The 72,089-nt window shown below is 46.3% G+C and overlaps 1 protein-coding gene across 1 annotated transcript; it reads left to right on the forward strand.

The window, feature by feature from the left end:
- Positions 1-16,488: 16,488 nt before the first annotated feature.
- Positions 16,489-56,517, forward strand: LOC125942621 (uncharacterized). The gene is made up of 4 exons (XM_049660829.1): positions 16,489-16,582; positions 30,042-30,258; positions 52,508-52,702; positions 56,261-56,517. Exons 2-4 carry the CDS (start codon positions 30,126-30,128, stop codon positions 56,362-56,364), a joined length of 432 nt encoding a protein of 143 aa, XP_049516786.1. The 5' UTR covers positions 16,489-16,582; positions 30,042-30,125; the 3' UTR covers positions 56,365-56,517.
- Positions 56,518-72,089: the final 15,572 nt, after the last annotated feature.

Raw genomic sequence — 72,089 nt, forward strand, 5'->3', positions numbered from 1 at the left:
TAAGTAGACACCAATGAGTGTGAATGCTACGTGTTTCTACGTAGGCAGACATACTGATTGTCATCATGTGGCTGTACTGCATGGTGGGCACACGTAAAATCCGTGCGAATGTAAAAGACAACTTTGCTGCGATCCTCGCACGTCGACGACATAAATAGTTCGTACCCTGACAGTTTTATGGGAATAAGTACGTTGGGTTCACAAATAACGATTATTGGAATCTGATTTGTGAAAATATATTGACGGAAGGATGAGAAGCGAGACCTCAATCCTCTGGCGTTCTACTGTAAAATCGAAGCTTGTCTGACCTCAGTGCGAATATTGGACGAGGCATGGTGTCTACTCAAGGCTTGCAAGTACTGGATTTCGAGCATCCAGTACCTGTAGTGCACTTGGAGCTGGCGGGGTTTTTAGCTTGCCGAGGAGCACGCGAATGGCGTTCATCATTGATCGAAGCATTGCGATCACTTGTTTGTCCTATTCAGGCAGTTCATCGACGGGAGGTTCATAATTCACGGTTGCCGATGTGCACTGTGAATTTGCAGGTGGCTGTGGCGTTGAAAACCTAGGCCAAGCTGCATCAGCCGCAGTCTCCCTTTTTTCAGCATTCTGGTTCCTATCAGCAATGATCAGTCTGGGCGGCAAGAGAGGTGTAGCAGGAGGGTATGCGACGGACGCGGTAGAGGCGCTGACTTTTTTTAACGAAGGTCGGCGACGATATCGCCTCTTTCTGATGGTTTTGGCAGTCTCTCGGTGAGACGAATGGTCTCTCGCCATTTGTTTTAGTACAGCCAGCTCCTTTTTAATGCTTGGGCAATCCTTTGACGGAGCTTCATGGGACCCATGACAATTGGAGCATTGAAGAACAGTGGCCCTGAAATCATCCGCGGAGTGCGTTTCAGCGCAGCCAGAACACACTGCTGTATTGTCGCATACGCTTCTCACGTGGCCCAGCTTCATGAATTTGAGGCATTGCAGTGGCTTCAGTACGAAAGGTCGCACAGGATGGCGAAAGTGGCCCACCTTACATATGAAGGTAGAGAGCCTCCCTTGAACACTATCTTCAAACACCGTGTGTTTCCCAGGCGGGTAACGTTCGCGATGACATCAGCTTCACTGGCTGGCTTTGACGAGTACTTCCAAGTAAGAGCTGGGAACCGCGGCATCTACAGCGTGAATGACACCGGTGACGATTTCAGAGCCTAGCGATAGGTGGGAACGGACCTTCATTTCATCCAGGTCGGTGACGTTGCGCAGGGTATTCAGTGCGGCCGCATGTGTAACATCGATCGCCAGGATGTTCTTACGTGCGTTTACTCTGATATCGCTCATTTCATTCGGCATCTGTCCCTTCAGTAGCACCGAAGCGGTTCGCCTGTTGGGGCGTCTCATGTTCCCGTTGGGCACAGCAGGAACGAAGAGGATGGTGTTGGTCACAGGCCTCCGTTGTGGTGTTTCATTCAATATGCTCGAGCACGAATAGGTCCTGGTGTTGCGTCTCTTCGCCTTACGGCTCACAGCAAGCTTGAAGTCGTCGTCGGAAGGTTCCTCGCTGCTCAGTGAGTAGATACGGGTGTCCTCCCTGTCAGAGTCGCTGTGAGGGGCAGTCTGCTTTCTTGACGTGGCCACCGCTGACGTCGCCGAATCTGGCAGACGTCCGAGCTGGTCCACGTCCATCGCCGATGGACAGAGAAGCGACTTCTCCGAGTCGCCTTGACAGAACGTTGTTTGAGTATCTCTTGCCTTTTTTGTGGAGCTGGTCAAAATGAAGCAAATTCATGGGCATGTTGTGGCGTCTTCTTTATGCAGCAGTGCTTTGTGAACTGACGAAGGGGATGATTATGTTTGTACTTAAGCCAAGAAGGTTCAAAACATCATACTGCACAAAGTACTGTAGTCTTTAGTGGCACGAGCATCGAGTGACACCCTTGTTTCTTGCTTAGCACTTCCGGTTCACCTCCTGAGACGACCGGGGACAAAATTCAAAATAAACCAGAAAGAATTGAAAAACAATAGTACAGTACAAAATTAATGTGTTTCATTATAGATATGATATCAGAGCATAAGTTTAGTTAGAAGTAGAGTTACTGAAGTGCTTTGAATAATTAGAATTAATTAGAAATCACTGATTAACGCACACCAAAGCACAGAATCGTAGACTTTAGAGACCCGCCACGTGAGCATGACTTTGGCGAAATTCCTGGAAACTCGGAAGTAGAAAGCGAAATTAATTACGTCACTAATCACATAACACACAAGAAGGTGGCATTATATTTAAGCGGCTAAGTAATGAAAAATAGTTGCCTGGCATACACAGAACATCTGCCTAGCAGAGCGCATATGACGTCTCTCCCTCCTCTCTCGCTTCTCCTCTCCCGGTGCGCACCTACTCGCCCGCCCGCTCGCTCGCTCACAGTAGCTGCGCATGCGCTCGTTACATGCTCTGACGTCGGAACCGGAGAGGGCGCATACGGTTCGCTTCGTGCGCCGCTCGCAAGGGGGCTACGTCCTGGCAGGTGGCACACGCTGCGCTTCCTCCTTGCCCATCTCGCTCCCCGCCCGCATATCGTGCCAGGCGAACGACGTTCGTTCGCTTACTCCTCTGAATTTGGTTCGTGCGTTGCCTTCGCCATGGAGGTGGTCGACGAGGAAGCCGCCGGGCCAAGCACAGCCTACCCACAAGAAGAATACCTAGAGACGATGGTTCTATGTGTGTCTGTGTTCTTTCAAACATACACACGCAAAGTTAGCCTAAAGAACACCAACGCCGAGGTGCGAGTGCCACTGAGAGACACCTAAGTAAAAGGTGAGGGTCACCTACTGTTTTTCTCTTCAAGACAGCACATCAGCTCTACTGCCTAGTGCCTAAGTATGCCAACTGTCGCTGTAAATTTCTGCTTCATGGTTTCAATTCGAAGTTGTATTGAACGTATTGGTTTAGTGAGCAATATATAGGTACTTAGCCATAACGACGGCCAGCCCGTTGGTGCCGTTGTGAGCGGGGTGTATTTCGAGTGAAGGCTCCTGCAAGCCATGAAACATGCCATCACCTTTGCTGACTGGGCTCTGGATCTTAAGGAAAAGCGTTAGGTCGGGAACTCCTATGGTTTCATGAGACAACCGCTGGACAGATTTGAATAAATCATTTTTTATTCGATTTCGATTGGTTTTGTTGCATTTAGAAGAAAACGTCTAGTAACTGTAGGGAGATGATGTTGAGCTTATATTCCGCCAAAGTTTTCAGAATTTTTTTTAATTTGCAAAATTTCAAAAAACTCAAGTATTAACTTTACAACTATGTAACTCCGCGATGAAAACGATCTTATAATTCTGTAAACTCCACTTAATACTAGATATAAGCGTACAAAAGTGAGTTATTATATATCGCTCTAAAATAATTGATTATTTGTGAGTAGGACTTTTGTAAAGCTCTCTTAAACACTTTACCAGTCCCACGTAAGCTGTACATTCATATAAAAATTGTTGGTTTGAAATGATCCGCCACACACAATTTACAAAACTGTGATGTAAATTCACGGATTCGTAAACTTCGCGCTTATATTTTATTTTTTTCACCCTACCATTGTTTGGCAATTCTTGTGAAAGATCGGAGGTCCAAATCGAAATTCTTCTTACGGGATTTCCCATAGTTTAAATTTCTGTCTCACATGCTACATATTTTATTCAAATCTGTGCTGTGGTTGTCTCATGAAAGCATTTCTGCGTTTTACGTGTATTTTAATAGATAAATCAAAGTTGGCCTCGAGCTAAAGCTTCCTCTTAACCACAAAACGTTTATTTAAGGCATTTAATTGCTGTCCAAGTATTCGTAAACAATATACTGTACTGTGCGTTACTGCAAAGACGGCCAAAAATTTTAAAGAAGACTTGTAGCATATAGCACAATTCTTGTCCTGGAGCTAGATTTCACAAAACGCCATTACAATTACATTACATTTTGATTGTATGAGCAATCAAAATGTGTAAGTGACTGCATGCTAAAATTTACTAAATATGTGTAATGAAGAAGAGTGACCTGTGCCTCAGCAGCATCGCCACCGGCATGAGCTCGTGGTTGCTGTCCTTGGCCGAACGCTTGTGACTGCTACGTACCCGTTCGCCTGCATCCGTTGCTATTAAACCTCTTAGCAAGTGGTGGAGGTGCTGGGTTTCGACCACCCTGGAACTGCGGAGTCGCACTCTACCCCCCATCATGCCCGAAGACGCAAGCGGCACTCCTCCAACCCCTCCACCGGCGCCGCCCACCCTGGTTTGTGCCGGCGCCTTGCATCTGCGAGATCCCCCTTTCTTCTCCGGCACAGATGAAAAAGACGTTGAAGATTGGATCTCCTCATACGAGCGAGTGAGTGCCAATAACCATTGGGACGATGCTACCAAGTTGAGAACCGTAGCATTCTATCTCTCGGACGTTGCGAAACTATGGTTTCTCAACCATGAAGGCGACCTCACTACGTGGTTGGTCTTCAAGACCATGTTTACCCAAGTTTTCGGTCGGCCAGCAGTACGAAAGCTCCGTGCAGAACACCGTTTGCGCACACGATCCCAAGAGAGCGGGGAGAATTTCACGAGCTACATTGAGGACATTCTTGACCTTTGCAAACGGGTGAACGCGTCGATGTCGGCGGAGGGAGAAGATCAAACATATAATGAAGGGTATTGAGGACGACGCATTCCAAATGTATTATCGAAGAGTCCTCGCACTGTCGTTGAAGTGATCGAATTGTGTCAGAGTTACGACGAGTTGCGCAGGCAACGGCTTCACACCAGACGTCCCCCTGCGCCCGCCGACTCTGTGTCCAGCCTTGGTGTCAGCGACGACCATGCTGCCCTGTTTCTGAAGATTCAGGAATTCGTTCGCGCAGAGGTTGCTCGCCAGCTATCTTTGATGTCTTGCGTCCCGGAACCACCACCCGCTTTGGCACCTACGATCCGCGACTTCATCCAGGAGCAAGTTTCGCAAGCCATTCCTCCAGCACGTGATCCGACGCCAGTCAATGCACCTCTCACGTACGCAGAAGCAGTTGCCCGACCTCGCCCACAAACGCTCTCGCCGCCCGCTATGCATCGACCACCGACCTTTTCGCCGCATCCTATGCCTTTACCCGATCTACAGCATTTTCCGCCTTCTCAGCCACGAGTCGGAGCTTACCCCCAACAATGGCGCACCTTCGATGACCGTCCAATATGTTTTGCTTGTGGTGGTGCTGGTCATGTTGCGCGCCATTGCCGTCGTCGCATGCTTCCTTTCCGAACATCTGGCGAGCGCCACCGTTCCCCGCTCAATTTTCATCGTCGCCTTCCAGCCTTCCTACCTCTTCATTTTGTCCTGATCGCTCACCCGCGCCTACCCGCCGCTCACCATCTCCACGTCGTCGCTCGCTTTCTCCGACGCGTCGCCGTGCCGGACCCACCGAGCAGGAAAACTGAAGGCCGCAGTTCCCGAGGCACGAACTGCGTCTACGTCGAAAATGCTCAAGTCCTCGTCCCTCTCCAGCCAACGTAATTGAAGTGTATGTCGAAGGAGTCGCCGTCCTGGCACTTGTCGATACAGGAGCCGCAGTATCTGTAATTTCCGCCAAACTCTGTCGCATACTAAAAAAAAGTTCTCACGCCTTTATCCGACCTCTCCCTTCGAACCGCAACCGCTGAAAACATTACGCCTCTCGCTGCATGTACTGCTCGAGTCTTCATTCAAGGAGTTTCTGTATACCGTCGAATTCGTCGTCCTGCCCTCGTGTTCCCATGACATTATATTAGGCTGGGACTTCCTTGCAAAATAATAACGCCCTTATTGACTGTTGCCACGCCGAACTTGCACTTTCTGCGCTTCACGATTTTTGAGACAATCGACGACCACCCTTCTAGTGATAAACTTTTTGTGTCCGAAGACAATGCCGTTCCTCCGTGCTCTTCCTGCTTGTCCCTGTGTCGTGCGCCGCTATTTCTGAGGGCACTGTTTCTCTTTACGCCCTCTAAAGTGTTCCTTCGCCGCAAATGCTCTCCGCTGCCCTTTGCTCTCCTTACTCTTCGCAGTGGCGCCACGAAGATGCTCGTCGACAATCCCACGGCGTGCCCTTTACCTTTATTTCATGGCGAATGCCTAGGCCTTGTTCAGCCGGTCGACACCTTTTGCATCTTTGACGCTCCTGCGGCTTCTACTCCTACAGACCTTAGCGCACTTTCTTGTGACCCTGCGGTTGATCAGTCCCTGCGCGACGCTTTCAACCGCTCCATCGACGATGCAACGTCATCTTCACAAAGAAGCCAGCTGCTCGCTCTGCTTCAGAAGTTCCGCGCCTCTTTTGACAGCCCTGCTTCCGGTTTGGGTCGCACATCAACCGTTTTTCACCAGATAGATACCGGCAGTCATGCACCTCTACGGCAACGCCCTTATCGGGTATCCGCCTCGGAGCGCCGTGTAATTGATGACCAGGTTGATGACATGCTCAAGCGCGGGGTTGTACAGCCTTCGAACAGTCCCTGGGCGTCACCGGTCGTTCTTGTTAAGAAAAAGGATGGCTCTATTCGGTTCTGCGTCGACTACCGACGCCTGAACAAGATAACGCGCAAGGACGTTTACCCGTTACCGCGCATCGACGACGCCCTCGACTGTTTGCAGGGAGCGGAGTTCTTTTCTTCGCTGGATTTACGTTCCGGATACTGGCAAGTCCCTATGGCACCATCTGATCAGCCATCCACTCCAGCAGGGAACCGCTGGATTATTGTTGCCATGGATCACTTGACCCGTTATGCTGAAACCGCCGCTCTGCCGACTGCCACCGCCCGCGACGTTGCATCGTTTCTGTTACACCATTTCGTTCTGCGCCACTGTGCCCCTCGCGAACTTCTGAGCGATAGAGGCCGAGCCTTTCTTGCCGATGCTTTGAAGGCACTACTCGACGAATGCCGAATCATTCACCGCACAAGTACAGCGTACCATCCGCAAACTAACGGCATGACAGAACGCTTCAACCGTACTCTTGGTGATATGCTATCAATGTACGTCGCCTCTGATCATTCAAATTGGGACCAAGTTCTCCCTTTCGTCACGTATGCGTACAATACTGCGGCCCAAGCAACTACTGGATTTTCCCCGTACTTTCTCCTATATGGCCGAGAACCATCTAATACGTTCGATACAATTCTTTCATATAAACCTGATGCGTCCGAAAGTACTCCGCTGTCTGAAGCTGCTCGACATGCTGAGGAATGCCGCCAGCTTGCCCGCTCTTTTTCCACCGAGGACCAGTGGCAGCAGCAATCCCGTCAACCAGCCGACCGTTCTGCACCTACATTTTCCCCTGGCTCTCTGGTCTGGCTTCGGGTACCCGCTACCACACCCGGCCACTCTGCAAAACTTGTCGCGAAATACCTCGGACCCTACCGCGTTCTGGAGCAAACGTCATCCGTCAATTACCTCGTGGAGCCCCTCAAGCCACCGACAGACCTGCGCAATCGCGGCCGCGAACTTGTCCACGTCTGTCGCATTAAGCCGTTACTACGACCCACCTAGTAGTGTCTTCGCCTTAAGCCGCCAGGATGGCGCCTTTTTCGGCGGAGGGCGATTGTAATGAAGAAGAGTGACCTGTGCCTCAGCAGCATCGCCACCGGCATGAGCTCGTGGTTGCTGTCCTTGGCCGAACGCTTGTGACTGCTACGTACCCGTTCGCCTGCATCCGTTGCTATTAAACCTCTTAGCATATGTCTTAACCCATTATCTTACGGCACATACTGCAATATACAAATTGTAGCCGGGGAGTTTGCAAGGCACATGCACTTTGAAGGAATTCTGGGGATGCAGCTAGTTTCGAGATAATAATTGCCGAACTTTGCGAGTAAATACATTGGTAGTTCAGTTACTTTTTCACTTGAGCTCATAAAATGGCGTTTAGTTAAAAACGTAAGTGGAACGACAGTGCATTTTCAGCACAAGCTTTAAGGCGAAAATCTCGAAAATGTTCTTATCCACAGAATTATTTCCAAATGGATATGCCTTGCAGAATCACCGGCTGCAATATCTCCATTGCAATATGTGCCGTAAGGTAGTTAGTAAAAAAGACCTAATTAATTTCAGTAAGTACTGAATAACGTATTTAGGTTTTCTCTTGCAAATAAGTCAACCTAGTCGAGTATCCAGCTTAAGGACTTAAATATACAGGGTGCGGAAGCACCCTGTATATGACATGCCGTCGTAGTAAGAGCCCTGAACAACGTTTTTCGGACCGGCTGTTGTGGAGAATGGAGACGGCAGTAGCTAGTTAATTCATGCAAAATGTGCACACTAAGTATTCATTTTGCGCATTGCACTAGAACAACTGTCCAGACGAATACAAGTTTTATGGGAGCTTCGCAAGCAATACCTGTTTTATATGCGTAATTTGCAGATGTTCACCGCGAAATAGCAAGGTTGCAGTTTCTGTATAAAATGCAGTGTCCGTCGTAACTAAGTTACAAAGGGAGTGTTCACGTTATGTGCAAAATATTGTATAAATTTTATCGCAGAACTTGTGGAAATCTTTATCGCTAAATTATTCAAACACACAGGAGACCATTTCATTACAAGAGCGGCAGACCATTTCAACTTTACATAGCTTCCAATATCTAAGTCTGCAATATTCACGAGCCCCGCAGTTTCAAACAAAATTTAAACTCTACTCCAGGCGTAAATACGCACAAGCAACCGAAACATCCTTCAGAAAGCATGGCTGCCAACCAAGCCGGAGCACACGACGTCCTTGCCTTGACGACACTCGGCTGAGGACTCTACTCGAACTCCTCGCCGCTAATGGTTGCCCGTTCGTTACTCATAGTTGCATCAGCATGATGTGCCTGACCTCTTGGTTCGTGCCTTCATGATTGGCAACTTCCTCTGTTTGTTTGGCAGTTGTGTATCCCCCCCGGCGTGATTGTTTACCCCCATATCGCGTGTATGGATCTGTGGTCTGTGATGTGTGGGTGCTCGATAGTTGCCAGAGTGTGTTTTTGCAAAGAATGGGAGGTCGCCTTTGGACATCTTAGCCTGGGTGATTATGACTCATATCCCGCGCAAAGGTTCGGATACAAGGAGCCCAAGAATTTGCGCTGTATGGTGTGATTCTGCTCTTTCTGGGAGATTTTCATTAGCTAGTCATCGTAGAGCTACTCATGCATGGCAATTTGGGTGGACTTGTACGTACCCGCATAGCCTGACTTCGCCGAGAGCTTACCGGTGTTGTCCCGATTGAGAGAGGAGACAGGTACCGCTGCAGCGCAGCTGTTACTAGGGTTGGTAATGATCTTCAAGGCCACCCCCCCTCCCCGGTGTATTGTGCCACGAACCTTGAATCAGCAGTACATAAGTTGGACTCCTTTATTAGGAGAGTTCGCATTCCTGTTTATATTATTGGTAAGTATATACACTGCATGAAATAACCAGATACCTGCGACTGACAAATTTTCAGAAATAAATGATGTCCGCCGCTCGTTCTTATTCTGGAATTACTCTTATCTTGCAATGTACAGGGTCATCCACTCTTAGGGTGAACACGGCTCAGCGTGGCCGCGCTCTGCGGAGTGCCAGTCCGTCCGGCGCGCATCGAAGTGAAGGGGAGGTGCTTCGCGTCGTCGGCTACAGCTCTTGCTTTGGTGTGAAGTAAACTTCACTAAACGCAGGCGACCGAGGCGGAGGCGTCGAGGGAAAAGCGCATCTCACTAACTGAAGCATTCTCCGGCTGCTTTTGCCTAAAGCTTGTCAACAGCCTGCTTAGTCAATATGCATTAACAGAAACAAGCTTATAAACGACTTAGCATTTTTTTGTAAGTGATGAAGGTAAAAGAACCAAGTCATTCTTTGCGCACTCTTCAACAGGGTGGGGGCCATTTTGTTTTACTGCCACAGCTGTTGGTGCCAGTGCATCGGGACAAACTCATCAGGAGCGCTTTTCATGTGTCTTTCGCTTTACGAACCACCCCATAATCTTTCAGTTTATGAGCGACCAGCCACTAAGTTGAGCAGTCGTTGGCAGTAGCGTATCAGCATCGTACGCTGGTAAGAGAGGTTAGCATGACCCAAGCAAAAAAAAAAAGAGCTCGGCGGTAGATCGGGCGAACGCCCATGGTCAGTTGAAATGTAAACGGCCCGATCTGGGTCGGGCCGGGCTTGGCTTTTGTAAATGACCAGCCTGTTTGCCGACCACCGGGCCGGCGGTTCCCCACGACGGCAATAGCTTGGCTTATCCGCGGCCAGCATTTTACAGCCGTAAGCTGTTATGAGCTCATTCCAATAGCCATTTCGGGTCGCGATGATGCCGCCGCCCGTAGATGCTATCGCATGCGAAAAAAAAGTACCCGCCCTCCGCCGGGATCGAACCCACGCCCGCTGCGTGGGAGGCGGATACTCTACCACTGAGCCACGCAAGCTTCCTTTTTTCCTTTAACTGAGATACGGAAGCACCTGCTATCCGAGAGCGGGAAACGCGTTTATAAACGCGCCCTATGCAGACGCGCAGGCGCAGACAACAAAATGCGATTCAAACGCGGAACGCAAACAACGCGGTCCGAAGCCTCCGCCGGTATGGTGGCTTCATCTAGTTAAGGCGCCGGCAAACGCAACCTTTCAGACACTGTAAATTTTGCTGCAGCCTTAACTAGATGGCGCTAACATACCGACGGACGCTCGGGATGTGACAGCGAATGTGACAGCCGTAGTTGCATTGTCGGCTGCTTGGCTGGGCCGAACGGCACTAGCCATCGGCGATGGAACGCGTCGGCTTGCACGCGCGACGGCGTCCCAAGCGCGTTGCTGACGCATTCACTCAAATTACTAGCTAGTACTGTCGAAACGCTCGTCTAGCTTACGCTGTGACTGTGCTGCGTGGGCCGCGCAGGCCTGCCATATTTTTTTTTCTTTGGCGGTATTCATATTTAGGTTTTATCCACTCAGCTTGCCCCCCCCCTCTCCCCTAAAAAAAAGGTAAATCAATTCATCATACTCGCCAAGTTTGCCCGGTGCCCACCTCTATGGCGTAACGCAGATGCCATGAGTCGCTTCGTGACGTATACCCCACAAAATTATTAAATCAGAATCAGAAACAGTCTTTATTTTCCTGAAGGAAAAAAAGACACCAGACAAAAACCTGTTCATTGAGCAGCTTGTCTCGGGCCCTACAGACAGCGGCAACAGCGGAAAAACAGCAGTGTATGTCGTACACCCGTACGAGAAAAAGCAATAGGAGAAAAAGCAACAGTAGAAAAAAATGAAAAAAAGAAAGAGAAGAAAGAAACGGTTTGCACTAAACTGCGAAGAACAAAAAAGTTTACACAAATATTTCCACACTATGTAAAAAAAAATTACATACATACACCAATACAAAACTATATTGTACACTGACATGTTTATTCACACGTACGCGTGCAAAACACCCGTAGTAGTAGCGCGCATAGACAATGCCTGCAAAATCATTCCAAACTAATCCACACAAAACAACGAACAACGCCGAATGTAAACTACATGATATAAATCTGCTACCAATTAAGCAATTCCGCTTAGAAACTGTTCCGTTAAAGCACGTTTATTTACTCGGGGCCATCAATTAAGGTTGTATTAGCGTTCAGGGTGTAAGGTGTTACATACTTCAACATTGTTGACCGTAATTCGTTGGAGTTTTGGGAAGACACCACTTTTCTAATTGTCGAGGTTGGCTGGCGGTACGCGTTCTTTCAGTGCTGATATTGTGATAAGGAAGTTAGTACGAAGCATGGCTTTAGAGGTGAAAAAGAAACAATAATGTGTGGTAGCAATGGTGGGGGGAGAATATACATATGACCTTTTCCGAGGAAGAGGGTGAAATGAACTGGAAGCGAATAACGACCTAATTACTTGGCAAGACGTAATGTAAGCTACAAACACACACGTCGACTATAAATTTTTAACTCCAAAAAAAAGAGAAAGAAAAACGTCCGCACCACTTAATTACTTTACATCAGCTTATCAATGTTATCAAAGGATTCATCGATTATTCTTCTAAATGAGAATGCGACTTCCTGCGTCAGATACGCGACAATGAACCGGGACTGCTTCCGCAAGTTTACATAAAATTTGACAAGAAAATTTTGTTGTATATTTTATTGCATGTAGCAAATGAATGTGGGGCGTAAAATTACTGCCAAATCAGTTGCTATACCGAATAGAGCAGTTTCGTGCATCACGTAAAGCGATCCACGCACACCTGCGAGCGACATTTCACGGCAATAAGACAGCCGCGGAGCAGCGGATGTCACTCCTTAGTTACTGTCGAAGTACTCATCTTGCCCTCTTGAATGTAGAATCGATGACAAACATGATAAAATATACATTCTTGATTGAACAATCGTTCTCTAACTTCCTGTGAAATTTATGGCCGGTGTTGGTCATTTTCTTAAGTCAATTAACCAATTTGTTTATAGCATCAAGAGAAGCGCGAAACGGCGCGCTAGGCTCATTACGTCGTGAGCCCGATGTGAAAAGCACTCCTGATGTATTTGTCCGGATGCAGTGCACCAACAGCTGTGGCAATAAAATAAAATGGCCCCACCCTGTTAAGGAGCGCGCAAAAAATAACTTTGTTTCTTCTACCCTCATCACTTACAAAAAAAATTATAGGTCGTTTATGTGCTGAGAAGCTTGTTTCTGTTTATGCATATTGACTAAGCAGGCTGTCGACAAGCTGAAGCAAAAGCAGCCGGAAAATGCTTCAGTTAGTGAAACGCGCTTTTCCTCGACGCCGCCGCCTCGGGTGCTCGGTCGCCTGCGTTTATTGGAGTGTATTTCACAGCAAAGCAAGAGCGGCGCGCTCCCGCGCTCTAGCATAAAGCCCTATATAGTCTTCAAAACTCCGCCCAGGCGGCGCTGCGGAAAAACCCACCACCAGCGCCCCCATCGCAGCCTTGGCGCAAACTGAGTAGTGCAAAGAGATGGCGATAGTTGTCCGCAAGCGAAGCTGCATAGGCCACAATGGAGGCACGGTTTCCTAAAGATCAAAGACCTGGAAAGCTTCTCCGCCCATCCACACTTCGGATAGGGAGGAAGCTCAGCGAGCGAAGTACGTGTACAATGTAAAAGAAGTTTCAGGTTTATTTTGGCGCGCTGCAACTCGCAAGTACACCAAGCATCGTACGACATCGAGTTCGAGGCAAGCACTCCGACGTCCGTTTCTCTAGCGCCTAAATGTGTTAAATTTGGGTACGTACATAATGTGAAAGCGATGAAGTACAGATATGATTAATTCAATTAGCTATGTAGCTTACGGTCAGTGGTACATAGCTCGCTTTGTAAGGGGCGAATGGCCCTGGCGACCTTCGCCTTTTCAATTGCGTTCTCGCTTCCTGTGCGCTCGAGCATGTTATCGCGCATCTTCGAATGTTCTCTTCACAGTTGTCTTCCGTTTGTATTTGCTGCAAACGTGCGTGCCCGCTTTCGCGGGGTACAACCTAAGGCAAAACAAACCTAAAGGTGGTCGCGAACAATATTTTGGGATTTATTCGTTTGAACGCGTGTTAGCATTGCTAGTTAAAACCGGAACGTTGAGCCTTCAACGACGTGCGCGATGCTGCGTCCATTATGATGTTTATCGTGCGCGTCTTAGTCTGCCGCTAGCTGCTCACTCCATGCTACAAGGCGCGCGCCACGGTCAGAGACTGCTGAGTTCGGGTAAGTGGGAACGTGACTTTAGCTCGAGACAGCTATCACGTTCATGGCAATTTACAACGCAACAGTAGCGTCAATTGCTGCGCTTTTCGTAGCACGCGGAGCTGTCGCGGTTGCCGACGTGCTTGCCATTGTTCTGACGAGTGAGCCAACAAGCACTTCATGGCTTTATGGCAGTTTGGAGACGCGTCTGGACTAGCAGAGAAATTCATAGCTCTCTTTCTGGGTGTTAATGCGCAAAACATTCGCAATATGAACCAAAATTAAGTTAAATTATTGTTTCGCACTCGCTAGCTGCTTAGGCAACTTAGCAAGGGAGTCGGACTTGGCACTACTCAATTATTACTCTTCACACGGCATAAGGCGCTATGCTTCTTGCAAAACTCTGTCGAGTCTGACGTCTATACTGTAGCAGACGACGCGAAGCACCTCCCCTAGGCTCCAGTGGGCCTCCGCCGCTTCGCTTCGATGCGCGGCCGCGCCGGACTGGCGCTCGCAGAGCGCGGCCACACTCAACCGTGTTCACCCTAAAGGCCCAACCACAAGGAACGGATTGTGACGGATATTGGGGGTCGGCGCCAGCCGGCGGCACGCGACAGCAACGCTCAACGAGGTTATTCACGGCTCTCAACCACAAGCGACTGTCGACTTCGATGTATTTCAAGCGTGGCGCAATGTGGCCAGATCCGTGGGACCGAGTTAGCCGGCAGTTTTGGAAAATGTTGCGCTAATAGAACAACTGTTTTACTTCAAAAGGCCTTCTTCAAGTTTTAAAAGTTATCCGTAGCTCTAGTGCAAACAGATACAGTGTTTGCTGGTTGTCTGTGCTTTTGAAAAACGCAGAACCAGTGACAGAGCATGGATAGCATCACAGCAGCAGCTCAGAGATGGTCATAGCTCTAGAGGACACAGACAGAACGAGAGAGAACAGGCGTCTTGTCCGTGTACTCAAGCGCTATGACCACTCTGATGCATCTAACACTAGCCCAAAACATACTTGTAAACCAGCAGCTGCCGTGCTCGCTAAAAGGCACGTGCACGCTAGCGGCAACATGCATATCGGCGAACCGGCCTCCAGTGCCGTAGAAACTTGCCACGAGAGAGGTGTCCGGAAGTAGACGACAGCTCGGCGGCGCACTGCCCGCTGCAGGACCGCCAGGCCACATCGACGACCGCGAATCTGCGCGCTCCGCTCCCGACGATGTAAACATCGTCTGCATCTGTCCTAGCAAAATACTTACGCACGTTATAAACATGAGCGTAAATTGTACATTGTATGAAAGACGATACCACTGTCGAATGTTAAACACAATCCGAGAGGAGCTGCAGTGCACGGCTACCGACGGCATACAACCGGATCGGCTGTGCCCGCATCGCAGCCGACGGCGCGAATGTCGGCATTTTTGTCTTCGTGTAAATTATTGTGAAAAGTGACAACGGTGAGAAAATATTGCGGCTTGTGAGCGTCGTGAATTCATTCCGAAGCACCGTCAGTTTAAGCTTTCGAGTGGCCGGAGTAGGCCTAGCGACGATATCGGCACCGCCGAACGATCAGCTGCGGTGAGGCTGCCGTCGCTGCCAGAGAGACCACTCCTCGGTCACTGATTGTCCACATCGCTGTACGGCTGCCGCACAAATGGGACCTGGTCCCATCCTGTCTACGGCAAGGAAATCTCGCCGCTCGCGAGCGAAACCGCCGTAATACGGAGGCCCACGAATGGCAAACGGCGTGCGGTGAGGTGGCGTGCCGGTAACGTGGACGGGCCTTAAGTGTGCACTTCGGCGTTCCTTAGATGTGCCTGTCTGGAAAGAGTACATCATTATCTATGATACCATACAAAGCTGCACCCTTTTCAATGGCCGGAGCACGCGCGAGCTATCGGCTGCTTGGGACGCGCACGAGGCACTCGCGCACGCGGAAGTTCGCTTTGTAAATGGCCTCCGAGCTCGCTCACATTGCGCGCCGTGCCGTCTCGGAGACCATAGTTTGTTTGCCTCTTGCGTGTACCGCCACTTCCGCCATCGGCGCTGCAGTCTGGCATGCTCGGTCTTGCGGCACCGAGCGAGCGTGAACCGGCGGCGCATTGTTCTTCATGCCGCCGGCGGCCCGCCGTGTGCCGCCGGTTGGCGCCGACGCCGCAAATCCGTCGAAGATTTCTCCCTTGTGGTTGCCCCTTAAGAGTGGACGACCTGTACAACTTACGAACTTCGGTGTGTAGGTCCGATTATCTTAACGCGAAACAGTTCGAAATTAGCCATGTACGTCGCACGTTTGGTACATTGTACCTAGCTTTCTAGAAGTATGTCGGATACTTGTATGAAAAAACACTCCCGCGTCCGTATAACATTCTCAAAGGATACAACGGGCGTATCTGGCCACGACATAAAAAGAAAGCTCAAGTGAGAATGATAAATTACGCACAAACACAGTTTACGAAGGCAGCCAATCTGATCTGTGAATATTCTTAAACAGAAATAACACTTGATCAAGCTCTTCATCCTTGTGGGCCTTCTTTTTGCTGCCTATCCTTTGTGTTGCCTCAAACGCTGCAACTTAATCTTCCCAGGCGATTTGTAACACAAAAAGGCGTACTTAACAGTAATTAGATTTCACTTGGTTATGCGCGCGAGGCGAGGAAAAAGGAGGCCAGAATCTTTGCGAGTACCGCCTCAAGCCATCACCTATAGAGCCCCATATTCTATCTTAATAGCCAAGTAGCCCAGTATAATATCCTAGCTGACTCAAACGTTTTCAAAACCACACAAGTGTTTCAAGTACCTTCCCATGTATCACGCAGTCCCGACTTCCGTATCACCTATGAAACCAACATTCAAGAAGACGTTGGAACCCATTTGCTGAGCTGGGAGTGCGTCAAGAGCGACCTCGATTACATCCAGGTAGGTGTCACTGAAGCACTAAAAGCAAATAAGAGACAACTTAAGTTCCTATATTCATGACGACGAGTGACATTAAAACCACTCAACCTCTTCCAGCGACGATTGTGCGACACGAAGTACATGGCGATGGAGATGTTGGCAATTCTCATATACCGGTCATGGTGGTAGAGAGGGTACCGAGAGTTTAGACGCGCATGTATATATATATATATATATATGTTTGTGTATATATTTTTCCTGCAAGGAGATATGGGGCTGTATTTTGTAGCCTTTCTTTTCTATTCTTTCTTGTCTTCGTCATACATGAGTTCAGGTCTTGTTATATATATATGAACGAGCAGAAAGGAAACTGAAGGGCCCAATTTCTATTACTCATATCATAAGAAGCCAACAACACTGACACAAGGACAACCAGGGGAAATTACTTGTACTTACTAATTCAATTAAAGAAATTATAGATTAATGCAAATGAAAGTGGATGAAAAAACAACTTGCGCAGGTGGCGAACTATCCCACGTCTTCGCATTACGCGTGCGATGCTCTTACCAATTGAGCTACCGCGACGCCGTTTTCCCATCACTTACTGGGCTATTTATGTTTTACTACTAGAAATTAATCCTGGGAGTGTTAGCCAGCGCCCACTCACAAACCTTGGCGGCGGATGTGGAACACTTTCTGCCGCAGGCGTCACGAGTACGTGATCTTTTCGGGTGAAAGCAGCTGGTCAATAAACCCACATATGCTACCTGAAGGCATCAATGTTGCCGGATTCAAAACCCTCGTATATATGAAGGAGAAGGAAGGGAACGAGGGGCCAACAAAGACCAAGGACAACACAGGAATAATTACTTGTACTTACTAATTCAATTAAAGAAATTATAGATTAATGCAAATGAAAGTTATTGAAAAATAACTTGCCGCAGGTGGGGAATGATCCCACGTCTTCGCATTACGCATGCGATGCTCTTACCAGTTGAGCTACTGCGGCGCCATGGTGGCGCTGGGTAACACAGCCAGGGTTAATTCTAGTAGTAAAATATAAATAGCCCAGTAAGTGGATGGGAAAACGGCCGAGTGACCCAAGTTGGTCCGGTGGTTCGTTCCAGACCTATACCTCAACACAGCAGCCCGGTACGCTACCATTCGACCACGCACAACCGAGTGGCCCAGATAGGCGGGGAAACAGTTAAGTACAAACATACAAACATCGATACATACATACATACATACATCATACATACATACATACATACATACCTACATACATACATACTACATACATACACCATACATACTACTACATACAACATACATACTACATACATACATACATACATACATACATACATCATACAGACATACATACATACATACATACTACATACATACAGAATACATACATCATACATACTACTACATACATACATACATACTCCATACATACATACAACATACATACATACTACATACAGTACATACATACATACAGACATACATACATACATACATACTACATACATACATACATACATACATACCACATACATCATACATACAGACATACATACATATACATACATACATACATCATACATACGAACATACATACATACCTACTACCATACATACATAGCCCGGGAAAGTGCGTGAAATACCCTAACAATGCTAATGCAATTAAAACCTAAATTCTGGGCAGAAACTCATCTCAAGATTAAATCAGGTTAAGACAGTCTTGCATTGAAGCACTGTAAGCGACAACTGCCATATTGCAATTCTTCAAATTACAGTTCAGCTGATTTCCTTCAATTGTCTTGTTTCCGACAATTATTCACATATCTGGTCGCAAATGCTCCTCGCTAAATGCACGCTAATGATCCATTCTGTGTTTTTTTCTCTCCACAATCAGCTGCTTTAAGTACGAAATGCATTTAGCTCCCGTTGTCGACGACCTTTAAGTGACCTTGAGCCAAAAGCCGAGCCGTTATCCGGGAACTCAAGCGAGAACATCCGGGCATCGTTGCGAGCACAAAGCGAGATCATCTGTGCCACCAGTCAAATTTAAGTAAATGCGATCTCTGGCCCCCAACCCTTTGTGCAGGACCGGATTACATACGCTAGTTATTGCGCAAACAAGTTACAAAATATTTCTTCCGATTTCTTCCTCGTGGCTGTTCACAATATCACTCAAGCTACAACTTCTTGTACGATGAAGTTTTATTTGTCATTTCCAATAGTGACGTTCAAAAGGCAGATACAGGCACCATAGACTTGAATGTCATCTTTTAGCGCTGATACAGGGTTGTCCGGGCTCTTTTTGACGCCAGCGTCCGTGAGTTGGCCGCACATTTGCTGCCGACCTCTTCGACGCGACAAGAAGAAAAAGAAGCGACAGACGCTGAGCGCACTGCACTGTTGGAAGAAGAAAAGCGGTTGAAAAGCGGCGGCACCACAGGCAGCAAAAGACGTCATATGGTAGCCATTTCATGCTTACATGTACTCTGGATTAAGGGAGAGCGAGCAATTCTTTATGCTGACTTTTTGGCTTCTATGTAGCTGATTTTAATTATCTGCTGACTTTCGCACCTCCTTGGCTCTTGTTCTGGTTGTCTACCCCTGCCACATACCCAATGGCCCCAGTTGTCAATTCGGTCGCATACCCAGTGGCGGAAGTTGGCGTCATAGAAGTTGGTTGCGGAGATACATCACACACACACACCGCAAAGTGGGTGAAGTAACATTCCCAAAGAAGGCTAATTTGATTAAAAACATTGCGGCATAATCCATAGAAGATTATCGTCAAAGCCAGTGATAGCTTCATTGTGATAACTGCTGCCTATCCCCATGGAAACGCGTGAATCACAAACTTTTATAGACACATCAACAAACACAGTAATTGATGGTCTCGTTGTGAACCACAATGCCGAATGATACGACACAATAGCTCTTGTTTTAAGCACTGCACCCGAGTTGGAACAGGCTGCAGCTTCGTTGCATTGGCTATCCATCAAGCGGCCGCAGTCGATGCGCAGGTCTCGTTTGCGAATAGGGCACTATCACTAAAATATATTTAAGGCTACTTAGTCCTAACATTTTGGCCCACAAAGCTGTGAAGGCACTTTTTTTCTTTATTCAGAGCGACTGGCCTGTGTGAACGCCTTGACTTGCTCAGGCCCTCCGCGTGCGCGCGCGAGCTCACCGCGTCCTTCCTCCTCCCGTCTCTCTATCTCATCTTTCTATTCCCTCTTTCCCGTCCCCAAGAGTAGGGTAGCCAACCAGACGTATTTCTGCGTGGTTAACGTCCCTGCCTTCTCTCTTTCTCTTCTCGTCCTTCTCCTCCTTGGCACCTCCATTCTGGGGAGTGATAAGAATTCGCACGTACCAATATTGTGTACGAGGTGCCATCGAAGTTATCTCTTAGGGCACACATCCAGTGTCGCATACTCAGTGACCCATGTTGCCAGCTCGGCAAGACAGTAGCCAGCACGTAACTATTAGCCCAAGCTGACACTCCCCCCGTAAATGGCCAGAAATATGCAAGCCGCAAACTTAAACGAAGAGCCAAAGAAACCATCTCATCAAAAAAAAGAGGAAAAAATGACCAATGATTGCGATACTCCCAAATGCAAACTTTGAGCTAATTTGTATACGTATTTTCATTTCGCGATACATTGAGGCACCGAATTTGAGACCGAAATCACCGCACCGACTGGCAGTAGGCCAGCGCCGTCAGCGCCTTCGCAGAAGCAGTATGGGAACGCTGGCAGGATGAGCGGCGTCGGAGCCAGCTGTGGAAGAAGACGATGACGAAGGCGCGTGCAGTGGCACGAGCGCGTTCGCGCGGTTACGCCGAGGGACGCCGACGCCCAACCCAGGAACGGGTGCCTAATAGCTGCGCTCTGAAAACTGGCATTTCTTATATTTCGGCTTCCCATTTTTGGAGCACTCGGTGTGGTACACTGGGTATATACCACTGTGACGCAATAGGTATGGAAGCAATAATGTTTTAATAGGTGTCATACTTCTATGTGCATACATCTTTCATTAACGTTCTGCCCTCGCCAAGCATTATGCACCGCCTTAGACCTCGCGACATAGAGAGCCAGCAGCTAAATGCGACGAGCCGTGTGCCTTTCATCTGCTACGGCCGCTACTTCGCTAAATCAGACAAGTGTCAGCTCATTTAGATTCCAACATTCCTAGGCCATGGGCGTTTTATTTAACTTTATTTATTATTTCTCAATGTCGGACACAGGAAACAGTCGTCGCCAATAGGTGATCTGTTCGCTTGCAACCACGGCACCTCGCCACATTTCTTCATAAACGTATGTTAATCGTGACGAAAAGTGTGCGAAGTGTGCACTCAAGCTTTCGCCTTAGCGTTTTACAAACGTGTAACACTTGCTTAATTTTACTCGTGCAGTACCAGAGCGAACGCTCATCTGCGTCTCTATCAGCGTTGCTGGAAGAACTTATTTTTACGCTGGAATTCCTGCTAGGGTTGGCAATGATTATGCTGTTATGGGAGAAGCGTAAGCGTGAGATCTGTTATGCTAGGAGCGGGGCAGCTGTATGCTGAGTGTAAGTGACAATTGTTGCTAAGATTAGAGCAGGGTCTTGCAGCATGCAATGAAGCGTACATAAATGGTAATTCCACTAAGCACACAGCCACTCGTAAGAGTCATGTGTCGCCTTTCATCGCCCGCAAGATCGGCTATCTGTCGCAGGAGCTTTTCGACATCGGAGATGACAAATACTTTACAACGTACGGTTGGCAATGTTGGTGTGGTGCCGTGTAAAAATTTCGCCGGGGTCCTGCCTGCTGTACAGGTACTGATTGATTGGCCGTGGTCTAACGGTTAGGGCGTCTGACTCGGCTGCCGCTGCGTTCGAAACCCACCACCCGAGAGCCACCGGTAAAAATGGTTAGAGGCGGTCCCCGGCCAGGTGCCCGGCTTTCTACGGGGTGTGCGCTTAGGAGATGCCTCGCAAACACCGCAACGCCCCCCTCCCCTCCCAGGGAGGTTTGGCAAAACCCTGTTTCGAATAAATTTCAGCCAGCAAAGGTACTTCGGGTTACGTGGTTTTTCACGTGTTCGAAGGGTCATTACGTCGCCCTGGCGCGTAAGAGAAAACTCACAAAGTTTACATAGCTTACCAAACATACAATGTCATGTCGTAGACGAAGTGGCATTGAACTCCCATCGATGTCAGTTGTATGCAGCACATTGGAAGGAAGCTTTCGTATGCTGTCTGTCTTCCGCTGACTCACAGCTTTGATGGAAAACCTATAGATAGTTCAATATCGATATATATAGAAGTTCAATAGATAGCTATTGTGCCAATTTAGCCTGGCGTAATTTAGTAGCAGTGCTGCAGTTTCTCAACCTACGCCTGGAGGAAGGGCGTGGGCAGCACTGTGGAGCGAGTTCTACATTTGGCTTCAGTTCTCGGTACATTCTGAGAGAGCCGCCATGTCTTCTTCCTTCTGCATATCTAATGACTGAGACAAGTACGCCTTTTCACTACCTTTATCGACGGCATAGGTACTTCGTGCCCCGCAGGGGCGTCTGCGCAAGCAGGCGTTTGGTGAGTTGCGCCACCACGGACACGAGCACATGAGGGTTAGACCCTCCCGCGTGTAGCCGTGCGCGGCTGAGCCGTGTCTGGGGAAAGGGGGATCCTGGGGGTTGAGCCGATGCCGGGTGTCCGGACCTTTAAGGCCCCCCGGCAGAGGCAACACACCTCTTCGGCCTCTGCTTCACATAGACGGCACCCCTGGACTGACCCACCCAGGGGAAATCGGCAGTTGCCTTTTCCTGTCCTTCTCTTCAATCTTCGTCTTTCTCCCTCACTTTTAATCTTTCCTGTCTTCTTTTCTCTTCCATTTACTTCTAACTTTCCTGGCGGCGAGGGTTAACCTTGTGTGTCATAACCACCCTTGGTTATACGTATTTGGTTATAGCGGGAACGTACAGCTGGCGTTTGTGGGAATTGTGTTTACAGGTCCTACATCGTCCCCTTGTTGGGCTCCATGGTGGGTGGCTGGCGTTCCTGCCGAATGAATATTATTTTTATGGCTTGGTCCTTCCCCGCTTTACCCGATCGCCCCCAGAAAAGGGGGCGCACCGATGAAGTGTTCCAGTTTTTTGGACGACAAAAAGAAAACTTTCCGAGATACCATGTAGTACATTCCCAGAAACCAGAAAAGACAGCAAGAATTATGTCACCTTTCGTAGTTGCAAAATCCCTGACGGAAACCTTTGGTGCAGGCTATAAAGTGTCTAAGATGGCGAGCGGTGATCTCCTTCTGGAGCTCCGTGACAAGAAGCAATATGAAAATCTGCCTAAGCTAGTGTCATTCGGGAACATCCCGGTGACAGTTACCCCACATCGTACTATGAACACAATTCGAGGTGTCGTGTCCGATGATGACCTGATGGAACTGACTGAAGCCGTACTTCTAGAGGGTTGGAATGATCAGAATGTGATCAATGTCAAAAGAATTAAAATGAGGCGCGACGGAAAAGAGATCGATACCAAACACCTAGTACTCACATTTGGTTCAAGCAACCTGCCCGATACTATCGAGACAGGGTATATGAAGATCAGGGTTAGGCCTTATATCCCAAATCCTCTGCGATGCTTTAAGTGCCAACGATTGGCCACAGTTCTCAAAACTGCCGTGGCCGCCTCACCTGTGCCAAATGTGCCCACGAACATCCATCCGAATCCTGTGAAAACGCTCTACACTGTGTAAACTGCGATGGGGAGCATGCCGCATACTCGCGGTCCTGCCCGTCTTGGAAAAGAGAGAAAGAAATCGTGACGATTAAAGTAAAAGAGAATCTATCATTCAAGGAAGCACGAAGGCGGGTGTCGTATCTGCCAAAAAAACAGCTTTGCTGAAGTGGCGCGTCAGGGGGCAGCGTCACAACAGCCACCGGCTGCTGTCCAGCTCACGCATAGTGAGCCGCCAGCGATGCCATCCGCCCCCTCGGCGGGTGCAGCTAGCGCTGCTCCGCTATCTCAGAACAAGGGGCCATCGACCTCCGGGCTGGTGGCCTCTAGGGTCCCACCTCTTGAGGCGAGACCCTCAAGACGAACACACCGCTCGCAAGAGCGGATGCCCAGCGCCTCAGGAGAGGCGATGGACACAACCTCCAGCCAAGCGGCGCATCCAGCGCCTATGGAGCGGCGGGCGTCTCTCGACCGCTCCAATAAAGAGAAATTGCGCATAACGGGGCCTGAGAAGGGCTCTGTAGTCTAAGGTATTGCACACCTAAGCACACAGCACAACACTCCTTTTAATATGGGCACTCAAATAGTTCACTGGAACGTCAGAGGTCTCCTCCAAAATCTTGACGACGTTAAAGAACTCCTCCGCAAGTTTAGTCCCAGGGTGCTGTGTGTTCAGGAAACACACCTCAAACATACACAAACAAATTTCCTCACACAGTATGCTATTTTTCGCAAAGACCGCGATGACACTGTTGTGTCATCCGGCGGTGTTGCTATCATAGTTGACAGAGGTGTTGCCTGTCGGGAAATAAAACTTCGTACGCCCCTGGAGGCAGTTGCTATCCAAGGGTGCTGTTTGACAAGCTAGTCACTATCAGTTCTATATACATCCCTCCAACTTATCAACTTAATAAAACCGAATTTCAAAACTACATAGATGAACTTCCGGCTCCATACATAGTTGTCGGAGATTTAAACGCACATAACTCATTGTGGGGAGACTCTCGTTGCGATGCGAGAGGTCGCCTAATCGAAAACTTTCTCTTTTCCTCAGGAGCACGTATACTTAATAAGAAAGAGCCAACATACTACAGTGTGGCGCATAATACATACTCCTCCATAGATTTAACTATAGTATCGAGCACACTAATGCCATACCTAGAGTGGTCCGTTCTTAAGAACCCTTTTGGGAGCGACCACTTCCCTATTATACTAAACTTAACAAAAGAAGATATAAGCTCACCACACATTCCCCGATGGAAGGTTGACACAGCTAACTGGGAACGTTTCCGAGAACTTACGTATTTGCGCACGGATGATATTGCATCCTTTAATATAGAAGACGCTGTGGCGTATATTACAGGCTTTATAATTGACGCTGCCACGAAATGCATCCGTCAAACTAATGGCCTAGCGAATAAACGTCGCATCCCGTGGTGGAATGAAGAATGTAAACAAGCACGGAAAAACCAAAACAAAGCTTGGGGACGACTTCGCTACTCTCCAACTGCCGAAAACTTGATTAGTTTCAAACAAATAAAATCCCAGGCTAGAAGAACACGTCGACGTGCTAAAAGGGAGAGTTGGGAGAAGTACATCTCCAGTATAAATTCTTACACGGATGAGACAAAGTGTGGAATCGAGTAAATAAATTAAAAGGCCGGGAGGTACACCCATTACCGTTAGTCAGTACCCAAGATGAGAGCCTGGAAGACCAGGCAGATTGTCTGGGTGAACACTTCGAACATGTATCCAGTGCGTCCCACTACACACAAGCATTTCTGAGGTTCAAAGAACGCGAAGAGCGACAGCCCCTAAAACGTAAAGGTTCATCGAGTGAGGCCTACAACAATCCATTTACTTTAACTGAACTGAAAGCATCCCTCGCTTGCTGCAATAACTCGGCGCCAGGTGGTGATCGTGTCATATATGAAATGATTAAGCACCTGAATCCTGAAGCGCTGAAAGCACTCCTGTCTCTTTTCAATGTCATGTGGGCGCATGGATATATCCCGTCTTCGTGGAAGGAAGCTATAGTCATTCCCGTGCTTAAACAAGGCAAAGACCCGTCCCTAGCCAGCAGCTACAGGCCAATAGCGCTAACAAGCTGTCTGTGCAAACTATTTGAAAAAATGATCAACAGGCGCTTAATCTGTTTCCTTGAAAATAACAATTACTAGACCCCTTCCAATGTGGTTTCAGGGAAGGTATGTCCACAACAGACCACCTTGTTCGCATTGAGTCTTATATTAGGGATGCTTTTATACATAAGCAGTTCTGCCTCTCAGTGTTCCTCGACCTAGAAAAAGCTTACGACACGACATGGCGCTACGGCATTCTCCGAGATCTCTCTGCGATGGGTGTCCGTGGCAACATGTTAAACTCAATCGAAAGTTACCTATCGAATCGCACATTCCGCGTAAGAGTGGGTAACGCTCTTTCTAAGTCATTCACCCAAGAGACCGGTGTGCCACAAGGGGGCGTGCTTAGTTGCACACTATTTATCGTAAAAATGAGTTCCCTGCACACAGTCATCCCACGCACTATGTTTTATTCTGTTTATGTCGACGATGTGCAGATAGCCTTCAAGTCATGCAATATTGCCATCTGCGAACGACAAGTGCAGCTTGTAATAAACAAATTGTCCAAATGGGCAGATGAAAATGGTTTTAAGGTAAATCCCCAGAAGAGCACTTGCGTACTCTTTACTAACAAGAGAGGCGTAACGCCAGTCTCAAGTATTGCAATCAAAGGAGATGCGCTCTCTGTGAGCAGCGAGCATAAGTTTCTAGGCATTGTTTTAGATTCGAAGCTTACATTTATTCCTCATATTAGTATCTGAGGGCAAAATGCCTGAAGACAATGAACCTTTTAAAGCTTCTGTCGCGTACGACTTGGGCAGTGATCGAAAGTGTCTGCTGAACCTCTATAAAAGTCTTGTCCGCTCACGCCTCGATTACGGAGCTATAGTGTATAATTCCGCAACGCCAGCTGCATTAAAAATACTAGACCCCGTTCACCATCTGGGTATCCGCCTTGCGACCGGTGCTTTCAGGACAAGTCCAATCCAGAGCCTCTACGTAGAATCGAATCAGTGGTCGCTTCATCTGCAGCGGTCATACAGCAGTTTTACATATTTTCTGAAAGTACAAGCAAACATTGAACATCCTTCTTATTCAACAATAAACGATGTGACCGCTGCCACACTCTTCCGTAACCGACCTGCAGCGAGAAAGCCGTTCTCTTTGCGTGTGAGGAACCTCAGTGAGGAAATGGGTGTTCCGCTGCTTGAACAATGTCCTATGGCTCCAGCGAAACTATTGCCACCGTGGCACTGGCAACTCATAGAGTGTGACACATCGTTCATAGAGGTCACTAAACACGCGCCAGAGGCACACATTAAAATGCATTTCTTAGAACCCAATCTAAATACTCGTGTACACAGTTTTACACAGATGCTTCCAAGTCACATGCCGGGGTATCTTATGCAGCCGTCGGCCCATCCTTTTCGGAATCCGGTGTACTCCACCCGGAAACGAGTATCTTTACCGCTGAGGCCTATGCACTATTGTCGGCTGTGAATCATATAAGGGCATCAAAACTTCAAAAAGCAGTTATATTTACAGACTCCCTAAGCGTGGTGAAAGCTCTGATGTCACTCTGCAAAAACAAAAATCCTGTACTTACTGAGCTCTATTCCAGTTTATGCAGAGCATATATATCTAACCAGCATGTGACTGTATGCTGGGTGCCTGGCCATAGAGGCATTGAGGGTAATGTGCTTGCAGACAAGTTGGCCACATCAACTACATCGCAAGCTATTAATCCTGCGGCTACTATTCCTCCCGCAGATTTGAAGCCTTTTCTGCGAAGAAAACTGCGAGACCACTGGCAGCGCTTGTGGGACGCTGAAAGAAATAATAAGCTTCACTTGATAAAACCACAGTTAGGTTTTCTGGCCACCCGTAATGAAAACACGACGAACTGATGTCCTGTTCTGTCGTCTAAGAATAGGACATACATATGGCACCCACGATTTTCTGCTTACTGGTGATGAACCACCAACCTGTGGTAGATGTGGTGAGAGGCTGACCGTCCTCCATGTCCCGTGGAGTGCCGGGAAGCCAAAGCCGAGAGAAGGAAACATTTTGCGGTAGCATACCGCTACAATATCCCTCTACATCCCATGCTATTTATTGGTGAAGAACCGCTTTTTAATGCCAAAGCAGTCCTCGATTTTTTGAATGATGTTGTGCTACATGTTATTAGCCCAATAAGTTCGTAGCACATCCTCTCTCCAGAGGATGTTCCTGTGATAATTTTTTATAGCACATGCCTCCAGGCCCTTGTGGTTCAAGGGCTCTGTTTAGGTAGTAGTGCTTCTTGCCAATTACTGTATCTTAAATATTTTAAATATATTATTCTTCTTTCTCAATGCATTCCTCATTTCATAGTACACATCATTAGTCATTGCCATGATTTTAGTACATATATATTTTACGCACTTTACAGCGATTATGTTTAGGCCCTTTTACAGCCAAGCTTCATCTACTTCTCAGAATTCATCGCTCCACTGCACACTCACAAACACTGGCATGGCGCTCTTTGGCCATAACTGGCCCTTGCGCCACAAAACACCACACATCATCATCATCATCATAGGTACTTCGTGGCTATTGCGGCACATGGGCCATGCAGTCTTTTTGGGAGACGGGCGGGCTGTTTCTCATCGAAGTTATCGCGGGGACAGCAGAGAATAACTGCCGGTTTTACAGCAAAGCTTGTGTGCGACGCCATTGTCCCTGGTGGTATTGAGAGAGCGTCGTTGCTCATTGGGCGTGCGGGAACGAAGTGGCAAGCTTCTCCTCTCACCATCGCGCCGGCGGCAGCGCGATCTTCCATTGGTGTTGTGGGTAGCATTGTGTGCTAATATCATGGTACATGTCATGACCGCGTGAGTGGCTGTGAGCGGGTGTGGGCAAGTCCGCGCTTAGTTGTATTGCTGCCATCGACTTGTATCTACATCTAGTGTTCGTTGTGGTGCTACCCAGGTAAGTATATATGTAAACACAGTATTACGCGATGAGCTTGTTGGTACTTCATAGCAGGGGCACATAACACAAGAGCTACACAGATTCATGGCGTGAACTATCAACGACTTTATTTCCAGTTTTGCAGCAGTACACATACGAGGTCTGTTAGAAAAGTATCCGAAATTATTTTTTTTTGCGAACACCTGATGGATATGAAGCAAGCGCGCTTGCATCAGCCGACTTTGAACTTTCATGCGCATGCGCGAATTTTTTCGCGCCTGGTACCCTAGAAATTACAGACTATCCGAGAAATTGCGGAAGAGGTGGCATCAGCACTTTTTCTGCACATTCCATTATGACCGAAGATTTGGCCATAAGAGAGTGGCAGCGAAATTCGTGCCGAAGCTGCTCACGGTGGAGCAAAATCAACTTCGTGTTGAAGTCTCACAGGACATGCTGGATGCCATAATCAGTGACGCCGTCTTCATGAACACCGCAATCACTGGTGACGAGTCTTGGGTGTACGGGTACGACCCGGAAACCAAATCCCAGTCGTCACAGTGGAAGCAATACGCGTCACCAAGACCAACGAAGGCCCGCCAAGTGCGTAGCAACGTCAAAGTGATGCTGACTGCTTTCTTTGACTCCCGCGGTGTGGTGCACCACGAGTACGCACCACAGGGTCAAACAATCACCAAAGAGTACTACAGGGATGTCCTCCGTCGCCTACGTGATGCTGTGCGGCGCAACAGACCGGAGTTGTGGTCAACGGGAAATTGGCGCATCCACCACTACAATGCTCCTGCACATTCCTCGCACTTGGTGGAGGGTTTTTTGGCGAAAAACCAGACTCCTGTAGTTCAACGGGCTCCTTACTCTCCTGATATGGCCCCCTGCGACTACTGGCTGTTTCTCAAAATCAAGAGGCCATTGAAATGAGCGCGATTTTAGACAAGAGATGACATTATGGCTGCAACAACAGTTGAGTTAAACTCCATTCCGAAAGAGACCTTCTCGAAATGCTTCCAACAATGGTAGCACCGCTGGGAGAAATGTGTGGAGTCCCAAAGAGACTACCTTGAGGGTGATTAGGTTTCCAACGCTCCATTTATGCCAGCTTTTTTTTCTTCGGTCTTAGGTCAGAAAGTTTTATAACAGACCTCGTATAGCTTTCACGAAGCCTTGAACTGAACACGGGCCCAGCATGGCAGCACAAGAGACAACAAAATATCACAATAGGACTTGGGCAGTAGAATTAATAACCAGTTGGCAAGGCGTAAAAAAGTCAGGTATTGAAGTACAACAAACAACCATGTATGGTGATCAATGCATCAACAAGCCCTACATTTAATTATTAAACAATTCACAATGTTATGAATGTGATATGAATTTAATTCTCACTACAATTATTCGTCTTATTCTGTGTTGTTTGTTGTGTTGTTACTCTCAGAACGTCTTCAGTGACGCATTTGGTAAAAGGGTAAAAGCTATCTGTATAGCTGGTGTTGGTGCGCGCGCGCGCGCGTGTGTGTGTGTGTGTGCGTGTGCGTGTGTGTGTGCGTGTGTGTGTGTGTGTGCGTGCGTGTGTTCGTGTGCGCGTGCGTGCGTGCGTGCGTGCGTGCGTGCGTGTCCGGCGCAATATGTCTAAACCATCTAGCAATAATGGTTCGTTTCTCCTCTTTCTTCAGTACAGGACAACGGAGACAGGAAACTGGACCACGTGTTCCGATTCGGCTGACTGCGATGCCACCGTTAATCATGTGCGAACCACGATGTTCTCAAGTGGATACTTAAGGCTGACCATCCAACAAATACCGCTAAGCGAAGAGGAGGTTTGGTTCCGCGGCTGCAATGACCATGGATGCGGACAAGAACACTCTTTGTCACTCTACTCGCTTGTTTCCGGTAATGATTTCTGCATTTTTCGTACCTCCTGTTTCATGTCTACGGACATTTCTGACGATTGTTTGCCCACACGGTAGGCAATGATGCAGATGGTGCCGTCCCTGCCTGGTGTGCTTGCAGCTCACATACAACAGAGTGTTCCAGCAAATTTGTTCGAAATCTGACCAAAACAGAAAACATAAGTATAACTAAGTGACTTTCTCGGCCCTGTGTTTTTTTCTTTCCTCTCTTTTTTTACCACAGCTGCAGGAATTTTAAATTTGCTCGATGGTTCATTCAGACAATTGCTCATAGGCTTAAACTAATTAACTTTTTAACACAAAGAGTCTAAGAATCGATTTGACTGCGAGGCATGAAGCACATGGTCCTAAGATGTAATAACCTTTTCCGAACTCGCAAAGAGCTGACACTGCTCATTTGTACAAGGCACTTAAATTTGGCTGATTTCTCCCAAAACAGCAACATTTTTAGGTCGCCGTATGGCGATCGTGAAGTGAGAGAGATCGCGGTTTCATAAAGACGCTATCTCATGCTCGGAGAACAATTACGCGGAAACCGTAGTGTTACCAATGGGTATCCGCTAGCAATGTGACAGGCTACGTTTGTTTGAAATGCTAATTATATTTATACATTAACCATAATTCACAGCGCGACAGAAATTGGAAGCTCATCGCTGACGTTTCGCCTGGGCTTCGGAAGCCCTCACGCTAGAATCAGACAAGCTTCGCTTACCCCCATTTTCACGACAGGGGAAGGGCTAGTGATTTTGCATCCTTTGGTCCCACGTGTGACAAGGGTAGTACAAGGGCGCGTTACAAGTCCCTGAGCCCACAGTGGTATGTGCCATAGAGCTTTGACCCTTTCTGCACTATCACCAGGATCGGCCCACTTTTCAGTGTGACACCACTACCACCACCGCCGACACTTGTAAGCCTATAAAGCTTCGCTTAAAAAGGGCCTGAATGTTGTACGCTCAAAATGTAGGCTCCCTCGGAAACAGTGAACACGGCACCTTTCTCCGTGTTCATGGTTTAGTCAGCACAACAGTAACCGCCTGTATGCAAATTTCATGTCTGTCCGAACTGTAGTACGAGTATAGCAGCATAAACTAGGGATGGTAATATCGATGAACGATTAATCGATTAATCGACTAAAAGTACGCCGCAAAACGATTAATCGTCATCGATGTGTACCTTTAATTTAATCGGTTTAATCGATTAAAGCAGTTCGATTAATCGTTTTCCAGACAGTGACTAAAGTGGCCTGAAAATTTGAAATCGTAATGTAGAATGTGGAGTACGAGCAACGACCGCGCGGCTGCGAAGACCGAGAGCGACTGTCGACTGTTTTCCCGAGTCATGTCGAGCTGGCCAAGCGCTTCCCCGCTTTACGCACACGTCACACAGGCTGCCTGGGGCCCAGAGAGAGGCCGCCCCCGTGGAGGAAGAAATAAACTAGGCGAGAGCATTACGTGAGGCAGCTAGTCTTGGCAAGCGAACTCACCGTCAAGCGATTTCCTTCGCTTTTTACTTCGAAGTAGGGTCAACACGTGACCCTGAGTGACAACGTATTGGCCGATAATGTTTGGTTCGCAGCAGTTTCAAATCAGTGCGCACCCGTTCAGCTGCGCTGCTGCCCTGCACCCGGCAGCATTAAACCTACCGCGCGCTCTGATGTGGCGATCACGTGTTGCGCCATTACTTCTTGATGTCAGTCGTGCTGCGATGTTCTCTTCTAATTATTCCTTCCTCCATGCCCACCCTCCTCAGTAAGCGCCATCTTTAACATACAGGGTGTTCATTCTTAAGTTTTACGGAATTATTAGAAATCGCCTGTGGCAGGTAGCATAATTTTATCATTGAGCTGGGTTATTCGATGAGGCGCAAATTTGCACGAGAAGTCGAAACACATATTCAACTAATTAACAAAAAATCACTGATTAACTTCTTAGTTAATTACTTTACGACACATATAACAATTTACGAATTGTAGCCGGTGATCTTGTCAGGCGTATCCACTTGCAATGAATTTCCAGAATGACACCAGTTTGGAGATATGCGCCATCATACTCGCCTTAAAAATGCACTGTTGTTCCACTTAATTTTTTACCAAAATGCATTGAAGCACAAAAGTAACTGTAACGTACATGTATTTCGTCCCACACTTTGAAAAATAGTATCTCGAAACTGGTGTCATCCTGGAAATTCATTTCAAGTAGATGCGTCTTGCAAACTCACCGGCTACAGTTCGTAAATTGCGATATGTGTCATAAAGTAATTAACCAAGAAGTTCATTAGTCAATTTTTGTTAATTGGTTGAATATGTCTTTCGATTGCTCGTGCTACTAATGTCCACTGCTCAACGATAAGAATTATGCTACCTGTCACAGGCGATTTTTAAAAATTCCGTAGTATAGTTGTCACGTAGTAGTTACGATGAAGAAAACAGTCGCAAAACTGTGAATGACGAAACGGACTTTTTATTGGGCGAGCCTGTGCCCACAAAAGCAAGTTTCACTCGAAGCACAATGATAACGGCGAACACAATCGGCGATCGTCGAAATCTGATCATCGGCGAAGCGCGTCGGCTTTTATACATGAGTCATCGAAGGTTCCAGAGTAATCTCTGGTACCCTCGTGTCTTCCAGAAGGTACTAGACAATTGGCGTCGCTCATACAATCAGATTACATAAGCGTCGGTGACAACTGACAACGGATAGAAGCATCGATAACGTTCGAGAAAATTCCGATACATGCAGGCGCTTCCTGGGCCGAGCGATAACGTTTAAGGTGGCGGTCCGGCAGCCCCAGCCCCCCGTTTTGAGTACCTTTGGAGCAACCGCGGTGGCTCTTCTACTTAGGATATAAAGTTGTGGTATATACCATAAAAAAGCTTAATTCTTGTATATTCTAACTATAGATAATATTAAGAAATTGATTAATGTGATTTAGAAATAAATGTTCAAGAACAAGCATGAGATGCATGGTTTTTGCGAACTGTGTCTCAGTTGTGACCATATTTAGAAGAAATTACCGCATTTACTGCATTGCGGCTTGCTCTGTAGCGTTAGGACATATTTATTTCCTAGACGCAGCAAAACAATGTTAAATTTTTACTTTTTGGATCATTTGCTTTTGAAGTTTGCCAAAATATCGCAACTTCTGTTGTAAACAGCCCGGCAACTACACGCTCAAGGAAGCTAAATTTTGGACAAATTAGAGATCAAGCAATTTCCAATTGGGATGCAAAATTTCATTTATGTACCTCTCTTGGCTTTCCTAATAATGCGACCGAAATTAAGCAATATTTAGAATTCTGGTCCTACTTTTGCCAATTTTTGCGGGAAGGTACTAAAGCTACGAAGGTGCGGTGTAAAACTAATAAAGGTACATGAATTAAATTTAGCGTCCTACATGGAAATTCCTTGAACTCTAATTGTCCTAAATTTAGCTTTCTAGAGCATGTAGTGGCCGGGCTGTTTACAACAGAAGTTGCGATATTTGGCAATCTTCAAAAGCAAATTATCTAAAAAGTAAAAATTCAACATTATTTTGCTGCGTCTAGGAAATAGATAAATATGTCCTAAAGCTACAGAGCAAGCCGCAATGCAGTAAATGCGCTAGTTTCTTCCAAATATGGTCACAACTGAGACACATTTCGCAAAAACCATGTGTATCATGCTTGATCTTGAACATTTATTTCTAAATCACATTATTCAATTTCTTCATAATATAAATAGTTGGAATCTACAAGAATTAGGCTCTTTTATGGCATATATGACAACTTTATATCCTAAGTAGAAGAGCCACTACGGTTGCTCCAAAAGTACTCGAAACGGGGGGCTGATGCCGCCGGAGTGGGACCACCACCTTAACATTTGTTAGCCGGTGAAAAGCGGTCACCGGGGAAAGATAAACAAGTACACGTGTCAATATGAACACTCTGTATATTGCTTATTCCTTCACTAGTCACTAGTGGCCATTATAGTTGACCTCTAACAAATTAAACATTATTCTTTATCAAAATTTATACGCTTGCATGTCTTATCCTGGTTCCACCTTTCAAGCGTTAAAATAGGTACTTACGTGATTAGATAACTATGTTTCAGCCTTTTTAAAGCGCCCGAAAAAAAGTCGATTAATCGATTAATCGACGAAAAACCCCGCATCGAAATCGATTAATCGATGATACGCTAAAGCGACGAACGATTAATCGTTAATCGATTAAAACATTTAATCGACCATCCCTAGCATAAACTTGCAGAGTGTACCATTCCCGGTTGCTTTTTGGAGGTTTAATTCCTAGCGTACGCGATCGAATCTCAAGCACCTCACGGAACTAGCCCGACACGTTAACAGCGTCGTGTACGTATAAGCCGCACTGTTATGCGTATTCATGGTTGGCGTTAATTCTGACGACGGCTGTACTTGTCTACTAAACCGTACGAGGTTTTAACGAAATAATTTCTTAAAGACTAACCAGGTTGTTTAGGATTATCGTTCTTGTTTGATGCAAAGAACCGGCATACATAAGAAAATACTAAAATTCCACAAGTGCGACTCCTGCATAAATACTCTCAAAACACGTGTTTTCTTGTATTCCTAATTCTTTTTGTTTAGGCCGTTTGCAGAAGTTCCTCTTCGCTAGTTCTTAATAGCTTTACCTCCTTGAATAAAATAATTTGGTAAAACGACTCCACCTTAGTAAACTTGCTTATTGTTGGTAACGAGCAGAGAATAACACAGGAAGCGACCGTTAATAACAGTGGCACATAGTCTTTGTCGCTATAGCGCCATCTTAAAAACCGATACAAAGAACAATACTGTAAAATTGGAAATGACAGCATAGTACCTGTCGGAATACGATATTAAGTACAACTGTTCAAGCGAAACAAAATACAATAAATTCTGGCAGGTAATATCCACGTATGTTAAATTATACAGTATTTCCTGCAGCGCCTCGAGGGTGCACATAATATCGAACATAAGGAGTTCCTTTTGCAGGGATATCATTCTCTAAATGTCACGTGTGACGTATAAAACACTAAAGAGAATTTTCAATGTGGCCTGTGAAAAGTTGCTTTTGATTCTTTGACGTGAAGCGTCTTAAAATTAGCCAGGGAGCGTCGCTTGCTTAAACTGCATGTAACAAAAGCATGTTACAAGATTGTAGCTTATATATCTGCAAACCTACTAGCCAGGTGCCCTACTTTGGTATCGTTGCGTAGAGGAAAGAAGCCATTACATTTTCATGCACAGATTCCACCATTTTTGCTGCACTCACGACGCTGTAGGAGCTAAATTTAGCCCGCACTGTTTAGTGAACTGTAGCTCGCCAGTAGTTAGTCCATCCGAGCGGGAATGGTCGTGTTTGAGAGAGCGCATTGTGTCATGGTAGATATATTCTATCATACGGGTGCTCATCAAGAGTTAAAAAGCCTATAAGTGTGCAATTTGCTGGTGAAATTTCGCGCTTCCTCGGCTCTACTTCCCACACGTACAGTCCAGACATGGCGTGAAGACATGGCGTGCAAAATAAGTCCATTAGACGCCCACTAACTGTAGCATAAGTTAGGCATGTAAGCTTTGTATTGCGTGAATAAATGTAACTTGTGCACTTGGGTTACGTCCTTTTCTGTACCCTAGTGCCCACACACCGTCTGCAGCAGGCACAAGATGTTTCACGTACACCACTACGGATCTGTCCGTGACACAGCCTATTCGATCTTTCGAAATGTTAGTTACTACCAGCGGCGTTGACTAATTTCGTTTGTCGTTGCTTTTGATTCTATGCTCGATGAATTGAGAGATGCAATGGGGTCCGTGGATAAAAATGCCCTGACTCGTTGGATGTCGTAATTATTTATGAAATATGCTTAAGCAGTACGCTCCTGCACGGGAAGCTAAGGATTGAAATGGCACGTTGCATTTCATGGCTCTTATATTTGTAGTCCGGTTATAATATAAAATAACAAACGACTAAATACTTTTGCAGGACTTTAGCGCGTGTACTAAGTTTAGCCATGACTAGGATCTCACACAAATGAAGTATAATCTCTCTCGGAAAGGGACAAGTTTCTTTAAAAAATAAGTTGTAAGAACGAGAAGACACCCATAAATGTTACAACGAACCATCAGCATAAATTGAAGCGTGAACAAGAAATAACTGTCCGAATGCCTGTTATGCGTAATGACATGGAAGTGCGACGCGTAATCGCTCTGTAGCTGGTTTTTAAGCGTGGAGTTTTCGCAAGTGCACGTCTTCGAGCATGAATTTAGCTACTAGAACAAGGGCAGGTGAGCCCGCAAACAAAGCAACGCATTGGTGCAGTGTCGGAATTGTTCGCGTTTGCATTGGTCCTGATAGTACATAGGCTATAGCATGCAGACACCGTAGTTCACTTCATAAACTACATGTGTGCAAGTTACACATAATATCATGGTTATGAATTAAACTCGAGAGGAGCGTCATTTAAACAGTACACATAGAAATAATTAGCAAGTCTGTACTCTCTAATATATTTTTATTTCTTAGTATACGGTTTCATTGCCCACAATTTAGCCGTTTAAGTCACACGGGATAGGATAAATTTAGCATCCGGCTCGCTGTTATTTTTTATATACATAACACTGTCATCTGCCAATAGCGGGCATCTTTATATATATATATATATATATATATATTACGAAGAGGAGGGAACCGATGTACCGATCGTTGACGTATACACCAAAGCGTACGTAGGCAATTTAGAAGAGCTATGAATTGGGCTACTTGGTGCGTAGTCATTTTTCTTGCGCTAAGTACTGTAGGATGCAACAGGGATGAAACGAACACTGTATTTGAAGCGGACACGAAGTGAAACGGTTTGCGCTCCCCCGTGTCACTTCGTGTCCGCATTATAATGACGCGTGTGCTCTAGGCAGACGACAACGACGATGGGGACATTAACGGACTCCGTCTAGAGGGTCAGTGGCATTTTGGCTGACGACGAAGAAAACGTGTCTCTGTTCTGTTTTCTTGAACAGGTTGTCCTGCTGTTCTTGAAGAACGTCTCCTATATTCTTTTGGTGTTGTACCGCGACAGTAGTGGAGGTGCTAGATATTGACCACCCCTGATGCTCCGCACTCCCTCTGGGAGTCGCTCATCTAGCCCGGACGCATTGTCACCAGTTACACGGCCGCTAGATAACTGGCACGGCCGCTTTTTTTTATCCAGCGGCCGTGCCAGTTACGACCCCCGTGCATCGCTTCAGTCGTCGACTGCTAGACCTTGCCCTGGAGTTCTCCCCTCTTCAACCACCTCTTTCCAGGAGCTCCACACATCTGGCAATGGCCGAAACCAGCCCACCGCAAGCACCCCAGTGTAGTCGGTCTCCCAGTCAACAACAGGAGACGTTCTTCAAGAACAGCTGGACAACCTGTTGATGATGATGATGATGCCTCAATCAATGGCACAACCCACTGTGGGGGATAGGCCACGAACCGGGTGGTATTATTATCGAAATTTAAGATAAGTTAGTTTAGAAATAAATAAATAACAAAAATTAATGGAAAATAAGTGACTAATTGATGATGGGAAACGAAACGATAATAAAAGAATTAAGTAGTCTATACTAGGTTAATCAGCCTTGCCTAGATAGGACTAGTAATATGAATTTAATAATAAATTAAATACAGTAAAGGATAGACGTAAATTTTGAATAATATAATTAATAATAATATAATTGTGATTTTGTGACATTACTTTTTGAATTTGTTAAATCTATAATTTAATGAAGGATAAATAAATCAATCATGGAAAATTGGAAAATATTAATAGGCAATCTTTTTGTGTCACAAAAAATTATAAATGGCTCGGCAAACATGCCCGTGGCTATATCCTAACACCGTGGCTCCAAATGAGAGTATAACTGAACTGCTTAATGGCAGTCCTAGATTGCGAAGTGGGATTTCCAAACATCGTTGTCGATGATTAGAAAACCGCCGACACGATAATAAAAAGTGATCGATGGATTCTGGTTCATTGCAGAGTAGCATAATGGGGATGCCGCCAGACCACATCTGTGCAAGTAAAAATTTAGTTGTGGAATACGGCAACGCAGCCTTGTAAATGTTACTTCGAATTACCGGTTAGGACACCACTGTCGGTTCCAATAAGAATTTAGAGGTATAAAATCTGTAGATTTTGCTAATGCGAGGGTTTTCTTGTCTTCAATAAAAGAAAACTGCCTATATCTGGCAGCAGTGATATGCGCAGTTGCCGGAAGCACAGATATCGCCGGACCTTTTAAAGAAGCCCGTGCTAAAGAATCAGCTATTTCATTAAGTTGGATGTCTCGGTGGCCTGGTACCCATACTAAATGAACTAACCTTAAGTGGCGTGGAGCTAATGTATAAAACGTGTTCAAAGCTGTCTAATTTGTAGACGCGTTAAGCGCGCTGCATACAGAAAGGGAATTTTTGACTATAACAACTTTTGTAACATTTAGCGGTAACTTTCGCAATAAAAGAACTATTGCCAGAAGTTCGGCCTTAAAAACTGATGTGTAATCTGGCAGGCGAAGTGAAAAAGACCAATCGAGGGATGGTGAGTAAATTCCCACGCCTGCCATTCTCTTCACACGAGGAAGCATCAGTCGCTATTACATTTATTGGGAAAAGAGTCCAAATAGTCTTGCAAAATGGCATTAAAATATGTTGATGGCAGCAGTTTTGCGTTATTGGGAAAAATGTCCGCAAACTCTATTTTAAGGGACAATGTGGACCTATCAAACGGAACGATTTCCCTAATGTGAACATTTAAAGGTGCTAATTGTGCCTGCACAAATCCAACCTGTGGGGTATGTAACCGTGGCCAGGTGTTCTCAAAAAATGAATTTGGTTCACTCATAAATATATATTCTGTACGTCTATAAGAGGAGATTCACAAGTTCTTAAGTAGTTTTGAACCGTAAGCATGCGGAATCTCGTGTGAAGAGAAGGTAATCGCGCTTCCTGGTATAACACGTTATATAGCAACGTATTTAGGCATACCTCAACATATTCGAAGAGCTTCTCTTTCTAAAAAAAAGTGGTCTTATTTTATATTTCGCACTTCCAGAAAACAAAACAAGCCAAATTCTAGAATCGGTCGTACATAGATACGGTAGATCATAATTAATGTGTCACTTCGCATACCAGAACGCCGGTTACTGATTCTACGTAATAAACCTACAGCTCGTGTCAGTTTCGTTGCAATATTTTCTCTGTGAGAACGCCAGTTAAGTTTTTCATCTTATGTGATACCCAGGTACTTAAGCGACTCTACCTGTGGGATGGTTCTCTGATCATATAATAATGATAAATGTATCGGTCCGGAAAGCGGAAAGACAAGGACTGCACTTTTGTTTAAGTTTAGTGCCAGGTAAAGGCTGTGAAGCCACTTCTCTAGAATACATAGGTACGTTTGCAAGGACATGTAAAGGGAATTGATGTCTCTTGCTATCGCGAAAAATGCGATGTCGTCTGCATAGGCATAGAGATGAACTTCCCGGCGCAGCGACATTGAACTCATCAACAAGTTAAATAGTACAGGAGACAGAACAATCCCCTGAGGCACCCCTCTTGTCTGATCGAACTTTGTTGAAGAAAAGCCGTTTTGAAAACAATAACTTTTTCTGTTTCTAAGAAATGCGGAGATCCATGTCGTTATATATTTCGGAAAATTGTAGGACTGTCATCTGTCCAGTAGTAGTGGGTACTCGACACTGTCATAAGCTTTCGCCACGTCAAGAGTCACTAAAGCACTCAATTCTTTTCTATTCCGAGCTAGTTGGATACGACTTTCCAAGTCTACATGCGCGCACCAAATGGAGAGACCTGGTAGGAAACCTATTTGACTTGGCCTCAGTAACGAATTTTAAGATATATGATCCACCATGCGATCATATAGAACTCTTTCAATAAGTTTTACCATATTTGACGTAAGAGAAATAGGCCGAATATTTTCAAGATTGTAGCCAGCTCCTTGTTTTTCAAGTAGCGGAATTATTTTGGCTCTCATCCATTCTTGAGGAATCCAAGCATTTTTTGAGAGAATAATTCACTGTGTTCCGAAGTTCCTCAGGAGACATTACAAACGAAATTTTTAGCATGCCATTGGAAATGCCATCAGGACCTGGGGCTGAGGCAGGTAAAGATCTCACGATACTGGTAAGCTCTGGCACTGTGACTTTCACAAAGTCATCCGCTATGGGAAGTCTTAATGCCCATTTGGCAAACATGATGTGAAAGGGATACGGACACAAAAGTTGGCGGGTGGTTTTTTGCGTCGGAACAAAAGTTGAACTGTTAAAAATGACGAATACAACAAGCTGCTTTGAAAAAAAGAACGCGAAACATCTTTTTTTTGCGATTTTCTAGGGTGCCTCGATGCCCAGCGTCGCCGTCCAGGGTGGAGACAACCCCGCTGGCGCCGCCATATTGTGTCACACGAGCTGAGACTCAGCTACGCTTGCGTTCATAAAGTGTTACTCGCGGCGCGCTTCCAAGTGCTTTGCCTTGATGAGGATTTTTTATCGGTGTCCCATCTGCATATCTTTATAACCAATAGCCGTTAACTCGTCGAAGGTCGAAGACGTAAACGTATGGCGCCGGGAACATGCCCCAAGTTGCCTAATTCAATCACATTTAATATGCCGTGTGTATGTTTAAAATACGCACTATTTTTTGCGCTTCGATGCTTCGTATATAATGTTTGCGACCCCCTGTGTGTGGAAGTTTTTCTTTTTCGCTCTTGTATTTTGGTTTACACGTCACGCCTCCTTTACCGTAGCCAGCCACTCGCGCACGGCGGTTAGTTTCCCTTGCGTTGCGCGTGCTCTTCGCGTCCGTTGCAATTATTTGACGATATCTACGCGCAATTTTTGCTTTTTTTGCCCACAAAACTGTGTGCGGACAGGATTAAGCTGGTGTAAAAATAACTGCGATGTGAAAATAAGGTTTAGTTAGTGCTGTAGAGAAAAATGTAATGTAACTTGTCTGTGTCAATCTTGCGTAGTACACACAAGAAATCAAACGATGCACAAAATACATTTACTTATAATGTCTAGCACAATCAATCATGACAGAGATATGTACATGAAAAATTATATGTACTGTGTGGCGCCTGAAGGTTATGTTGAAAGACGAGATAAAAATAATTAATTCGCAAGGTAGGCTCGACACACAATTCGGGATAGAGAGAGTTTTTTTTTATTTATTCATTACATGGGGGGGGGTTCAAGTGAGTACATCAACCTTATTACACACAATATAAATCGAAAACAAGAATGCAAACAAGAAAACGGAACCGCGGGTAATATTAATCAAGATATCTAGCCAGATATCCAGCCAGAATACATACATCAGCTACCATCGAATACGTCGCATCAGCCAAACACATCGATGGTGAGTACAGAACATTTCATAAATAACCATTAGAACACTGATAACTACATTGAAAAAATAAACAACACTGCATACATATCACGTACAAAAACCGTAAATGAAACTAAGACAGTCAAACACAGATTAGCAATGTTTTTCACTTCGAAAATATAGTCCATGATGATGTAGGGCTGTTGACTTTAACAGACGGCGCCCATCCTGTCGATTTCCCTCGTACTGGTCCTCTTCAAAGTGTTTCTAAGTACAGGTAAAACAACAAAAGTGATTATTGATATGAAAAGTTGCCTTGTAAATACAGATAACCCATTACAGTGCTTAAAAATAAATTTTAGCAGAAGCAATGCTGTATGACCTCGCTTCACACGTTTCGAAGAAATGCACAGGCTACAACAGACACCATGCCAGAAAGCGCCGAAACATTTTGGTCCCATGATGCCCCTTAACTCTACTACACCTGGGCATACCGTGCACAGGCATTTAAAGACCGTCACAGTACCCACTACGATCGGGAATGAGCACGAATGACCATCGGCTTACGATCACCACGCTACAAATATGTACAAGTCTAAAAAATCAGCAATGTAACGTAACACCCTGAGGTCCGCAAGATATCTCCTGAGAAATCAGATAAAATCACAATGTTTCGCTTACCACGTACAAAACAGCCGCTCTCCCCAGATGAATCACTGCGTTCTTTAGTCCCAAATAACCAGTACCGAAAAAAGGAAAAAAAAAAGAAACAAGAGACACACACGATGTGTGCTTCCCGTGAAAAAGGAAAATAGGTGGCTTACGTGACGATTCGTAGCTAATGTAAGACTATTTCGCGGCTAAGCATCTTCGTCAGTCCTTAAAATAAGGGTACAGACTGTGCCCATCAAAACGAAAAAAGCCTATGCGACGCGCGCTCGCAAACCATACGCTACTCAGACAGCATCGGTGCAGTGCTTACTTAGTTCGTGAGCGAACGTAGGTACGTGAGCGAGGATCACAGAATACTTTCTTATTTAAATGAAAAACACGGTGCGGTAGTCTAAACATTCTTGACACTTACCTCGCAAATGCAGGAGTTATCCGTTGCCTTCCAGTGATCGCGCTTTACTTGGGCTTCCCATCTCTTCCGTCGCTCTGGGTCCCGGGGGAAGCGAAAACAACGCAGTCCTTTACGCGTCGATCCGGCACACTTGGGAACACAACAGCCCGTCATGTCGACACGATGCACTTGATAGCTTGTCAGTCATGCGGCTGAACACTGTCTAACAAGTAGAAGCGTCCGCGAAGCATCCGCGCGCACTGTGCCTCGAACTCAGCACCGGCACCAAGCAATCGCAACGGCTCGCTGTGACACAATATGGCGTCGCAGCGAGAAAGCGGCGGCGCGGGGTCGGTCAAAGGTTGGCACCACCCTGAACGGCGGCGCTGGCATCGAGGCACCCTACGATTTCCTGTTGCACCTTGCTTCCAAGCGGCCGCCGGCAGAAGCTTAAATTTCACGTCATGACCCCCACCGGCGCACGCGCGCGCGCGGCCAAGGTCGGCCACAGCCGTCGCAGTGTTTCCGGAGGTGTCGGTCCCTTGCAGCGTTTGTTTAACCCCTTTCGGCGATCTTCGCACGTGGTCCGTCCGAAACATTATCCCCGTCGGCGCTCCACGCAGGTGGGGCGTCTTACATGTGCCTTCCCGCGGTCGTCGCTCGGTATTGACGCATTCGTCGCGGAGGAAGGAAATGCCCAGACATTGCTATTATACCAGCATCGTCGGTCGTGACACGCCGTCGCACACGTTTCCCAGAGACGAGAAGGTGCGTAAACTTTGGATACATGCCTGTTAGTCATCACGCACAGACTGGAGACCTCTAAAAATGACTTCATTTGCGCGGACCACTTCGTCGACGATGATTATGTGACCAGCCCGGCTGTGCTGAAAAGCCCTGTCATGCCGCTCAATATGCAATGCTTAAAGCCTGACGCTGTGCTATCGGTCTTCTCACGAAAACGCAAGGCAGAAATGATCAGCGGCACGTTGGAAAAGAGGAGGCGAAAAGATGTCGGTACTCTTTTCGTTCACTTGCAGCCATATTGAGCAGTGTGAGGGCGAGGCTTGGCCGAGATGCCCGAGGCTGGGCACGAACGCAGTAATGTCCATAAGAATGTTGGCAAAGCATAGTAAAACAATACAAGGCTAGCGAATGCGACTCACGAGATCAGACACACACACACAGCTCTGCTTCTCCACAGAAAAAAACTGGGCAGAACGACAGACAGGTGCTGCCATCTGTCGCCACAAACTACTATTGAGTCATCCACGCACTGCAGAAAAAATTAAATTATGGGGTTTTACGTGCGAAAACCACGATCTGATTATGAGGCACGCCGTAGTGGGGGACACCGGAAATTTGGACTATCTGGGGTTCTTTAACGTGCACCTAAATCTAAGTACACGGGTGTTTTCACATTTCGCCCCCATCGAAATGCGGCCGCCGTGGCACGCAGTGCTGAAGTACCCCGCAGCTGCTTCGCCTGCGTGCGCTCTTGAAAAAGCAAGTTTACAGAGGAAATGACAAACAATTCTTGCACAAGTGTCTGGTGCAAAGCGAAATCGTCGCGCTACAGTTCGCGAAAACCTGACCGGCACTTCCAAGGCCGCCTGCTATCCTTCGTCGCTTGACGCGGAAGGCTCGTAACCGATAATAATATTATTGCCAAGTTGGAATGGTCCTCGTCTTCAGACATGTTCTCATCGCTGGTAGAGGCACCAGAACTCCAATCCATGCTCGCGATGGCGTCGTCGGCGCGCTTCGAATGACCGCGGCCGGCCGGCTGGTTATCCGACAAGTGAGTCGTGACGTCAGGCCGTCCAACTCCCGCGGGTCGGGCGGCGAGGCGCGCGCTGACAAAAAACGCCAAAAATAAAGCCATCGGCTCAAAGATGAGCTAATTGACTACTTCTTTTCGATATAATGACACACGGAGGATTCATTTTCAGCATTTTCGTAAAATTTTCAGATTTCGTGTCCGTATCCCTTTAAGCGTTGTGCTAAGCCCTTTCCTATGACTTCTAATGAAGCAGATATCTCGCGTGGTGAAAGAATTACCGACGCAATATTCGCTGGTGTTGGTATGAACTTTCTATACCGAAGGAATCTGAACAGAGCTTTCTTGTTGTTAGGCTTAGCGAGGAATGCATGATGTTTTTCATCATATTTGTCTTTGGCATGTGATACTGTTCTCTTGAATGTGGCAGCTGCAAACTTATAATCACTCCAGTTATTCGGAGACTGATTATAAAGTAGTTTTTTCCAAGCAGCTTTTCGGACAACCTGTTCAAGCAAAACAGAACAGAGACACGTCTTCTTCGTCGTCAGCTAAAATCCCACTGACCCACTAGACGTAGTCCGTTAATGTCCCCATCGTCGTTGTCGTCTCCTAGAGCACACGCGTTTTTGGCGGTTTATTGCAGAGTTTGCTCGCATTGCGTTGCCGTTAACTCGCCTCACGAGAGACGACGCTGCTTTTGTATGGGGCGACGAAGAGCAAGGTGCATTTAACGTCTTGCGGCAACGTCTGCAGACACCTTCAGTGCTTGCCCACTTTGATGAGACCGCTCCTACACACGGATGCCAGCAATGTTGGCTTCGAAGCTGATCTTGTGCAGTGGCAGGAGGACACGGAACGAGTGATTGCCTACGCAAGCAGAACATTCCCGCACAGAGGCTAATTATTCCACAACTGAGAGAGAATGTCTCGCCGTGGTATGGGCGTTTATGAAATTTCGACCATATTTGTATGGCCGCCCTTTCAAAGTTCTCATTGACCACCATTCACTGTGTTGGTTGACGAACCTCAAAGATCCGTCTGGACGATTGGCACGTTGGAGCCTAAGGCTACAAGAGTTTGACATGACGGCCATGTGCAAGTCGGGGAAGCGACATACGGTGGCTGCTGCCTGTCTCGATCGGCGATAGAGTCGGCGTCTCCCCTCGAAGAAGAAGATACAGCATTTCTTTGTGTTCTGGACACAGCCGCCGTCGCTAAACAAGAACGGGACGACCCAGAGTTGCTTGTACTAATCATTTACTTAGAGGGAAGATCTGCGAAAGCGCATAGAGTTTTCGCAAGAGGACTGTCATTGTTCTTTTACGGGCCTAAGTTTTTCACAAAAGAAACTTTTCTTCGACCGGATCCCCCTATGTGCTCGTCATTCCTGCAGCTCTTCGTTCGGAAGTACGTCAAGCCTGTCACAACGAGGCGACTTTTGGTCACTTAGGCTACACACGAACATTGGGCAGAGTGCGGCAAAGCTACTACTGGCCGAGACTTACCACGGCCGTGGAACATCACGTTTGCACTTGTCTCGACTGCCAGAGGCGCAAGTCGCCTCCGACCAAACCAGCCGGCCTCCTACAACCTGTCCAGGTTCTCCTCTAACACCATTTGATCAAATTGTAATGGATACCTTGGGCCCACGTCCTACTTCTACTGCAGGGAATCGCTTTGTTCTCGTCGCAACCGACTATCTGACACATTACGGTGAAACAAAGGCCACCCAGAAAGGCACAGCAGCCGAGGTGGCGTGATTTTTCATTGAAAATGTTGTATTGCGATAGGGAGCCCCAAGCGTCGTAATCACCGACAGAGGAACCGCATTCACGGCTGCACTTTTAGATTATGTCTTGCTGCTAATTGGAATAGCTCATCGGAAGTCGACCGCCTACCATCCACAAACCAACTGATTGACAGAGCGCCTAAACAAACCAATTGAAGACATGCTTTCAATGTACGTGGATGTCGAACATAAAAATTGGGATGACATCCTCCCTTATATCACGTTAGCGCACAACACGGCGAAACAAGAGACGACGCGCATCACTCCGTTCACCCTTGTTCACGGCCGGGGTGTACGAACGATGTTGGATGCAATGCTTCCACAAGAATTTGACGACACTGACACGGACGCCGATGTCCTAACGCAACGCGCCGAAGAGGTTCGGCAGCTTGCGCGCTTGCGGATCTGCCAGCAGCAAAACTACGACGCAGGCCGCTATGATGCTCACCGTAGAACCGCAACCTATGAAGTCGGCGACAGAGTGTGGGTTTGGACACCCATACGGAAACGAGGCCTCTCAGAGAAGCTGTTAAGGCGATACTTCGGCCCATATCGAGTTTTTCGGCGACTCAATGATGTCACCTACGAGGTCGTTCCCGATAGTCCCAACTGTACGTGGCGCTGCCCGCACCGTCCTGAACTTGTGCATGTTGTACGCATGAAACCTTATGTGAGCGAATGACTATGCGAGAGACCCTCACTTCCGCAAGTGACATTTCTGGGATAGCATCGGCACGAAGCTCTTCTAGGGAGGGACAAATGACGCGCGTGCTCTTGGCAGACGACAACGACGATAGGGACATTAACGGACTCCGTCTAGTGGGTCAGTGGGATTTTGGCTGATGACGAAGAAGACGTGTCTCTGTTCTGTTTTGTTTGAACAGGTTGTCCTGCTGTTTCTGAAGAACGTCTCCTGTCTTCTCTTGGTGTTGTACCGCGACAATATGCAGTGTTCATTTCGTCCCTGTTGCGTCCTACAGTACTTAGCGAAAAAAAATGAGTACGTAGGCAAGCGGAGACGAATGATGATTATACAGAAGTGTCAGCCACTGACTAGGTACCGTTCGATTACCTTTAGCAGGTTGAGTGCAAAGCTAAGCTAGCAAACTTAAGGTGAACCTAACTTATGAATTAGGGATTTTTAAAATCAGCAAGATTTATTAAGTGTACCTTAAAAATCTAAAATCAGGCGACCATTAGGTTTGACTCCATAGTGGTGATTTATTAGCATTTCTGCCAGCTGGACATAACTTTATTATTACTCGGCTCCATATTGAGATTGGAGTTTGTGTCTTAATAGAAATATTATTTGCGGAAAGTTCCTTGCGTACCAAACTAAGCTGCGAATTGCCAGGCAAATAATGTCCACCTTTTTCGTTAACCACTGCAGCAGGCCTAATTGCGACGCATGAGTTTCTAAAGATCAGGGGTGCTATGCAGGATGCCCCGAGTTTGGCGAAACTCGGGATCTTCACGAGCTCTGGCGACGTCCCCAAGATTACAGAACTAATGGTAACAAGACAAAGTTTGTCCATCGGCACACCTCCAGTTTCATTGGCTTATCTAGATTCACTCTGGGTCGCCATCATCCCTTGGGCGTTGCCACATGGGCGGTCGACAAACTGGGGCTCAAGTGATCATACGGTCGGTGCATGGTTATGCATTCTTTCACTTGTTTGTCGTTCCACCGAGTGCATTAGAGGCACAAGCAAGTTATCAAATAAATGCATTTAGTACAATGATATTAGTCGCATTACCGTAGGGTATAGGTGTTTTAAAGTTTACAAGTTGTACACTGAATGTGTATTAGACTAATTTGTAGTTTAATCGTTTCGCGTTATACCACGAGGGCACGCTCGCCCTCCTCTTTCTTCCTCTGGATTGGATTGACGCGGCTCGCTACGTGCTTGCGCTAGCATTTCCGAGCACAGATTCGTGTGGGCTTGGTTTTTGCACTGGGCTTTGAACAGAACGTTCGTTGCTCTTTCTCTTTCCTCTGGATTCAATTGGTGCGGCTCGCTACGTGTTTGCGCTCCCATTTCCGAGCACACATTGGTGTGCGCCTGATTTTTACACTGGGCTTTCAACAGATCGCTCGTTGCTCGCGCTAAAGTAAGGCTGCGAGACGAAGGGAGCGTCGGCTAGCGCAGAAGTGGTCTGCCGCGCGCTTACCGTGTAAGCACTCAGGAATGTCGGAAAACACTCATGCAAGGATACAAAAAGACTACGCTTGATTTTATTTTACATTGTGACGCACATTCATACTGGCTAGCACCGAGCGATGGCTTCTAACAACCGCAGGAAAGAGTCTTTATACTGTGTAGCCCCAGCGATCCGTGGCTTCTAACAAACACAAGAAAGGGTCTTTGCAGCGCACGTGGCCGTTGAGTGCCACCACATTCATCCCAGGTGGGACTCCAGCATCAGTGCAGTTACTCTGTACCACAGCTGACGAGGTGGCGCTTCACTTTTTGACAATAACTTTCTATTTTTTGCGTGTGAACGCCCGTATTGGTTTCCACAAAGTACACGCTGTGGTTAACTGTCTCCCAATGCAGATTGAGGCATAGCGCCGTTAGCATCCACTAAATTTGGGATACAGTTGTATGCGGCCAATTCGTCACTATGAATAATGGTTCCCGGTTGAACATTGGCTGCAATAGTGGCGCCTAGCCTCGCTGTCTTTCGTCGGTCGACCTTGAAAAGTAGCAGCACCCCTCAGGTCCTGCAGACCATGCCGAAGACCCATGGGCCACTATCTTTAACACCACCGTAATTTTGCCGGCTTGGCGGAACGTTGTCTGTCGCCCGTCATTAGGCGGCCTCGAATGCACTTTTGCTCACCGCGAAGAAGCCACTCGTCAATTTGCGCGGTCTTCCCGGGGCCAACGAGTGGAGCTCGCGCCAGCAGCTCGTCCCTCGCGATCTTACGGGGGTAGCTCCTCCGGTCGGCGATGGCGTGCTCCGATAGAGGAAACAAGTCTACGGTCTCTTTCAACATCCATATGTCTACGCTTTTGCTCACGCAGTACGTGAGCCAAATCATTTGCCGCCTGGAGAGGTGGTCGTTAGACGGCCGAGGCGGTCCGTGTTGGCACAGTAACTTCCTCTCGCCTCTCATCATCGCCTCTCAACATCCTCTCAACATCCTCGCCTCTCAACATCGCCTCTCTGCCCGTGTAGTGCAGGGGTACCGTGTACCTGCGAAAACTGATTTCGGCACCTGTTGCACCGGAAGGCAGCCCGGCGTCCATTCTGAATCTTCCAATAAAATGTGACTACTTCGCCTGCGCAGGTTGGTTGGTCCGGGTTGAACCCCAGGTGCTCGCAGGTGCTCCAGTACTCCGATGACGACGCCGGACCTGGGCTGGGGCGTGGTGGACGAGCTTGCTTGAAACAGGAGAGAGCCGAAGCGATCGCACGAACTATTCCTCCGCAGCCTAGTCACACCAGTCTGCGCTGGGAAAGCATCATTTGCCCGCCACCCTATCTCCGCAGACGACGGCCTTCGCCTAACTCGTCACGCAGCCAGCGCAATCACGTTTTGGAAAGGCAAAAATGACGCTGAAACTCTACGTCGGACATGTAGGTGAACGGGTCCAGACGGTCATATTGACGCTTGCTGCCACTGTATGCGATTACAGAGGCTGCTGCTGCCGCCATCATGTTCCCGAGTTCAACTCGAGGGGGGTTTCGCGATGTACGAGTTTGGCCCGAGTTCGTGTGTCAATCAAAACCATACGTCACGCCCCGCGCGAGGCATGTAACTCTTGTTCGCGCGCCCGCCACGGTTGGGCCACGCCCAACTTATTTTCCGGCAACAAGCGACGTGGTGCGGAACTGAGAGGCATCAACAATCTTGACCGCCGACAGAAAATACGCACAGCACACTGTCATCGGTGGTGTACTGAGAACCACTATCAAAAACAAAGCGGCGACTTTCGCTGGCTTATGCCAGCTTATGCCAGCTTATGCCATCTTCTTAGGATGTGATGGCCCCACAACATGGTTCATTGTCTGCATTGTAGCGACGTAGCGAACAGCACATAATTATCGGAACGACACTGTAGCTGCTTGCAAGGCGTCGATGAGCCGTGGTGGATGACGATGCTGAGCAGTGCGTAGTGTTTTCCCACGTCAAGGTATCGCAGCTGTTGTTTGAGATGGCTAATCTGTCATCGGTGATGTATCGGATCCTCAGTGTCGCAAACACGATCAGCGCCGAGAAACGCTCGCTTTTTTAAACACAGTGCGAGGGCATTTCTTCATCACAAGCACGACACACTAAATAATTGCAACCCCTTCCTGCGTTCGAAGCTTAATTTCCTAACTGCACACAGGAGCCATCACCCGCCAAAATGCGATTGCTGCGCTGTCGTTACTATATCCATCAGGGATCGCTGTTAGCTCAACAGCAGAGGCAATGGGCAAGCACATTGGAGTGAATAACACACTCAAATTCTGCGTACATGCGCACGGAGCACCTTCACTGGCCAAGCGATGACAAGCGATGAATTGTGTCACTGGGCAGCGCGCTCTTCTTTGCAATGCATCGTGGAGGCTTCCCGCACGCAGATAAACGGGCGCGTTTTCACTGTGCTGCGTCGCTACCGACCCTAGAATACCGCACAGCCATTTTGCAGTGACAACCGTTGCTCCCGTCGTTTCAGTTGGTAAAGCGGCGGCCTTAATAGCCGCCTCAGTGAAGGACCTGCGGTGAACAACCATACCGTAGCGCTGCGTTGCCAGTCCCCTAATAGTCAGGGAATGGAAAGATCATTGTCAAGACTGACTTTATCAAGGATTAGAGTGCCTCGATGCACGTGGGCATCAAGGCACCCTATCAAGGGTAGCACTGCAGCGCCCCTGGCGACTGCTCACCGTATGAACTCCCTCGTGCGTGCGACCCTCTACAATGTATCCGCTTGTAAGCTTTCGCCTCACTGTCGCCACTCGCGGCAAACAGCGCAAAATTTAATAATTCGCTCGATCTCTGTTTGTCATCAAACATTTATAGCATTCCAAACGAAAAACCGATACTTCAAGTAATAAAATGTTTCCTATTTTATTTGTTGTATTTTAACGTAATCGATTGAGGGAAAGTGTAGGCGCAACAATGCACCGCATGTGCCCTGTTTGCATTCGACGGATGATAGAAAGTTGATGCTCTAAAGAGGAGGCACGCCCTTTACGCGCCCTAGAAAGGCGTGGCAAGTGGCTCACGGCAAGTGTGCAGATAGACAGCGGTACAGTCACGGTATTGCTAAATGGTGATAATACGTTGATAACAATACGCGGCGCTGGCGCGTTTTGCTGCGCAGTCTTCTGTGCTTGCAGCACGGAATCAGTGTGCCGCGCAGGGTGCGCTCATGTTGTCATACGCGGCTATATCTCGACATTTCTTTTTGCCTGCTGTTCTTGCACGTTCCTTGCTATCTCCGTTCACTGACTGCCATCGAACAAACTCGGGAGAAACTCGTGCGAACGAGAAACTTGGCGCATCCTGCATAGCACCCCTGTTCGAAATTAAAAAAGACATAGTATAACGCACTTTAGCAGTGCAGAGAACTCTGTCTTGAGCGTTTTATGTAGTACGCACCCTCGACTTCACTTGGATGACATAATATCGTCCCGCACTCTCTCGTTCATCAAGGAGCAGTGATTCGCTGCCCCAAAAACGTCAGAAATGTAGGGGCAGGGATGATTTCGTCGATGTCGATTTTTCAATATTGTTTAAACTTGGCTGCTGCGCAACACATTTTATACAGTTCATCCATTGCATATATATGTTTAGGACTGCTATTGATGTCACATCCCGTATCTGAATGAAAGATGTGAGCTACAACTTGTGGCAGGCACTCAACGGCGTGAGCAGCATTGCCAGCGTCGTCAAAATGATGTCGTGTCGCAGATTTATCCGGAAAAAAAGGGGGGGAAAAAGAAACATTAGGCCTGAAGGCTTCAAGAAATCCTATGTTCCCTCGCGACTATCCTGAAATTTCAACAATTATGTTATCTCAGTCGCATTCCTAATTTTAGTCTTAACTTCAGAAGTTGATTAGGGAAGAAATTCATTGGGATAACCATTAGAATTTTCATGTTGAACATTGCATGTAAACGCACAATAATTCTACTGAAGGGGATGCTGTCGCATTTCAGATTGCTTCTATTGCCATAAATGAATTTGACTGCACCCTAACGCATTCCGTAATTTCAGGTCCATCTTCACTCACTGCTGTCAGTATCACACTAAGAGGACATGATGCAATTCTTAGATGGTATGAGCCCTATCCGACTCCATACCATGACGTCGAAGTTACTTGGCACTGTAATGATAACAAGAGCACTGTTTATGTGATCAGAGCATCCTCAAGTTATTGGTCCGGCACCTACCAGGAGACACCGATTGTAGGTAAGAAATAGTAGGTCATACTTGCATCCTTTTCTCGTGCAAATCTAGAGCATGCTGAATGCTCCCAATTGCGGCGTTGCTCCGCTATGAGAAGAAATCAACTGTAAACAATGTTTTCGTCCAACATTTTGTCACTTCTTTTGTGCGATTTTGCCACCTTTGCTTGTGCTATAAGAATGTGGTCTGTATGCTTTACCACAAAATTCGCCTGGCACTTATGCCTATAGCTAAAACAGCGCGATTTGTCACAAGTACTTTCGAGAGGCTTGTATAGGAACCTCGTAGATTGGATTACCGTGCTGCTTGTTTCAGCGTAAAGAGCAAAATTGACTGCCGCTATACCATACGCCAAAGAGGATGAAGGCGAATGCCTGCGCGCTCACGAGTCATTCATTCAATTCAGGCACAGAGAAACCAGCAGTAGTTAACGTACAGGCAGGGACAAAATATCACGAGATCTGCGAGCACTGCCACACTGCGTTCTTGTGCCCTTTAACGAACCAAGCGCCTTCTGTCGAGACCTAGCACTGCGCATGCGCATCCTCTTATGCTCGTGTGCCTGTTCATACGCCCACTTTTTGCCAGCAACCTGCTGTCGGAAGCGCGATATATTGCATTCGTTTACGATAGCAGAGCGCTGTTGTTTTCATTCGGCGGTGCGTGCAGTATATTGTCAGCGTGACAACGGCCGAAACAGACGCCACCCTCCAAGCGTAATCTTACGCAATCATTGCGATTCCGACAGCAGGCTGGCAAAAAAAATGGGCGTATGGACAGGCACACGAGCATAAGGTGGCACGCATGCGCAATGCCAGGTCTCGACAGAAGGCGCTGGGTTCGTTAAAGAGCGCACGAATGCTGTGTGGCAGCGCTCGCAAATCCCATATTATGTTGTCCCCGCCTGTACGTACCTTCCTCTCAATCGCGGCACCAGCCTTTTGAACTTTTAAATTGGCAGAAAAAAACTACATCCACGTTAATACCTTTCGTTTTTTTTTTTTTTGAAGCGATGAGATAGTTCGTCGACTGCAGCTTTTCTGCAGGCATGACTGCAGCTTTTCTACACTTCTTGTTTCCGCCAATTAGGCCATTTTCTATTGAAGTACGGGATTTTATCTTTTTGATAAGTCTCTGAGACGCCTTCGCCAGCACAGGCGCATGGATAACATGCTTCTTTGAGATGGCCGAACTGCTCCTGAAGACAATCGTAAACTCTGTGGGCACAAGACTTCGTAAGGACGGAATCCAAAAAATGGAAAGCTATGGCATTCTTTGCAATCTTGGCATGGCCCCAAGGATCACTTGCCAGAGATTTCCTTGATACAAGAGCAAAGTACCAGCACAGGTGTTCTAGTCGAAAAAACAAACGCAAACCGAGAAACTGCAAAGAACTTTATTTGGGCCTCACACGGTGAAATATAAACCGAAAGCTCTTTCCTTCATTATCTTCATTAGGTTGACATGGTGAAAATGGCACAATCCGTCCCAAACAGAGCCGAATTATCATCAACATAACGAAAAATCTTGAAAACAAGGTAAATTCTCAATTATGAAACTCAATTATCCGACTTACAACAGACAGAAAAATATCACTTAAAAATTATTCTATTCCCTCCCGTATGACCAGTTTATGAACTATGTAAAAGAGTGCATCACTGAACACAATGATGAGGTTGCATTTGTCGACAGTTGCTTAGTGACGGATGAAGCTGTTCTTGAGCTCCTGAGCTTTTATTATTGCGATGGCAATTATATGAACACTCCAGGCGCATTTTTGCCGGCGGCGTCGCCATGATGTTCCGTATAAATTACAATGCTAATAACACAGTCGCCGCGCACAGTATACTACATGTGCTAGTGAAAGCACGCGAGGGGAGCCGACGATCGCGGGTCAATCTGGCGCGCGCGAGGGAGGAAAGCGGAGAGCAAATGCGCCGTCTTCCGTCGCACGAAAGGCCGTGGGGGAATGGGAGGGAGGGGGCAGCGTTGTGCTCGTCAGCAATTGCGAATTTTTCGACCGCGCGCAAAAGGAAGTGACGATGGTGGCTCAATCTCGCGCGCGAAAGGGATGAAAGCGGCGAGGCAACGCGGGAGAGAGTCAGGGGGAGCGGCTTCTACTGAGCCAGCAACTGCGTACTTTGCGCCTCCCGCGCTTGCCTCCCGCGTTTGCCTGTGCGTGCTGATGCCATGCTTGTTAATTCAGTTAGTAAGCTAATGTTTCAAAGTTTATACAGCCCTAAAACTAATATCCTTACTTCGTATAGTTGTCTACTAATTTGCTTTAGCAATGGATGCTTCGCCTTTGGGGCGAAAGTGCGATTTTTCTAAAAGTCGACCTTTGCGTCGTGTGAAGATGAAGTGTGCATTTAGAAGTCTTAAGTGTGTCTTGGGTGGCACCAAACTTAAGTGATGTTTTTCTGGGTGTTGTAGATCAGTTGGTTAGATGGCACTCGTACTATGCTCTTCCCTTTTCGTGTTGCGATCATTCTGCCCGCTGATCCAAAAAAACGCATCAATTTACACTCGCCCAGCTTTCCTCCTCACTGCAATTCAGCTATGCACTTAGAAATTACCTACACAAACAGTGAATGCGGATTCCAGGCCCATATTTAGAAGAAAAAAAAAGCTGCTATGGTGGAATTGTTCGTAAAAGCAGATTCCAAACAAAGCATTATTAGCAAAGGTGGCCAGCCGATGACAGAAATAACTTACAACCAAAAATATTTGTGAATACAGCCCAAGATTACTCTATGCGTAGCCAGAAGAGAGACGGACAACCTCGGCAAAATTGGAACAAAGTGAGAAGTGGATAGCAAAAGTAAGAAAGGACCCCTTTAGAAAATTAGGTAGGAATGTTATGTGGATCGCTCTAAACCCAAGAAGGCAAGGACTACGTAAAGGATAGGAAAATGCATAAAAATTTGGTTAATATAAAACGGCGACACTGGCATCAAGTTGGGTCGAGTGACAGCGGCTTTGGTCGAAGAGTTCGCAGCGTTGAGTTTCTAATGTACTTTGCATGTAATCCCTATTTAAAAGACGGAATAGAGCATCATCATTTTTTTATATTTTTTATATACGGCCCCGCGCCGAGTATAATTTTCCGTATTTGCATTTTCTTCCATGAGCCGGCTCACTCATTATTCGGTTTGTGCTGATATCCCCCACAACCATAGCTGTTGAAGTAATGCGCATGCTGCGCGACCTTGGAAATTTTAGTGATTATCTGACCATATTCTCAAAGCTGTCCCTAACTTCACATAGCTACAGAATGTCCTGTCACTCCTTAACTATTGGTTTAGTCTATGACAACGCTGGACGTGATGAACAACAACTATGTGGGCAGTTAGCCATACCTTGGGACAAAATTTAACAGCATCCGAGTTGTTCACCGCAGTGTTAAACTAGGAGAGCTGAACATGCATTTTCTCTTCCAACAATTATGTGACTTCTCAACTCAGTTCATATTAATTGCATTGCGTTTATAAATCTGTTCCGCGAGTTCTAAGGGCAACTTTTTCAGTTGTCATTACTTCAGCTGTACTATTGCCTTTGCAGGGATTCCTGCCAATGCTGAACATTGCAAGTTTGTTGTCTCAACGTATGAAAACCGAGACGATGAAACCTATTACGGTCCACCTATGGAAGCCACCCTTGAATAGCGTAGCGACGGCGACGGCAACAAGGTGGTACTCTTACGCACTGATTGTCCGGGTGCTTTCATCTCTTAGGCCATCCATGAAAATAAATATGACACTTTCAATCTACGTGGTGTCACCAAGCGGAGATAATATTTTAAGAATTGGTGTGGCTCAACATGAAACGCCATGTATTGATGCACTACCTAAGCTAAAGAATAGCTATACGATATTTCGGTTTTAAATATTTTAAATAGTCACCATGTGCTCCAGGGACAAAATTATTCAATGATTTCATTCAACTTCCATTTTCGCATTTCCCCACCTCTTTTATTACATATATCAGTCCGTCTATATAGCAATGAACTGAAAGAAATGAGTGGACTCTAAATAGATCGTTACCCGCCGCGGTGTCTTAGTCAGTTAAGGCGTTGCGCTGCTGAGCATGAGATCGCGGGATCGAATCCCGGCCGCGGCGGCCGCATTTCGATGGAGGCGAAATGCAAAAACACCCGTGTGCTTGAGTTGTAGTGCACGTTAAAGAACCCCAGGTGGTCAAAATTATACCGGAGCCCTCCACTACGGCGTGCCTCATACCAGAACTGGTTTTGGCACGTAAAACCACAGAAGGAAGAAGAAGAAATCGATCGTTGCAATAAACACGTCCAGGAGAATACTGTTGGAGAAGCACGTAGGCGTACAGACAACATAGCGGCGGATTTTTTTCATCACAGTAACCATTGACTAAGCGTGTCCAAAAAATAAACATACGTTCCTGTCATAGGCAAAAAAAAAGCTTTTATTCGTTGCGTTCAAATATGAATTGTGCGAGGTTTCATGGATAACTTGTTATCCGAACTGACACTTTTTAAGACTCTCTCGAATATAACGTTACTGAAAGTCCAGTATTCTTTTATAATAACAGCTGCTTCATATGGTAAGTGCCTGCCAAACAACACTTTAGCTATTTTATAGCGAAATTTCGCTTCGGCACCTTGATAACGGCTGCTCTATGCAGGATGTGGTAAAAGACAGCTTAGCTCTTTTACAGTGAAAATGCATAACTGTTCGACGTTCTATATGGTAAGTATATGTTGAACATAGCCTCAGCTTTCTTTTAAGTATACTACCAGGCGGCAAGGAAGCGTAAGAGCGGCACCCTGTGACCAACAGTTGTTGGCACATCGCGTTAGTTAATTTCAATCGTTCTTACGCATGCGAAACAGAAGACTCGGGCTGTGGCTGCTTAGTGGTGCTTCGGGTGTAGGCAGCGGGTGCTTTAGCAAATGAGCGCGAGACATGTGCGCATAAAACCCAGCCGTCACTCTTGAGTACGGCTACTTTGCCGTACCAGAACTCTTCCCAGTTTTGAACATTTTTTTCCGAAAAGCTAATTAGGAACTTCTGCATCAAAACGGGCAACCGGAAGGAATTGGCGTAGATTCAATTTGCGCTGTTCTCAATTACTCCCAGCGCGATCGGCGCTGGAAGCGCCGATCGCGTGACATTAGGGGCCAGTACTTGAGTACGTATGTCATCCGGGTGCTGTCTGCGTGCCTCGCACAGTGTTTTAATTTGTTCGCTTTCATTCTCCATGCTAGTGTACTTGTGAAGGTCCTTTCACTAAAATTGCTTTTTCGACTGTTCTTGTTTGTAAGAATTTACAAAGACGGATCAATAATCTATTTCTAAAATGCAGTGTTTACAGTTCTGGCTGCGGCAGCTCGGTCCAGTGCGTTGCCAACTTTTCAGGAGTGGTTCTAAACCTTAGTGCGGGTGCGGCATTTCTGGTGGATGATCAAACCACAGACATGAAAAATAGGCTCAAAACATCCGACAGACCAGAGGAATATTTGCAGTGCTGCAAGAAACGTGTATAACAAATACTTGCTACATACGACTTCTATAAGATTTAGCTGTATTTTAGCCCGCCTAAACTTTGCTATGGTATCCACCAGCAGCATGGTAAAAAACCCAATTTTCACATGTTGGCTGAAACGTCTGGCAGTAGGATGAGGTCTAAACTAACATTGAAATCGTGATTCCGCCGTAACTATTTGCTCTGTGAACTGCTTACCAAAAGTAGTTGCCGGCATACGGAAAGGCAGTTAGTTACCAGTACTTATTGCAGTTTAATGCTACACGTTCAACTCAGGTCAATGATTTACAGGCTTATATTGCTTCAGAAACAGTTGTGACAGGTTTGTTTGGCGAAGCTGACACAACTGCTCAGCCCAACTTTTTGGCCAATATATGCCTCTGAGTCCTGCAGTTGACATAAATATAGGCTGATGATGATGATGATGCCTCGGAGACCGTACAAGCCGCCGCCCACAAAATGTCGAAGATTCCTAAGTCATGATGGCCAGACTGAAATTATAATTATTCGCGGATATGGTCAAAGTCAAGCATATTCATAGGAGGCTTGTGCGGTCCTCATTTAGCGGTTGTGCTTTGTAGACTGACAAAATGAACAGTTATGTTTTACTTAAACCAGAAAGTTTCGACAATCGGAACATTTTGCTGCACAGCGTACTTAAGTGTTCCTCTTCAAGGCTCCTCCAGCTCAGCTCTACTGCATAGACTGCAGCCCATAAACAAGAAGGCGAACGGAAGAACCCTATTGTAGTTATTCACATTCATATGAGGCCAACAAATAATAGGCCAAAACAGCTTTTTATTGCGATAGCAATTATATGGACACTCCAAAGCAGATTTTTGCCGTCGGCGTCGCCGTCGCCGTCGCCGTGAGGTTCCGTATGACGTCAATGGAGATGAAATCGTCGCCGCGCGCCGCCGAACGCTGTATGTGCGAGTGAAAGGGCGCGAGGGACGCGCGCTGTCACGGGGAGTGAACGCACGGCGGAGAACAAACGCGCGTTCTGTGCCGTGCTCCTTTAAGGGCTGCAGAAGTAGGCGTCTCTTTCCTCCTTTACAATCACCATATATGTAGAGCAAACGCGCCTTCTTCTGACGCACGAAAGGCCGTGGGGGGGGGGGGGGGCAGGGAAAGGAGGCGACGTTTAGCTGCGGCACCAAGTGCCTATATATATCAGAGGCTCCGGCAACAGTCACCAACGCCGCACGCATTTTGTGCGAACGCGGGCAAAACGCCGACGGCGTCGACAACAGTGCTGTGTGTTGCCGGTGCTGCTGCATGTCCAAGTTTGTACTTGGCTTCATTACCCCTTGGCTTTTATTGCGATAGCAATTATATGGACACTTCAACCGGATTTCTGCCGTCGGCGTTGCCGTCGTCGTCGCCGTGAGGTTCCCTATACATAAAATCTTCGCCGCGCGCCGTATGCCCGAGCGGAAGCGTGCGGGGACGCGCGCTATCACGGAGAGCGAACGCACTCATCTCCCACGCGCAAGCAAGGAAGCATAAAGCCAGCGCCGGAGGGAGCGGGGGGGGGGCGCACTTCTACTCTGCCAACATTCACGCTCGTCGCTCGTCCGCACCGTCTCTTATCTCCACACGGCTCTGACCTTTATGCGCCGTGCATTCGCCGCTCAGTTTCCGTTGAAGCGATAGACCGCACGTACCTTCGCCCGCTGCGGCGTATGCTTGCTGCCAGCGTTTTCACAGTCGTGGTCTGCAGTCATTCAGTGTGATCTATTCGTGTTTGTTTGTGCGCGCTCACACCACGCTTGTTCATTCAGTTAGTAATAGTCGGGCCACATTTTCCAACGCACGCTACACATGCAATGCTGCCCGGATCGGCAGTGCAGCGCTACAGGTGTGTCCCTTCGCACATGCTGCCCACGGGAAGCGCTTCTCATCAACACCGCCGTTTCACACGCGCCTTCTCGTGGTCATCGAGTCCCTCTTCATGTCGGTCTACTTACGCCGCAGCACACCTGCTTACTTAATCAGCTCATGTTTACTACAATTCATATTGCTACCAAAGCCGCTCACCTTACTTCGTATGACATTGCTGTGTTGCTATCGCATTCATTGCTTCGCCCTTAGGGCGAAACTGTGACATTTTTTAGAGTATAACCTAGGCACTCCAACTGGGGCTGTTAACGAGTGCGTCATTGTTTCAATTCGAAGTTGTTGTGAACGCGTGGATTTTGTTAGCAATAGCTAGGTCACCAATTTTTCTTTAAAGGCTTTTTGTACCATGCGAGATTTTACAAAACGCAAGAAGCAAGCTTACAACACTTTGACACAGCAATGAAAAAGATATCACAGCTCTGTAAGCTTCATTTATTAATGCATATAGAGCATATAAATGTGGTATATTCGGTACACCACGCCTAAGTATGCCGCTAATTGGTGAGTGCGACCTTTGCGAAACCTCTGTCAGCACTGTCAAAATTGCACATAAGCTGCAAATCATCTATGAAACTTGTCTGTTTGAGATGCTCTAAGAGATAGAATTTACAGAACCGCGCGATATTTTTTGGCACAGAGTTACGGATTTGTAAACTTCGCGCTTCTATTTTCTGTCTTCCCGAATTTCGCCAATCTTTGTCCAAAATGTTGCTTCTAATTCTAAATTCGGTTTCCTAGCGTTGCTAGAGTTTAACTTATTCTCCCAAATTAGACAAATTTCATTCTAATCGCTGCTATGGTTATGTATGAAAGTATTTCTGCGTTTTACATGTATTTCAAAGGGGAAATAGAAGTTGGCCCCGAGCTAAAGTTTCCTCTTAACAACGAAACTTCTCTCTAAGGTGATTTTTGATTATGTATTGGTGAATTATACACTGTATATGGTAAGCAGTTGTGCTAGGTGTTTAAAATTGAAAAACAATTTTTGTCGCGATTTGTATACCCCCCTGCTGCAATGCCTGCAAAGGCGATGTAGGTACCAAATAAATAAATAAATAAAAACAATAATTGTTCTGAGCGGCTATTGTGGAGAAGGGATCTAGTATACCAACTTAACAATAGAAAATGTGCATCTATCTTTTTTCTTTAGGCATTATAGTAGTGCCTCCATATTGAATAGAACAACTCACCAGACATACAAAACCTTGATAGCAGCTTCGCAGACAGTGTCGTTATGATATGATAGAAAGGTGGGTTTTGCTTATAAAATGCCAGTGTCTACCCTAAGTGATAAATGGAATCTTACGTTTTGAGCCATATATCGTACACATTTTTACGCGCAACACTTGCGGGCATTTTTTTTCGACAAGGTTTATCGATATTCACAGGACACCTCTTTATTGCAAGAGCCGAAGAACCCTTCAAGTGTGTATAGATCCCAATAGCTAAGCCTCAAATTTTCATGAGTCGCACCGTTTTGAGAAAAATTGAACTGCATTGCAGGCGTGACAGCAGCAAGCAGCCAAAACCTCCTTCAGAAACATGGCTTGCGCGTGTTCTTAGTTCGTAGCATGCTCGAGGCAAGCTTGCTCGCGCGGCAGCCAAGCGAGCCTTAGGGAACGGCTTCCTTACCGTGACGTCACTCAAGAGTGATGACCAGTCTAATTTATACCCCTCTAATTTAGCTATAATATGCACCAATCAGCATACTTTTGCTTGCCGACAGCTATCAAAATGTTCGTTTGGACGCACATGGGTGTTTGCAGCAACCGCTCCTGCCCGCGGGCGTGTGTATTTGTGCGGGCTTGTTGGGATCGAGAGTTGATGATACCATGGGAAACTAGTTGAAGAGGCTTCAGCATCTTCAAATAGGTTTTCACACTAAGGAGATGAAGAAGGAGGCATGCGAAATCCGTCGGACCACGCTTTGAAAAGATGGATGTCTCGACTGCTAGCCATCTGTTAGAAACTAATTTGAAACATATTCAAAACTTCGTAGATGTAACTGTTGTGTGTGCGGTGAACCACATGCTTATTACGCAAATCTATTGCTTCAGTTTATAAATGGCGTCATTTTGACGAGCCCCCTCATCCACGAGCACCGAGGTAGCTCTGCTGTAGAGCAGATACCGTTCCAAAAGCTGGTAACCCCTCCACCACCATTAAGGACCTTTTTCTTCGATTCGGAAAAACAGCCCCCTGACGAGGAAGATAGCCACGTGACAGCGATGCCTCGCAGATGCATGAAGTCATCATAACCTGGGGCGCTCCCCAGGTAGCGGCGAGGTGACCCCTCGTGAATACCCCCTTAGGGTCCTGCAACACTACTCGAACATGATAAATAAACATGCGTCGCCTCTTGAAAATGCTCTAATAAATGCTTGAGTGAAATATCTTTCCTGTATACCGGCAGCAGAAGGCCTATAACTCTTGCCGATAGGCTATCTGCCCCCTCCTTTAAGTGCGTAATACTCCGGCCGCGTTTTGTGTTTATTATGACGCACATATAAGCGCAATAAATAGTTGCCTGATTTCATTAGACGTCACGACTAATCACTGTCTCGGGAAGAATAAAGTAAATAGCACAGAATTATCACTGCTGATGACGTGACAACTTCATCTGGTCGGATAAAACAATAACAATATGCCCATACCATGGCGTCAGAGATTGGTACGTCACGCCTCCCGATCTTGAAGACCATGCCCAAATCAAAGCCCCGTGTTAAGATGGACGTAACTGTGCAGGTATCACTCGGAAAGGTAGGGCTCGGAAAAACACAGTACTTTTCAACAAGAACTGTACTGTCTTTTCTTTTTTTTTCATATACATAAAAAGCAAAAACAAAAAACGAATAAAGAGGCAGAACTTGTCACGTATAATAGGGTGCATTTACTTAAATTATTTCAAGCTGACGTTGGTCTCACTTTCTGTGGATCAACATGAGTTAGTTTTAGAATAGGGGCCTCAAACATTTGGGTGCTCCAAAGAAATACCGTCCAAGCAGCTGCACATGCGCAAGACGCAAACTGCGTTTAGGTTTTGCGTCGTGCACGCTATTTCACTGATTTAGCGGCAGCCCCAAAAGCTTTGCGTCAACAACCATGGCGGCACCCATCAAAGCGGCGACTCTAACCTAGAACCAAAAAGGGTTCGATTCAGTGGTAACGCGTGACGTTCGCGTTACCACGAAACCAGCGGCGGGTGCAGGCTCGCCTGACGTACACTCTCTCCCCATAGTACACCGCGCGCACGCGGGGTAGTGTGGGTCATAGCACGGGTGCGCGGGAGGCCATGTGCCTGCGTAGCTTTCTTTACGCCAAATACGAATCAATAAAATGAGCAAATTTATAGCGCTTGAATTATCACTTAACGAACGCTTCGCCTCACATTGATTCCAAGATGTGCGCGTTGGATCTGCATAATGTTTTCATGTTGGTATTACTGGCAATAAAACAGCTGATCCCATAAACACAATATCAATGAGGCAAACAATAAGAACACCCACCTGCCACCAGCTCCCTATGGACGCAATTCGCTGTAACTTTCCGCTCCTTTAGCTCCGGTCTTATGGTTCCTGCGTACAAGAGGAGCGTATAACCCCATGAATCTCACTTTACCTTGCCTTACAGGAATAGTATCAGCATACACTTAAGCTTGGGCATTAACAACTAGGCGAGTTTCCTCTCCTTTATCGAGATGCACAATGAAATGGGCGACGTGACAAATTTTATGCTATCCTTCTGGCGGTAAAATGTCGGGAGGAAGAGTTTGACAGCTCTCACTGTCACACGCTGTGGTTGCTCACTGGCTATGGTGTTGGGCTGCTGAGCAAGAGATCATGGGATCGAATTCCAGCCACGGCGGCCGCATTTCCATGGGGGCGAAATGCGAAAATACCCGTGTACTTGCAGACGAGAAGTTCATCACATACACGTGCATTCTGAGCACGACACATGCTCAGTGCGAAGCGAAATGAAAAGTGTCTGATCGGCGCACCCAGCGTACGCGACTCGCATGTGTTTTGTGTATGCAGTTAATTGCCGCGAAGTGATGAACGCCAGGGCTTTGCAACTTTCAGAAGTGATTATACGATCAATAGCGATAACTTGTAGTGCCTCCTTATCGCTATCATTCCTCGTGTGCTATACTGCGTGTGAGCCATTTTGCAGGCTCTGATGCGCCGTGTTGACCGCGACGTTCGAGCTGTGTCATTGCTCTTTTGAAGTGTGTTCGCAAGATAAAAATTGTAATATACAGGGTGTTACAGCGAACATTTTCAGAAATGTTTATAGGTTTCCTGTGGCAGATAGCACAATTCTAGTTCATGAGCTGGTCTACTCGAAGAGGCGGACATTACTTGAACAAAACTTAAAATGCATAATCGACCAATTAACAAAAACTGCTTATGAAAGCTTTAGCCAATTACCTTATGGACCATATTGCAATTTACAAATTATAGCAGTGGAGATGGCAAGGCGGATCCACTTGGGACGAATTCGCAGGATGACACTACTTTCGAGAAAGTAATTCCGGAACTTTGCGGTGAAATGCATAGGCGTTCCAGTTACTTTCTTAACAAAATGTCGTTTTATTCATTGAAGCACAAAACTGGAACGCCAATGCGTTTCTCGGCAATGTTCGGGAATCAATATCTCGAAACTGGTGTCATCCTGAGAATTCATTCCAAGTGGATCCCCCTTTCAAATTCCATGGCTAAAATTTGTAGATTGCAATACGGGCCATAGGGTAATAGTAAAAACTTAATTAGTGACTTTTTTGCGAATTAGTTGATTATGCATTTCAAATTTTTTTCAAGTAATGTCCGCCTCTTTGAGTAGATCAGCTCATGAACTAGAATTGTCCTATCTGCCACAGGCAACCTTTCAAAAATTTGAAATTGTTCGCTGAAACATCCGGTCTGTATATGTGCGATGTGTCGCAGCGGTACTAGGCGTAAAAGTGCTCGTTTTATCCGTTGTCGGTGTGCTCAGACGTGTACTGTGCATAATAAGTGTTGCCGATCGCGTCTTGAATCTGATGTACCTGATAGAGAAGCCCTATCACACGCAGGCCTTTTCTGCTTCCTACATGGATCGTTTGTTTCGAAAGTTGTTACTGCACTTTTGAAGATGCACTTTTGGCCATACACACGAACACTTCTTTATTTAATCATATTCTGGAAATGATACCCAAGCCCAGTTTACATTATTCACGCAGTTGACTTGCTGCATGTCGTAAAAGAAATCGTTGCGTAAATGAAAGGAATTAGTCCTGTACAATATATAATACGTACTTATGTCTTGATTGTATAAGTTGTGTTCATTTGACGCACACAATATCATCTAAACACAAAATATATGCAGACTTCGCATTTACTTGCAAGTGTGTATAAATAAAACAGCACAACTTTTCTTATCAAGACATGTCGCACCAGTTGGACCCCATAAAAGGTGTTCCATACTGTATTCAGCTGGTCTTGTTTAAATTTTATCGCCTGGTTTAGTGACATTTCATACCTCTATGTGAACCAATTTATCGACTGCATGCGCTGCATGTGCGAATGGATATTTTAGACCAATGACAGTACCCGAGGCGGACAGCTTTTTATTTAGTCTTTGCTATTGCTTATTACAGTGGTCTTGTTGATTATGCCATCTAAGCAACTCAAAGTTTTGTGTTTAGAATACCAGAATTGAAACACTCGACGCAACTACACTACTTCACAAACTAGTGGGAAGAACTCCACTGCTCATCATTCTGTCACGTGCTGCTCTTCAGTCATACATGGTGGCGGCATTTGGTGTCGAGTTCTAGGCTCGTTTTCACCTTGGGCCTTTTGATCAAGTGAAATATCCCTGTTCATCAACCACTGAACTGATACCTCCAAGACCAATTCCTGCATGCTGTTAGCCAATCAGGCTGTGTGCGAAAGCTGTGAGGGATACATCACCTCAGCTACACCAATAATCACACAGTTCAACCCGTTACGTGTACTCAAGTCGCTGACAGAGGCAGAGACGCGATTAAGAAAAGCATGCAATGCGCGCAGCCAAAGCCCCGGGAGACTCCCTATGCGAAGCAAGGCACAGCAAACGCTTGGTCACGTTGAAGCCATCATAGTCTAGTGAGCTGTATCAAGTTCATGTTCTCTTTCACACAGAAAACTGTACTGAACATAATGAGGAGTATGTCTAGTTATGTTCCAAATCTCTCAACATGCAGGTCTTCTAAGGACATTTTACTAATGACTCAGCGTCTCAATATTCGTATTTAAACTCTGGTACGCCTTCAGATTTGCTGCAAACATGTACCTAGCAACCATCTACCAGCAGACACTGAGTATCACAGCCACACTTGCAGGAAAGTCATTTTAGTATACGCCTTTTCACGCTCGGGTTTCCAAGAGTAACCTTATGTGGGAGTGTAGTGAATTGTACAACATTTTTCTCTCAGAGAGAACAGAGCTACACTGCGTCATCAAGCAAAACTGGCAAAGCTATTACCATATGTTACATGACGACACCACATGAGCTACTTTTGCTTCCTGCTTCACATAAGCAGTAGATGAAATATAATTACTTAGTTACAATATGCATTGTGTAGAGAAGCAATATCTGAAGCAGTGCATTATTAATAAAAGAAAATGTGAGCCGGCTTTCTTACAACGCTTGCGCGAAAGCAGTGTGGTGCATCCCATACACAAAACTGGTAATTCCAGCTACAACTTTGGTATAATTCTAAGCGCTCACATTATTTTCCAAAAAATTAGACTTGCAGTATCCTTTCTTCTTGCACCTGCTAAGTTTTTAGCAAAGCCTACAAAAGCAAATTGCTTTGAGTGAAGCAATTCCATCTGAACCACACTTGATGCAACAGGCAGTTGACAGAAAATTTTTCTTTGTTCAGGCATCCTTACTCAAAGACACTTCAGTAATTTTACAAAGGAAGAACAACAGTTATTCAGTAGGTTGTCACCGGGCAGGTTTAGATTATTCTCTTATATCCAAACATGTTCCTATGAACTAGCTACAGCTGCTTCTGCAACTTGCAAGGAATTCACCTTACCATCCACAATCCAAAGGCGGTAAGCATCCACACTAAGTATGACAAATAAATGAAGTGCACACAGCCACTACAGCAAGCATCGGTACCCATGTGAGCAGCTTTTACTTTTGTCGTAAGAGAAATGAGAGGAGCTTCTATCCACTTTGAAATGAAAATCTACTAAAACGTGTACAGAATATACTAAGATAACACGCAGGCTTCGTAAGTGTATGAGAAAATCACAGTAGTTATTATTATTATTTGGTTTTACACATATATACACAAGGACATGGAGGAAATAGGGAGGGAGCAAGCTCACAGCTGCCACTGACAGCGGCACAACGCCTGCCTACTCTTTCAGGAGGAGGGGGGAATAGAGGAAATGAAAATAGGAGAAAAGAGGAACTAAAGAAATAACAGAGACACAGACAGAACAGAAGAAAAATACTAATGATGTCTATAAACGGGAGGCCAAGTCAGTATCCTTCATACATGTTAACAAGGCTCGATGGGCCTGGTCACGTGGAGCAGAGGATCCCCTTGAAAACAGGCAATCGTCAAGGGTCGCACATTGCAGTCCCATAAGTCAATATTCCTTAATAAGCAGTACGCGCTACGCAACAAATGCGGCACACTATAAAACGAGATGTTCAAGTGTCTCACAGGAGCCACAAAACGTACGCGACAATCAATCGCTGCCACTACTGCAGTTTCTCATGAGGTTGGATGAAGTATTCTAAAGACCCATCTGATGTCAGTCGAAGGGCAGAAGAAAGCTGTAGAAGTGCCTTAGGCGTCGCTGCGTACAGATGCGTACAATCTCCAAATTTTTCAAATAGGTGGGACTGGGCCAATTGGAATAGTGTCGAAACACGCTCGCTAGACTTTTTGTGTATATCGGGAATTCACAGATAAATGGGGAAGGAACATTCGTTGTGCTTTTTCGGAGGTGTGAATGAATTCGTTTCTTCTGAACTGCGAGTAATGTCCACAAGCAATGCCGCCATTTCCCCATGTGAAAGGACAGGCGCTGAATCAGCCGATTAATGAGTGCTTGGCCGTCTAATGCTCGGTGCAAACGCTCGATATGGTGTAGCGCTGTCTGGTCGGCTTGCAAGCTCAGGGGCCACTCGTGCGCTTTTGTGAGTAGCGGAACAGATTGCGTCTCACGAGGTAATCCAAACATGACTCGGAGGGCAACACGATGGTCCCGTTCCAATTGAGACATCACATATGGCGGCACGTTCAAGACTGGCAAGGTATACGTCATGCTAGAGAGGACAGATGATTGATATACCTGAAGTGTTGTCGTCTCGTCACAGCCAGCACCCCTTGCAGTCAAGGTGACCACATACTTGAGCAGCGACCGGGATTTGCACCGCACCGTGCCAAGAGAGACGATCATCGATAATTACGCACAGGTAGCGCTGCTGTTGTACCCATTGTACTGGTATTTCTCCGAGGTACAGCCGGCTCATGCTCCGACTAGCGCGTTGCGTTGGATGATACGCGATTGCGGCTGACTTAGCCAGTGAAATCTGCAGACCCTGACAACTTATCAATAAGAGACTGCAGAAATACAGTAGCTGGCCAGACAGAGCAGATGAACTAAATTATTGCATATCAGCAGTTTCAAAATTCAAGCAATACTTTTTATAAGGTTGCCTACTGCAGATATCCCTACTCCAAACTTTGAGCTGCGTTACCTTATCGTCAGGCATTTCATGGCGAACAAACCATTCAGCAAAATCAGAAAATTTAACAAACCTGATACAAAAACTAGAGACTGGATTTTAGGCACTTAGAAAAAAGTCGAAGTTCCGCCCAAAAGGCGAAGCATCACTTGCAATAGCAAATTAGTAGACAGCTATATAAAGTAAGGATAGTAGTTTTTGGGCGGTATAAAGTTGTAAATATTCGCTTACTAACTAAATAAACAAGCACGGTGCCACGCGCGTACAGGTAAACATAACACATCTCACTCGATGACCGCGGAAACTCGTGAAAACACTGGAGTGAGAAAGCGTGCCAGCGGCAGCCAGCAAATTGACCTTCGCGCTGTCTCTCGCTTCAACGCAAACTACACGTCGAAAGCGCAGAGCATACGAAGCTACCGGTGCTCGGCGCATGCACTTTGTCATTATCGCAGATCGCTTTCAAGATAAGGCGCCCTCGCGACAGCTCCGTGAACAGCAGGGTGCGTGCACACGCACACACACACACACACACACACACCTCCTCCTCCCCGTGCCTAGCGCGCGAACGAGGACCACGCGCTTGCGGCCGCCTTCCTCGCTCGCGTGCGCGAGATTAAAGGCCTTTAGGGCCTATGCTCGCCTAATCCGCCCGTCCACTCCGCACGCCTCCGCCCTCATGCGGACCGGGGCGGATGCCCAAAAAGCGATCGTGTCGCAGAACTCGGCGCACGCTGAATCCACACGAGCGGATTGCATGCGCACTGCGATTGGACGACGCGGTCTGTTGACAGCTGGCAACCATTCGGCGGAGCAAATTGTTCAAGGTTGGCAACTAGCTTTGACATCAGACGACACTGGCATATTTTTGTAGACGAGAGACTAAGTTTCTGCGTCACACAATGAAAACGCGACTTTAGGCTGTCGCATTCTGTTGTTCGGCAGCCACATGCGTTGCATTGGAGCGCTATGACCCCTTCTGATCCTTGTTCGAAACATTGCGAAGTCGTCTTATCTGCAACACTTTAAAAATGTATTGCAATCGCATCATGCCGCAACATGCTACGTTTTCTCGGACGATCACTTTCAATGCGCGCTGCCTTGCCTGGTTGAACAAAACACCTCGAATCATCCAACGTGCCGCATTCACGTCGTATCATTTTAAGTGATTCGTCCGGGAATGCTTATATATCACTGTCTATATTTGGTTGTGCACTGAAGGTTAAGCAGTGAGTGTACAATCATATTGACTGGCATAAAAGCAATGTCTGTATAATGGTCACCTTATGCAGATATATATACTCAGAGGTTTTCAAGCAAAATACATATATGAAAGCAAATAATTTTTGTTGCTGATAAGACAACTTATTTTCAGCGAACACAAATAATTAGATTCTTTATTGCCGACCTGAGTGGCCAATTAATCTGTCGCCATTTTACTAGTTAGACATACCTAATTCAGCATTTAAACAATTTACAGCACATTACCAAAGTGCACAAAAACTAAGAGTACCATGACAGGCATGCTCCCACTCTCAGCCATGGCAGCAAACAAGGATGATCGATTTGAGACCGTTTGATGCTGTCAGCATCATACATGTATGTTTTTATTTTGATACTTTTCCCTACATAAAAAATAAGCTTCCGTAGGCTACACATGATCAGCGAACTATTGTAAGCACTATTCAGGTTGTTTGAGTGAGTTCGGCATAGGCTGCGTATAGTTTATGTAGTAACAATCTAGATAGCTAATGCACGGCCATATTTTAAGAAAATGAAAAACAATGCATAGCACAACATAAACAGCTGGCCAGTACAAGTATTTTATCTGAAAGTAAACCAAGATTATCAAGTGACTAAGCTTTGCAGTGAGCTCAGTGATCTCACGTGCGAAAAGGTTTATGTAGTAAGTGGTTTTGTGCTCCTCTTTCTTAATTAGTACCGGCTTTAACATGCACATGACAATGAAATGAAGTGAAGACTCATGGCGATAGACAGGATAGCACAAAAAAGTGAGGGAACATTTGTTGCCTATTTTTCTAGCAAACCAACGGATAGTTCCTTGGTTTAGGCTTGATGACTAATGTGCAATGCATGCTGCATAAATTCGCAAGATAGGTGGGCTCTATTATCTAGTCACCACTCGAGTAGTCAAATAAGTGGTACTGCCATGAGCACCGTGAAAGAGAGTACGGAAATTTGCAGTAAAGAGGCCACAGTGGCTCAGCATCTGTGCCAAACAAATTCTTCCACAAGAAAACATACATACTGGCTAATTGCGTATGCATTCACATGTATTATTCAAATCCACACATCACAAAAAATATTTCATTCCTTCCCGCATTGCTCACCATTGTACAGACTTTATTGCAGCGCTGCATGTCTGGAGTAAAATAACCAGACAAATTAAAGCTGTGGTAATACAGAACAATGAAAAGAACTTTACATGTGGCTTAGATAATATAATGCTCCTACATATGTGTCACCTTAGTATCAGCCACTTTCTTTACTACTTGTTCACCGTTACGCCTAAATTATATGGTGCCACTAGGCAGTGCTGTATTCCTGCAGGTACGCTAGAACAGCTTGGCGATGCACAAACACCTCCTTCCATCACTCTGAAATGAAGGTATTGTACATTTGCTGTCAGGATATGCTTATACACGTAACTGCTATGCCTTTAAATAAAGCCTTTGAAATGTAAGGGCTGATGCTATAATCCTGCTGGTGTGACATTTTACATTAATAGTGCAAGACCAAATCGTTGGATAGGAAGAGACAACACAAATATTATTTATGTGGTTTATACTATACTAGTTTATACTTGTTTAAATCACCACATAAAACTAGTATTCATACTAGTTTTATGTGGTTATTTAGCTATAAACATGTAAAGAAATATGTAAATCCAAAACTGTTTTAAAGTAACTAAGACGCCATAAAAAGCACCACAAAACTCTGGTGTGCACTTTTTTGTGTCACATCAGCTCGTTGTGCCTGCAGATCAAATATATATATATATATATATATATATATATATATATATACACTATTTGTAGCTAAAAACAGCATGCATTTCTCATTTAGAGCTAATAATGATCAGTGCAAAAAAGTTTTAATGTGTCAGACATACATATGGTTACTGGCCAATGCTTTGCACACTGATAGGTGTGTTCGGTGCAACTTAAGTCGCACATTCATAATAGACTAATTTATAATACCGAAAACG

This window comes from Dermacentor silvarum, chromosome 1 (genome assembly GCF_013339745.2).
Source record: "Dermacentor silvarum isolate Dsil-2018 chromosome 1, BIME_Dsil_1.4, whole genome shotgun sequence".
Lineage (NCBI taxonomy): Eukaryota > Metazoa > Arthropoda > Arachnida > Ixodida > Ixodidae > Dermacentor > Dermacentor silvarum.

What these genes read in the sequence shown, in the direction of transcription:
- LOC125942621 (XM_049660829.1), top strand. Translation starts at nt 30,126, where the DNA reads ATGTTCTCAAGTGGATACTTAAGGCTGACCATCCAACAAATACCGCTA. An exon ending in ACTCTACTCGCTTGTTTCCG is followed by an intron (nt 30,259 to 52,507) that starts GTAATGATTTCT and finishes CCGTAATTTCAG; the next exon opens with GTCCATCTTCACTCACTGCT. An exon ending in CCAGGAGACACCGATTGTAG is followed by an intron (nt 52,703 to 56,260) that starts GTAAGAAATAGT and finishes TTGCCTTTGCAG; the next exon opens with GGATTCCTGCCAATGCTGAA.